Genomic DNA, 68,106 nt, shown 5'->3' with positions numbered 1-68,106 from the left:
GTTATATAGACAAGTTCTATAGATTTTCTATGTAAACTTATGTCTTTATCTGAGAGACAGACATTCATAATGGTCTTTCTTGTATGGATGGTCAGGACAAACTCTTTGAAAAGTTATAGATCTCTTCCAAGAGGCTCTTCAGTGCACCATGTATTCATGTGGATAACAATAAAATGTCATCCCAAAACAAAAATATCTATAGGGACCTCACCATCCACAGAGAACCACCATTTACTTTCTGCACTGGCACAGTGGCAGATATATCAGGGGAAGAGAGATCTTTTTGTTTTATGCCTGTGTTTTATGATGATTGTGATTTCTACTGTTACATCTTATAAGAAATCTTCAATGATTTTGAGGTGGATAGAGAGGCATCTAATTGGAAAAGAGCCTAAAAAAGGATGCAAATACTTTTAATAATCAACAAAGAACATAGTAAGATCTTATATTCTTATTTTTTTTTCAAAGAAATTTTGGAATGGTAAAAATGTTCATTTTTTAATATCACTTATGAAACTGTGTGTTACCCACAAATATGAAAATTGAGGATACTCTTGAATTCCATATAGTAAATTAAATAAAGATTACGTATAAGTAGGAAAGCAGGTGTGTGTATATAACATATATACACATGCATATATGTGTATATATGTATGTGTGTGCACATGTGTATGTATACATACATACACACACACACTTTTAGTTGTTGATGTTCTCTTAGTCAATTTTTAAAAACATGTTTTTGGTATACTCTCCTAATTTGAAACCTTGCACATTGACTCCTGCTTTCCCGTAGCTGCATTTTCTTCAGCATGAATCTCCTCTACATACACTTGGTCCATCCACTCAATCTGCTTTTTCTATCTTTTTATTCACTAATGTCATTTCTAACTCCCCTATGAGAATATCCCAGATTACGTTAGGGTCTAAGTGTGGATCATTAAGGTTCCTTTACTGGTGAAAAGCTTACTATAGTATTCTTTAAAGATCATTTCCATTTTTCTTCAAAGAGTTTCTTCTATTTGTTGTCTTTTCATTTTAGTCTTCAAATGTCTTTTGTATGACTTTACTGAGCTGGATTTCTTGCAAAAGTTTAATTAAACCAGCTTTACTTTCTACTATTTCTCCCTGCTTTAAAATATTGGATTGCTAATAATTGTCCACCATCCTTTGTAAATTTTTTGAAAAAAATTCTAGTCAGGGGCAGCTGGGTGGCACAGTGAATAGAGCACTGGCCCTGGAGTCAGGAGGACCTGGGTTCAAATTTGACCTCGGACACTTAACACTTACTAGCCGTGTGATCTTGGTCAAGTCACTTAACCGCAATTGCAATACCTTCCCCCCTCCAAAAGGCAAAAAAAAAAAAACACCAAAAAAAATTCTAGTCTAAATTGCCTTCGACAAATAAAGAAGTTGCCTTTAACCTCCATCTCTTTCAACTTGGCAAGTAAAATGCTTGCTAAATAAAGCATTTTCTGGACTCCCCTTGTTTTCTTGTTGTAACAATTAATACAGTCAGTCTTCTGTATGAAAGAAATTTTCATTGGTATCAATGCCGTTTTGGATCCCCATTTCCCATTTTCATTGCTGATTATTTGTTTAAATAATCTAGGATTGAGTTGTTTAAATATAATGTCATACTTTTTTCATTATTATTGTCTTTGCTTTTTAATAATTTTGGTCTCTTATTTGGAACTATGTCCAAAGGCCTATAAAAATGTTCCTACTGCTTGACACAGTAATTCCCCTTCTAGGGCTGTATCCCAAAGAGATCATACAAATGGGAAAAGGACTCACATGTACAAAAATATTTATAGCACTCCTTTTGTGGTGGCAAAGAATTGGAAATTGAGGGGATGCCCATCAATTGGGGAATGACTGAACAAGTTGTGGTATATGAATGTAATGGAATACTATTGGACTATAAGAAATTATGAGCAATTGGACTTCAGAAAAACCTGGAAAGACCTGATAGAAAGAACTGATACTGAGTGAAGGGAGAAGAATCAGGAGAACATGGTACACAGAAACAGCCACATTGTGTGATGACTAACTTTGACAGAATTGGCTCTTCTCAGCAATGCAGGGTTCAAAGACAACTCCAAAAGGCTCATGACGGAAAATGCTATCCACATCCAGAGAAAGAATTAGAGTCTGAATGCAGATCAAAGCATACTATTTGCTCTCTCATTTTGTTTTGTTTTGTTTCTTCTTTCTCCTGGTCCATTCCATTGGTTATAATTCTTCTTTACAACATGACTAATATGTTTAATATGATGTAGAGCCTATATCAGATTGCACGCTGTCTTGGGGAAGGGGGAGGGAAGGTAGGGGGAGAAAATTAAAAACTCAAAAGCTCATGGAACTGAATGTTGTAAACTCAAAATAAATAAATTTTTAAAAATAATTTTGATCTTTGCTTAACATGTCTGATTGTACACAAATAATTGATTCAAGATAACTTTACACCACTAATGTATTTTTCTGTCCATTAACATAAAATCTATTTCATTTTTTTTTACAATATTATTTGTTGTTCACCATATATAAAGCCTTACTATGTCTCTTCTTGAAGAAAATGTTTGTGATATAAAGGCATGAGGCTTCTGTGAAATTTATAAGTCTTTGGACTCCTTCAACCCTTTTTTAAAAAAATATGCTTCCTCCCATACATTTCACTATCTTCACCTTTTTTTCCCACTTTTATTGAAGTTATTAAGTATCAGAATACATGATGCTTTACTTTGGAGGGCCTTATCAAGGTCTTTGTAGAATTTCCCTACCTACCTCTTCATCCTCAACAACCAACATTGGTCCCAAAACTACAATTATTGTCATGATCTTTTTTGTCATATCTTTCTGCAAACACTTATCAGTACTGCCATACCAGATGACCAGATATCCCATGAAATAACGTTTCTTGGATGGGGTAGGGGTGGGGGTGCAGTTAGATGGCAAAGTGAATAGAATGCCAAGCCTGAAATTAGAAAGAATCATTTTCCTGGGTTCAAATCTGGCCTCACACACTTACTAGCTGTCACTTAACACTATTTGCCTCAGTTTCCTCATCTGTGAAATGAGCTGGAGAAGAAAGTGGCAAACCATTCCAGTATCTTTGCCAAGAATACCCCAAATGAGGTCACAGAGTCAGATGTGACTGAACAATTACAACGTTGCTACCTTTGGCTATGCTACAAAACCAACTCCTTTCTTTGCCACTTAAAGATGTACTGGGATTTATCTTCCATTTAGCTGCAACTTCCTCTTTTTTCTAGTTTCCTTTATACCAAGAATTTCAAGATTGATATGATTCAGCTCCTCTAACAGTCATTATGCTAGGTGGGGAAGGTGGAGCTGAGATCTGGAGGAAAGACAGGGTTTTATACAAATATTGTGGGAGTCAATAGAGGCAGAGCTGAGTAGCAGTGAATGCCCAGTTGAGGTTACATAATATAAATTTATAGTAATTTAGATCAACTTGGTTTTCTCCATTAATGCTCAGTATTCTCTATTATTATTATTGTTGATAATAATAATTGTGGGTTCCCCAAATCAACCTTTATTGCAACAGAGGTTATGAAATAGTTCTGTGAAGTCTCATTGCTAGGTATGTTGTTACTGTTGCTTCCTTTTTAGTAACAGGAAAATGGTAGTAAACAAGTAAAAAAGACAGCTGGCAGACATGATAGGGAATATGTAGGGTAATCTCATCCCTTGCTGTCTTTTATAACATATATTGTTTTTGGTAACATACTACAGTCCACTTATGCCCATTTCCCCTTTAAGTCATGTGTAATATTGATTCTGAGATTGTGGTGTTCCATGGTTCACAAACACATGGCACCACCCCAAGAATATTGGTATTAGAGAAATCATCTTTTGAATCAGTGAGCACTTGGAGGGCCCTCAGAGTACTATGCAATTCACCAAATGTCATCTGGCCTAAGCACTGCCTGGCATATACATACAGACACACATGTATATATAACCACATATGTATGTATCTATATGTATATATATCTGGTTAAAACACATATACTTTCTTTTCAGTGCGGTATCTTGATATCTACAATCAAAAGACATGGGTTTGAATTCTGGTTTAATTACTTCCTAACTATTTGACTTTGGGAAAAGTCATTTGAAAGTTTTCTTTCTCAACTGCAAAATAAGAGGATTAGCCTAGGTGATCTTTGAAGTTCTTTCCAGTTCTAAATCTGTTCACAGGTGTGAGAGAGATGTCAGGGTCTTGTGAATAGAGAGCTGGTCTTTCCAACCAGGAAATCTTACCCGTGACACATACTGGCTTTGTGACTCTGGGCAAATCACTTAATCTCCCAGTAGTCTAGTCAACTCTCTACTATAGCAAAAGTGCCTACTGGAATTGGTAGAGGGAGTTTCCTCACCAGGGAATTTCCTATAGCAATGAAATCACAGGTTTAGTCTCTATCCCTATCCATGGTTGGCAACAGTGGAACAGAAAAGGAGTGGACAGCTTTCAGAGATTTGGTGAACAGCACCACATTTGCTCCTCTGGGTCAGAACACTTTCAAACATCAGGACTGGTTTGATGAAAACGATGGGGAAATTCAGAAACTACTGAAGGAAAGATGAGAACTCCACAGGGTTTACCAACAAGACAGTTCATCTGGCTCTAAGAAGGCAGTTTTTAATTCCATCAAAAGTAAAGTGCAAGTGAAACTTAGATACAGGATTCTTGGCTCAGTAAGCAGGCAGATGTGATTCAGTTTTATGCTAATAGTAACAATTCAAAGTACTTCTATGATGCCCTTAAGGTTATTTATGAGCCAAAGAACTTTGGTGCATCTCAACTACTAAGTGCTGATGTAGCCACACTAATTGGTGATAAGGACATGATCCTGGAGAGATGGGTTGACCACTTCCATACTGTTCTCAACAGACTGTCATCAATGCTGAAGCCATTGACCATATACCTCAGATTAAAGCCAATACCTCTTTAGCTAAATTTCCAACTGAAAAAGAGATTTTGAATGCCATTAGGCTCCTCTTGTGTGGCAAAGTGCCTGGTGCTTATTCTATTCCAACAGAGATCTACAAGGCAGGGGGTCCACTGCTCATGCAAAAGCTGACTGAAATCTTCTGGGTCATATGGCAAAAGGAGGCTATCCCCCAAGAGATCAAAGATGCCAACATTGTCCATCTCTATAAAAGAAAAGGAAATAGGTTGTCTTGTGACAATTACGGGGAGGGGAGGAGTGTCTCTCTCTTAGTCATAGCTAGCAAGATTCTTGCCAGAGTCTTCCTCCTATAGGCTGATCCTTTGTCTGGGAGATGATCATCTACTCAAGAGTCAGTGTAACTTCAGAAAGGGCTAAGGAACAGTTGATATGGTGTTTGTGGCCTGACAACTCTGAGAGAAATACCAGGAGCAGAACAGGAATCTGTACACAACATTCATGAATCTGACCAAGGCCTTTGATACTGCTGGCCTTGGTCAGCCACAAGGGCTTATGGAAAATCATGTTGAAATTTGGTTGCCTAGAAAAGTTCATTAGTATTGTATACCAGTTTCATGATGGCATACTTGTACAGATTTTGGAAAATTAATGATCCTCTCAGTTTTTTAGTCATCAATGGAATGAAACGGAACTATGTGCTTGCTGCCCTGATTTTTAGTGTAACATTTTCCTTGATGTTGTCAGATGCCTTCAACAAGGGTGAAAAATGGCATCAAGGTCAGCTACTGCCCTGAAGTTATTAAGGTTGAAAAGGCTATAAACCAAGACTAAAGTGGAGGGAGAGCTGATGTGAGACTTTTGGTTTGCAGATAATTATGCACTAAAGGTAGCCTCTGAGGCTGAGATGCAACCCAGTATGGATCATTTCTTTGCCTCTTTTGCTAATTCTGGCCTGACAATTAACACCAAGAAAACCCAGGTTCTCCACTAGCCTGTACCATACCATTCATACATGGAACCATTGGTTACAGCAAATGGAGAAATTTTGAATGCTGTGAATAAGTTCACTTATCTTGGTAGTATACTTATCTTGTATGGACACATAGATGAATAGTCTCTCAGTACTATGCCAAGAAACTGAATCAATGCCATCTGAATTGTCTTGGGAAGATTCTGACAATCACCTGGCAAGATAACATACCAGATACTGAGATCTTTTCTCAAGGTGAATGGTCAAGCACTCAAACTCTGTTGCAGAGTGCAAAAGAGGTATTGACTTCATCCTGAGGTATATGGCTTCAGCATTGATGATAGTCTGTTAAGAACAGTATGGAAGTGGTCAACCCATCTCTCCAGGATCATGTCCTTATTACCAATCAGTGTGGCTACATCAGCACTGAGTAGTTGAGATGCACCAAAGGTCTTTGGCCCAGAAGAAGTGCTATAAGGACACTCCCAAGGTCTCTCTGTAGAACTTTGGTACTAACTATAAAACATGGGAAACATTGATACAGGACCGTATCAATGATGTACCTGTATCAATGACCATGCTGTGCTTTGTGAGCAAAGCAGAGTTGCAGTGCTCAAAAGAAATATGAGATGAGGAAATTGAGAGACATTTTCATTCCAAATGTTTAAAGGCATTATTTGTGGCTGACCTGTGGTAGACCCTGTAGAGGTCCTGCTGGTCTGATCAGCCACAGTGGGACACACTGTACTGTGACCCAGCCTCATAATGTCATTCTGGTCCTCCTATATATAGTAGGATGGACAACAGTCCTGACCCAATAGGCTTACTGTTGTTTGCCAGCCCAAACTCAAATCCTTTCCCCCATAATAGAAGCTGTCACAGCACTTGCCCTCTGCTGACATTGTCTTCAGGAATATATGGAAATATCTGAGACAAGATTACTTGAGAACTTTAGCGGAGATTGGACACAGTTATTTTAAGATGATACATTTGCAGGTTTGATTACTGATACTTTTTAACCTAGTTTTTAAAAAGCTCTAGCAATGAAATTACAAGTCTAACCCCTACCCAGCTCTCAGTCTATGAATAATTTGGGGAGATTCCTTGTCTGAGGAAGTCAAGAACCACTTATTAAGAGCTTACTACGCTCCAAGTACTGTGCCGGAGCACTACGGATACAAAGCCCCCAAACCCTCTGCCCTCCACCACCTCATCATCGAGTAGGGGAGACATCGTAGAAACAACTGTGGGAATGAGACACATGCAGGATAAATCGGAAGAAATCTCAAAGGGAAGACACTAGCATCAGGGGGTACCAAAAAGGGGCAAGGAGGATGAAGGAGAGCTCCCAAGGCTGCGTTTTATCATACCAACCATTCAGTTACTATTTTTAAAAAATACGCATAGGGCGTCTTTATATTCTTTATGGATCGGGGGAGGGCATTCTGTGAGTTCCCGCACAGCGATGCAAGTGGTTTCTAAAGGATTTGGGGGGGATTAGCAGGGTCACAATGTATCTCACACCGGGGCTGAGGAGGAAGCAGCCCCGAGCTGCAGGAAATGGGCCGGACACCCCGGGACTGCAGGCCGGGTACGTGCGAGCTTTCCCCGAGCTTCTCCAAAAGGAGAGGGCAGAGAGATCGGGGGCGGGGGCGGGGCGGAAGGGAGGGGGGAAGAGTAAGGGGTGGGAGGTGAAGGTCACATGGTGCTGATTTCCAGATTTAGAACGTGAGCCTCCTCCAGGTCTGGGCTAATCCATTAGCTTGTCAGGGGTTGCCGGGTTGGGGGAACCCTATCTTTAGGGGGACCATCTAAATCTAGCCAAGCTCCCCGAATCCCCGATAATAGGGATGATTTAAAAGGAATGAGGAGGTCACAGAAGGTCATGCAGATCACGTGAGCTGAGGTTTTAAGGGAGGGAGGCGATGGCGGGGAGGGGCCGGATTAGGTCACTTAAGGTGGCGAGGGTGGGAGCCATGGGGTGATGTGAGCTGGGCGAAGACTGGCGGGTGACGTTTGGATGACGTACATATCTCCTCTTCCCTCCCCCGTCTTGGAACTTCACGTCCGGTGGTGAGCCCCTTCCGCCTGGCTTCCGGTAGAGGCGAAGCATCCTTGAGTCCTGGCAGCCTCACTTCCGTTCAGGTTGCAGCTGCAGCTTCCCGTTTCCGTCTTTCCTGAGGGCGAGGAGAGAACTGTCTCTGTACGCATGTGCGGATTCCTCGCCGGAGGGGGAGGGGCTGGAGTTGTAGGATTGGGAGGAGGAGGAGGGAATTACAACCTGTGGAACGTTGAGGGGTCCCAGTGGCCGGATTCTTCCTATTGGCTACAGGAGGCGGAGGGGGGCGGAGCCGGGGGTATTGGGGACTTGAAGGGGGTCCGAGGGGTGGGTTGGGGAAGAGGGGGGTAGCGGAGGGGCTAGTGTATTATATTGGGAACTTTGGAGGCCTTGAGGTTTGGGCCAATCCGTAAGACCCCCACCAGGTGCGGGGGGGTGGCGTGGGCAAAAACCGGGTCAGCATGCGGGACAGGACCCACGAGCTGAGACAGGTAAGACCGAAGTGGAAGCCAGCACCTGACGCTGGGATGCCGGTGGGAAAAGCAGCGGGCGGCATCCCTAGCGGCGTCCATTCCACGGGGGTTTGACTTTTGGTATGGGGGGAAGCTCCACACTAGGGTGAGGGGGCTGGGCAGGGCTCCCATCAGTGACCCCGGACCTTATAGGGGGATGACAGCTCTGATGATGAGGAGAGAGAACGAGTGGCCCTGGTCGTGCATCCAGGTACCGCCAAGTTGGGGAACCCCGACGAGGAATTCTTCCAGAAGGTAAAGGTGGGGAGGGGGCGTCAGGCGGTGCGATGCCGCGGCCCGGGGTGGAGGGGCTTTGCGGAGGACTCTCAGGGAGGTTGGAGTGCCTGGGTCTGGAGGAGGGAGGGAGGAAGGTACAGGAAGCACGAAGACTGGAACCTAGCGTGGGGGTGCTCCTTGTCCTACTCCCTCTTTCCCAGGTCCGGGGTATCCGACAAACCATGGGGAGACTGGAGAACAAAGTCAAGGAATTGGAGAAGCAGCAGATCACCATCCTCGCCACGCCTCTTCCCGAGGAGAGTGAGTGAGGGCGGAGGGCGCATGCTCACTCCCTGTCCCCCGAGGGATTATGGGCTTTGTAGTACCCCACCTGCACAAGTGGGACGGCTCTCCCAGGTGGACGCAAAGTCCGAGCAGCCTCCTGGACCCGCGGTATTGGAGCTATCTTGAAATCACGCTTTTCTTCGATTCCCACCCTTCCCTCCAATTCAGGCATGAAGCAAGATCTCCAAAACCTCAGGGAAGAGATAAAACAATTGGGGAAGGAGATTCGGACTCAGCTGAAGGGTAAGTGCCGGTTGGCTATTCTGCCAGGGTTCTGGGAAGAAACCTGAGGCCAGAGGCAGGTCCCCTAAGCCCATCGCCCTATCCCTCCTTTGTCCTTTAACAGCCATTGATCCCCAGAAGGAGGAAGCAGATGAAAACTGTAATTCTGTCAACATAAGGATGAGAAAGACCCAGGTGCGTCGGTCCTTTCCGGAACCCTAGCATTAATTTTTGTAATTAATTTTTTTTTCTATTAACAAAAATCTGTTTTTTCTCCCACCTCCTTCCTGTTGGGGGAGGGATGAACAAAGAAAAACAAAATCCTTGTAACACATATGCGTAGTCAAGGCAAACAAACTCTTACAGTAGCCGTGTTTTAAAAAAAGAAAAAAGGCTCATTCTGCACCTTGAGTCCATCATCTCTCAGAAGTTGTGTAAATTGCTTCATCGTGGGTATTTGCATTGATCGGAGTTCAAAGACAAAATTGTCTTTACTTTGTTGTTATTGTGTAAATTGTTCTCTGCAGAATCTTGACATTTCAATTAATGTTTCCTGAAAGTCAAGCTCTGGGGAAGGGGTGCAGTTTGGAGTGGAGGGGAGGAGATTCTTAATGCCTTGTGCTGGGGCTGCTTGCAGTTTTGAATGATGTGTCTAACTGAGAACAACACTGGGCTGTAGATATGCTGAATGTCTGACTGGTTAAATGCTGTAAAGCCTTCTTTGTTGGCTGTGTTATAGATCAGGGTAGGGGAGGACTTCAGTTGGACCATGAAAGAATATGACTTAGACAAGTGAGGGGTGTAGGATAGCAAACTCGTCAAGGGAAAAAAGTTTGTAAATGTGCTGTCAGGAATACCTCTACCTTGTTCAGGGAACAGTTAAGTTAAATACTTTGTCTGAAGTGGAAGGTTAGTTTGGGGAATGAGTAGAAAATAAAGCTGAAAAAAGTAGGTTGGGTACAGATCATGGACGTGGTTTAAGTTCTAGACTGAGGACTTTTTACTTTATCTTGAAAGCAATGAACAGTCATTGTAGGAGGTTCTTGAGCTGTGGAATCAAATTATGATACCTGGACTTTTGGGAAGGATTAATCTGACTGCTTGTGTAAAATGCATTGGTGGGAAAGGGAGGAACTGAAAGCAGAGGTACTCTTTAGAAAGTGGTTGTAATAGTCCAGGTGTGAAGTGAGCTGGCTTATTTGGAGGGCAGTGATGAGAGCAGTCTGACCAGAGCACAAACATCAGTCTTCTGATTCCCTCTAGGCCTTTCTTAACTGACATTCCATTCTCCCCATACTCTTCTACCCACAGCATGGAATCTTATCCCAACAATTTGTTGAGCTCATCAACAAGTGTAATGCCATGCAGTCAGAATATCGGGAAAAGAATGTAGAACGAATCCAGAGGCAGCTAAAGATCAGTGAGCATTGGGGAGTGGGGGTAAGGGGAGATGAAAAGGGTGAAGGGATACTGAGTTGTGGAGGGAGTGGTATTCTTGGAAGAAAAAGGGCAGGGTTGGGGGCAGCTGGGGTTTAGATGGGAATAATACAGCAAGCTGTGGAGGTAAAATGGTCAGTCAGAATGCTGAGCATTTAAGTAAGGACATGATCTCTCCCTCTTCCCCACTTCCCTGCCCAGCTAATGCTGGAATGGTGTCAGAAGAAGAGCTGGAGCAGATGCTGGAAAGTGGACAAAGTGAAGTGTTTGTGTCCAATGTGAGTCTGTCAAATATTCAAACCCTGACCCTTAACCCACATTTCTTCTGGGTAGATTCTGTTGGTATTCTGTTCCCCTGCCAAAGAAAAACTGGTATGAAATAGAGCTTCAGTTCTCTGAGGTTAAGGAGATGGGTTGGCACTTCCTCTCCTGCTTGAGTCTTCCTCCTTCCTGCCTAGCTTTGCCCTCTCCCTTGTCTTAGTCTTTTCATTCACACAATATCATGGGTTAGAGTAGGGGCAGCCAAGGTAGTGTCTGGATGTCCATGTGCTCTATTTACTGGACCTCTAGAGCTCTAAGGATTTCGCCCTTGGGATGGAGCACTTTGGAGGATTTTTAAGCATGCCTCCATTTTTCCCTGACCCAGATCCTGAAGGACACTCAAATGACACGGCAGGCATTGAATGAAATCTCCACCCGACATGGGGAAATCCAACAGCTTGAACGAAGCATCCGGGAACTCCATGAAATCTTTACCTTTCTGGCCACTGAAGTGGAGATGCAGGTGAGAAACTACTAGCTCCCTGTTAGTCCTCAGTAGAGCTAAGATTCCACTTTGCCATGGCCTCACTTCCTCATAGCTTTGCCTTTTTTCAGAGCCCTGCCATCTTTCAAAACTTTTCCCCATCTCCCCATTTTCAGTTGTTATCCTAATCTCACTGCCCACCCACCTAATCCATTAAGCTATACGCTAAGTATGTGCATGGTCCCCTAGGGGATAGAGAGGTGTTCATTTCACTCCCTGGCCCCTTTAGGAACTTACAAATTTTACAAACCTGAAGGTTCAGCTAAGTGGGAGGCACTGAGCTGAGTGCTGTAGATACAAAGAAGAATCTGAGAAATACCCTTCTCTCAAAGAACATACAATCTGCCCATTAGGGCAGAAGGACATGTACACAAATAACTGTGTTAAGATGGAAAGTGGGATATACACAAAGGAAACGTCTGGGCAAAGTGCTCTGAGAAATATAAGCAGGGAGAGGTCACATTTATGGGAGTAGGGGAGTGGTTAGAGAGGTATGACATTAAGGAAGGCTTTTTGGAGGAGGCACCATCAAGTTAGACCTAAAAGGAAGTGAAGGGACTCCAACAATTGGAAGCTGCAGGGAAGGAAGGGAATCTGTTCTTGGAATAGAAGATGGGATGAAAGAAGTTGAGACAGATGAGGACCAGACTGGAATGGGGGTGGGGATATTGATTTGGAATGTAGAATAAGAGAGATAAGTCTGGTGTAGTTGGTTGAATCTAGATGAAGTGCCTTGGATATTAGAGTCAAGACTTATATAATTTAATAGGTAGGCAGTAGATGAGGAACCATTGGTTTTTGTGAGTAGAAAAATAGTGTAAACATAATGGTACATTAGGAAGATTTCAATTTAGAATCTCTAAATCTCAGTAGATTGGAGGCTGAATTAGAGGCAGAAAGAGCCTGTCAGGAGGTGATGACCATAGTTTAAGAGTGAAGAGATGAGGACCATAGGAGTAGAGAAGGAATGGATGGATGGTATCCTTGGAAGTAAAAGGGCAGGGTTGGGAGCAGCCTGGGTTCAAATGGGAACAATACAGCAAGTCTTGGATCTAAAGTGGTCAGTTAGAATGCTGAGCATTTAATAAGGGCATGATCTCTTGATATTTTTGAGTTAAATGGAAAGAACTTGGCAGTTGATTGGATGGGTAGAGCAATAGAGATAACTTCAAGGTTTTGAGCTAGGACAAGTCTAGTGGGGAAAATCTGTTCAGTTTCAGATATATTGAATTTGAGGTCCCCAGAGAGAAAGTGAACAGCTAGTAGAACTGGAATTGTAAGAAGAGATTGGAGGTATATAGTTTGGGGAGTCATTCACATAGAAGAAATGATTGAGATCACCAATCAAGAGAGTATAGAGAAAAGGGAAGACAGCTGAAAATAGAATCTTTATGAAGACATCTCCACTTAGAAGATGGAAGTAAAATAGCTCAGAGAACTAGCAGGACAGTGGAGAGGTAGAACCCTGCCAGTGCAGTGTCCCAGAAGCCCAAAGAGGAGATGGCCAAGTGATAAATGCAGAGAGTATATACACATGATGATATTCAACATTTGAGTGGTCCCTCTAGGAGTAATGAAATTGTAGTGTAATGGAAAGATCCCTTAATTTACCATCATGTGACCTGGTTCATATTCTGATTCTGCAACTACTTGTGACTTATGAGTAACAACTTCTCTAGACCTCAGTTTCCTCTAAAAAGAGACTGTTAGACTCTCTCACATCCATTCCAGCTCTAAATCTGTGACTTCTGACTGGGGGGAGGGCAAATATCAGGGAAGATGTCATGAAGAAGGTGACATGGAGGCTGAATTGAAAAGAATGAGTAGGCTGTAGATTTGGAGATGGCAGTAGGGTATAAGGGGAAAAGAGTTTGAACATGAGAGGAGTTTGTGAGGTCATCCATCAGTCTAGTTGTATACAGTATAGGAGATGAGGCGATTTAGGCCCTGAATGTGGAAGACCTTGAGTGCCATAGTAGGAGACTGGACTTGATCTCAGTCTGATAGGGTCTCTTCTCCTCGACCCTGACTGTCCTCTTCCTGTGCCCTCCCTAGGGGGAGATGATTGACAGGATTGAGAAGAACATTCTCAGTTCAGCAGACTTCGTGGAACGCGGTCAGGAGCATGTCAAATCTGCACTGGAGAGTCAGAAGAAGGCCAGGAAGGTGAGGAAGGCATTCCTACTGACACCACCAAGAATCGCCTCCCATCCTGCTGGCCCCAGGCCGTACTCTAAGCTCCCTCTCCTCTCCTGCAGAAAAAGGTGGGGATCGCTATTTGTGTCCTTATTGCTGTCCTCATCATTGCTTTAATCATTGGTATCAGCCTAGGAACCTAATAGCAACCTTCATCAGCTGAGGTGAGCAGCTTTATATACCTGACAACTGGTGAACTGTCCTTTCCTTTTTTCCCAAAAAGCTCCTGCACTTACCTCCTTTGGAACCCAGGCATCCCATTCCAGAACTTCTACCCCCAAACAGCCCTTTACTCTAAATCCAAGTCAGTCCCTTGCTTAGTAGCTCCTGCTCTCCTTACTCCTCCAATTCCCAGAGACCTGGAATTTCCCTACCCCATCCCCCACTTTATCCCTCTGACCTTCCTCTCCCTCCTTTCCCTTACAGGTGAGGGGGGAGACCTGGCTTTGGGGGCTTCATGGAACCTAGGAAGGAGGTCAACAGCACGGCCTCCTTATACCCCCAAGACCACAGTTAGGAGGCCCAGCTGGCAAAGGAGGCAGTTGTTTTTCCTTGGAGGGGAGAAGTGTAGTGGGAGGAAGATGGGTGGCCCCTGGAGCCCATTTTATCCCTGGTTCTACCCTCCAGAGGTCTCCTGCCCTCTGCACCCTCATTATATTTTCCCGTTCATTCATCTGAGTTTCACTCCCTCATCCCTAGAATCCTATTCCAGCTCTTTCTATCCCCCCACTCCCACCCTTCGGGGTGACTGCTAGGTGGTTAAATGGAAGGCGGGAAAGCCTCAGAGTGAGGGCAGGAGCAGGGCTTGACCCTTGCTGGGCCTCAGCTCCAGCTTAAATGGGTTTCTAGGTCCTGGGATCATCTGGGACAACATTTTGTAAGAAATAAAGTTAAAACAGTATATTATGTCTGTATGTGTTTGATTTTTGTAGTCCCCTGGATTTCTTAGAACCCAAATGACACTTTTCCAGTATGTCAAGGCCCCCTTCTTTTACCTTTTCTTTCACTCACAAGCCAGTGTTCAGACCATACTCCAGGTATTTCCCCCTGATATATACCAGATATACAGGTGTAAATACAGCTAGATATAGATATAACCAGAGGTTAACCTGATTTGGTCATGGTGACCTTCCCTAGGTCCCTTTTGCTTACTAGATGGGTGGAGGTGGGACCTAAGGGGGGGGGGGGGGGAAAAGGAAAATTGAATTTTGGGTCTGGGGCTCTGGGGGGGGGGGTGGGGGCTGGGAAGCATGTGTCTGTAGTCAGGGGTGCTGGGGGGGGGGGGGGGGGCGGGTCATGACGTTTCTGCCCCATGCTCGAGGTAGGGGAAGTTTGAGCTGGTGAGTCACGGTTTTTGGAGGGGCAAAGTTCCTGGGTGGTGGGTGGATTTCGGCCTGGCTACTTGGATCCCGTCTCCTCTCCCCATCTCCAGGCCATTCCTGTCGCTGACCCTGGCCGTTGCTCTGGCCCACCAGCAGTGCCACCCAGCTTCAGCCGCGGAACGCGCTGACCCCTGGCAAACCCCGGAGGTCATCACGCTGACCAGCTCCCTGCCCCAGCCCCTGGACCTGGGGTGGGAGGTGAACCCTAAAAGAGAGAGGACTGGGGGTCGGGTTGGGCCTTGCGGGAGGCAGCCGTCGTGGCCGAGCTACGGTAGCTTAGGGCCTGAGAACTACAAGTGGGGTGAAGGGCAGAAACCGCTGTGGGGTCTGAGCCAGAAAACAACTGGGCTCGCCACTTGGATTCGTTTCCCCTGAGATGGGGTGGGCGTGGCCAAAGCGAGACTGCATGAGGATTGGGCCTGGGGCCCAGAGGTGGGCGGAGCCTCTGGGTTGAGTTCCATTCAGTAAAGGATGGGAAGCTGAGTGAGAAAGACTGGTCTCGGGTGGTGCAGCGACTGAAGTGCCGGACGGTGATTGGCTAGAAGCGAACAGGAGGCGGGATCTTAGATTAAAAGACTCGGGATTAGATGGAAGAAACCCACTGGGGGCGTGGCCAAGCAAAGAGTGGACTTCCAGTCCACCTCTACCTAGTTCTCAGCAGCCTGGGCTCGGAAGGACGTCTCTGACTTTGCGCTGCTTGAGATTGCATGTCCTGTGTACAGGTAGGTGAGGGGCGGGGGGAGGAACATAGCTCGCCCGATAGGGAGCTGGGGGAAGGGGACCGGGTAGCAGGGGACAGGACATTTAGATCTCTCCATAGGGAACTGGGGTTTTGGGGGGATGCTTCAGAAAAAGGGACACTTAGGTTGCCCCTTGGGGAATTGGGTGGAGCTGGAATGTTGTAACATTGGGGTATTTGTGGCGGAGGCTAGGAAGGCTTCGGAACAATATACATTTATTAAATGGCTTTTATGTGCTAGACACAGTGCTGAGCCCCAGAACAGGCTCCCCAGCTAGAAGAGGGAGCCGGAGTCAAACTGGAGCTGTATGTACACAGGGTAGAGGGGATAGGTCTAGGTATTAAGGAAGTTGAGGACAAGATGTGCACAGGGGTCCTGCTGGAGAGCTGAGATGCAGAGGCTAGGGAAGCTGAGCTTTCTGACTTTTCTTCCTAGTCCAGCCTCTACCTCCAACGGAATTTTGTGTCCTCTGATAACTTTAGTCCAGGATTTCTCCTCTCTTCCTGTTACATCAAGGGCACCTACTGGGCTTTGATCCAAACCTTTGTGACCTGCTATGTCACCTGTCTGCAACTGGGTGATGGCCTGTCATTTGTCATTGCACTTAACCTCTGCTTGGCTACAAAGGATAGAGTCATTCCTCACACACTATATATGTACCTTTCTCAGGAGGACCTGGAGGGCTGGTGGATGGTCCATAGTTCTGTAGACTCCCCCCTGCAACTCTCTACCTTCTAGTGGTTTCTGGGGTGCCTACTGTGAGGCATACCTTGAGAACCAGGGGAGGTAAACGGAGGCAGCTGTGGGTATGCACAGACTCCTTTTCTCCTCAGGAGCCTAGGATAGATTTCAAAGTCTTGACAGAAAACCTCTGAACCATGCCAGGCATGGTTTCTCAATTGTGGCCCCATTTTTACTCTGCTGATCCTCAAAGACCCATGGAGGGAAGCCCTGCACCAAGCTGTAGATTGTGTGTCTGAGGAAAGAAGAGTGCTTCTCTGTCTTGGAAACTGCCTAGCCTGGTGGCCTATGGGATCAGAAAGGAGTATGCTTAATGTACCTGTCCTGAGAAAGGATACTGAAACCTGGTGTTGCTTAAAGCACAGGGAGGGAGGGAGAGGAACAGCCCCTTGGAACTTTGAGTTTTGAGAGATCCAGTATCATGATATTGGACCAGAATTCTCCTGTATGACACCATACCTTTGACTTCGGTCACATGAGTCTGGGCCAGGGTGGGAAGACCCAGTTGCATTTGAAGGTATGAAACCAGGACTTCTTCACTGGTGATGATGACCTTCTAGGCAGTTATAGCAATGATTTAGACAAAGAAGGAAGCCACCAGAATCACTGTCCCGTGGCCTAGGCCTGGCAAACATAACTGCTTGCTGACATGTGGGCCACACCTAGCAGATCCATGGTACTTTCCCTACAGAGGTGGGAGAGCGTAGCCTCCTCTCCCCTGCTTGAGACCCTGTGTATCTGTATAGTGTCCCACTCTGTATTCCAAAGGCATTGATATTACTTTTGATTATTGGTTGCTTTGTATTATTTGTGTTTCTTCTCCAGTCTTTTGGTGGAAATCCTTGAGAATAATAATTAAGGAAATAATTTACATAGCACATAAAGTATTTTGCAAACTTTTAAGCACATTATTCCATTTAAGCTTTATAGCAAACCTCTGAGGCAGGTATGAGGTGACCCAATGAATAGAGCAGTGGACTTAAGAGTCAGAAAGACCTCAGTTTGATTCCTCTCTCAGACACTTGTGGCCGTAAGAAGTAATTTAACCTTTCTCAGTCTCACTTCTTCATCTGTAATAGGGATAATAATAACACAGACCTCTCAGGATTGTTTTAAGGATCAAATGAAATAATATCTGTAAAGTTCTTTGCAAACCCTAAAGCACTATATGAATGCTAGTTATTATTGTTATTAATATGATTTTTGTATAATAATTATTTTTGTATAATTGTAAATTTTGTAAAATTTACAAATAATTTTGTAAAAAAATGATTTTTGTATAATAAAATATCCCCATTTTACAGATGAAGAAACTAAGACTCTGAATAGTCAAGTGATTTGCCCATAGTCACAAATTTCAGAGGTGAAATTTGAAACCATTTCTTCCTGACTTGAACAAAACTTCACACACCAGTCTGAAGCTAAACTCATATCTGTGAATAAACACTGTGTTTTCTCAATTTATTTTCATTTGACAAACATTACTTACTGTATGCAGAACTCTAAAAGGTGAGAAAACAAAATACAGACAGGACGTGTCAGTTTCTGCCTTCTCAGCCAGTTTACAGTTTAATAAGGGTTGGATATGACTCATATCTGCAAAACTATAAAGTGCAATGATACTACTACACTGCAGTGGTTGGTGGAGGTGCCTAAAAGATCTGGTGAAAGAACTGCAATCACAACATCCATAATTAATTTTAGACAGGGTATGAGACGACCTCGAAAAAAAGCCAGAATTGATGGTCAGCTGGACTGGAGAGGTGGGAGAAGATCTGGCAGAGAACAGCAAGATGCCATCAGTCAAGACATCCACCGCCGAGCTGTATCCCCGGTCACCACATTCCATGCCTCCTGACACAGTTGGCCTGGGGACGTGTAGTCCATGTGGATCACCACACATAATTTCTCTAAAGATCCATTCTTCCCACTGAGTCTATATGTATTTGTGGAAGAGTGAATTCAAGGTTTGTGTTCTATTATTTACATATAACATTTATATTACATTATGGTATATTATTACTTTGTTTTCATTGCTATTCATGTAAAAGAGGCAGCTCTAGAGACCAGGCTTTTGAGTTGGGAAGCTTACATTCTGCTACTGACACATAGTAGTTCTGTGACCTAAGACAAGTTACTTAACCTCTCTGTGCCCCCATGAAACTCTTAACATCATAAATTTGATAATCTATGTTGATAGAGGGAATTTCTTCACTTGGAGTTCCCTAAAGTAATAAAAGTCATAGTTCTGGTCCATGGTAAGGTTTTTAATACACTATAATAGGTACTAAGAATTAGTAGGCCTGAGGTGGCTTAGTGGACAGAATGCTGGGTCTGGAGTCAGGAAGACCTGAGTTCAGATGTGACCTCAGACACTTGCTAGCTATGTAACTGGGCAAGTCACTTAACCTGTGAGAAGGAAATAGCAAACCACTCCATTTTTTTTTGGAGGGGGGAAGGTAGGGCAATTGGGGTAAAGTGACTTGTCCAAGATCACACGGCTAGTTTTTTGTGTTGTGTCTGAGGCTGGATTTGAACTCAGGTCCTCCTGACTCCAGGGCTGGTGCTCTATTCACTGCAACACCTAGCCACTCCAATTCCATTATTTTTTGTCAAGAGAACCCCATGGACAGTATGGTCCACAGAGTCATTAAAAGTTGGACATGAATGAACAACAATGCTACAACAAGTTGCAAGAATGAAATGCTTTGGGGCAGCTAGGTGGCACAGTGAGTAAAGTGCCAGCCCCGGAGTCAGGAGGACCTGAGTTTGGTTCCGGCCTCAGATACTTAACACACACACACACAAAACTAGCCATGTAACCTTGGGCAAGTTACTTAACCCCAATTGCCCTCCAAAAAGCAAAAAAAAAAATGACTTTGTGAGGTTTAGGGGGTCGTTACAGACTAGATTGAATAAGGAAGGCTTTATGGAGGAGCTGATATTCTGAATTGGGCTTTAAAGGTTGAATAGGTATTATTCAATAGGCAGGGTTGAGGAAGAGCCCTATTGGCTGAGAAAACAACATAAACTAATCTGTGGAGGTGGGAGGGTACAGAATATATTCAGAAGAAGATAACTAGACAATATTGTATCTCTGAAGACAAAGAAGGAGAGAGAATCCTGTAGAAGAGAGAGGTTAATAGTGTCACAAGCTTTAGAAAGATCAAGGGTGAGAAGGACTAAACAGAAAGAAGAAGTCTATTGGATTTGGTGATGAAGTCATTGCTAAACTTTGAGAAAGCAAGCAGTAGGAAACCAGACTTCGGGGAGTTGAGGTGAGTGGGTGCTTGTGAGAAGCCAGACAAGGAGCAATCAGAGGCACTATGCCCCTATTAATGCAGCCCAAGGTGGAATCATTTTTTGTGACTGCCATATCACATGGCTGACTCATCTTGAATTCACCATTCACTAGGGCCAGCATAACTTCCTGCTCTTGTATCCCCACTTAGCATGTCTGGCATTGTTAGTTATGCCATTTAATTCAATTTGACAAGCATTTATTAAGCGCCGGCTGTGGGCAAGGCACTGTGTTAAGATGCTGGGAATACAAAGACAATACAAAGCCCAATCCTTGCCTTGAAGGAGTTTAATTCTACCGGTGGATACAATATTCACACAGATAACTAAGGGCCAGATAAACTGAGGAGAGAGAGCATACTGCAGACTAAGAAAGGTCTTCCTGGGAACTGGTACCTGAGTTGAGGCTTGAAGGAAGGAATGGATTCTAAGAAGTAGGTGTAAGGAAGCAGTGCTTTCTAGGCATGGGGGACAAAGTGCAAAGGAAATGAGTCAGGACTGAGGATGGTGAACTGGGGACGTATGTCTAGGAGGCCGGTTTGGCTGGAATGTAGAGGGAGAATAATGTGAAATAAGTCTCGAGAGGTAAACTGGAGCCAGATTGTGAAAGACTATAAATGCCAAGATGAGTTTGTAATTTATTTTAGAAGCAATAAAGAGCCACCAAAGATTGAATGAGGTAGTGATATGGTCAGACCTGTGCGTTAGGAAGATAATTTTGGCAGCAGTGTGGAGAATAAATCGGAAAGGTAGCTTAGAAGCAGGTAGAACTATTAGGAGACTGAATGCAGTAGCCCCGGGTTACATGTGATGAGGACAGGGAAGGCTAGCCATATGAGCGGAGGTCCTTAATTAGGCTGTAAACTCTTTGAGGCAGGTACCATATCTTATTTTTCTGCCATTCCTAAAGTGCCTTTGCACACAATAAATGATTGGTAGGTCCTCTTAGGGACATACAAGTAGAGAAATAATAACATTTCTATGGCATTTTAGGATTTAGGAAATACTTTTCTTATGACATGAGTAGCACAAGTATTCTTTTCAGCTTCCCCCTACACAGCCACATTATAGATGAAGAAGCTGAGGCCTAGGGAGGTTGCATGACTTGCCCGTAGTTCACACAGCTAGCTAGTGTTAAAGCTGAGATCCCAACACAGTTCTACTCACTATAAGCACTACCTTGCCTCTAAAGAGGAAAGCACCTGCTTTCCGCCCCAAAGTAGGTTAGAGTAAGCTTGAAGATGACAAGAGGACAATTCCAAAGCAATAAATAGATCTATAAGCACAGGAAACTGAGAGGCAGAATGTAGATGAGCACTGGGGGAATTCAGAGTAAGAGCAGCTCAGCATGGGCTAGAATTAGGAGAGGTTTCCTGCAGTCATTGCGCTTTGTGCTGGATCTTGAAGAATGGGCAAGATTTATATAGGCCAAGAGGAGGAGGGAGGGCATTGTAGATAGAAAGAGCATCCTGATCAAAAGTGTGTGTGTGTATGTGTGTATCTGTATGTGTGTGTGGTGTGTGTGTTTGTGTGTCTGTGTATCTGTGTGTGTGTGTGTGTGTGTGTGTGGTGAGCCAGTGAGAAAATTAGCTCAACTGAGGCAGCAGGTTTGCATCATGGAAAAGAGAGATGCATTTTCAGGGTTTGGTGTATCTGGGAGTGGGGAAGGGAGAAAAGCTAGCAGGGAGTGAAGAAGAAAGACAAAAGATGATGACCGAGAGATGTCATGAAGTCAAAGCAAGGGCTAAACTCTACTTCTGTCTTAAATCCAGTAAACAGCTATTAAGTGTTGAGGTTTAAGGGTGCTCAGGACTCCAAAATAGCGACACACCAGGAGGTTCTGCCCCAATGAATTCGACCCAAGCCTTCTTTCAGCCAAAGAAAAGTGAAGTTTATTAAAGATCTGCCATATTGGGTGGACTCTTAAGGAATCTGAGGCCAGATTGAGCCTGTGCCTTTATAATACTAGTATAAGCAAGCTCACTTTCATGGAAACAAGATGGATCTTATATACAGAAAGACTGAGGGAAGAATCCAGGGCTGGTTCAGTAGCCTGGGGTGTCCAGAGGAAGGGGAGGTATCTAGGGAGGGTCTTGAGGGGGTGGTCAATAGCTTGGGGTGACTAGAGGGCAAATCTAGGGAACCTCTTCATGGGAATGACCAGTATCCTGGGGTAACTATAGGTCAAATCTAGGGAGGATCTTGATGGGAATGGGGTGACTAGAGGTCTGATGCCAGGAACTAAGAGAATGGGATTTTGATACAATCAATTTGATACAATCCCTTTGATACAAGGAAGTAACTGAAGGAAATCCAGGAGGTAACAGAAATTTGGGGATAGCAATAATGAAAAGCTTATGGCCTCAAGGGAATGCCAGATCAGGTGGGGAAATCCAAGGACATTTCAAGGTGGGGTTTCCCAGGGCCCTTTAGACAAATGGGACCCAAACTCTTTTGGGTTAAAGAGCAAAGGTCTCAGCTTGGGCCTGTACCCCATCATTAAGCACTTAACATGCACGTTTCTGTATAGGGATAGGGATACAAAAATTAAAAAATTATATAGTCTTTGCCCTCAAGGAGATTAAAGTAGTAGGCAGGGGAGGAGGAATAAGCAGAGATAAGTATGAAGGTAAGGAATATAATATAAGGAAAAAAGATATGCAGTTAAAGTACTATAGAATCATATGAGAACAAGATAACTTTGATCTTAAGCATGGGATGGAATCAGAGAAAGCTTCCTGGTGGAGGTGACATGAGCCAAGACTTAAAAAAAGGCTTTCATCTGGTGGAAGTTGGATGGGGTGTGTTCTAGGTAAGGAGAACAGCCAGGGTGAATGTAGGGAGATTGGAGGGAGAAGAACATATTCTGGGACCAACTGCTTGGGCTGGGAGAGCGACACACCCTTTCAAGCATTCCTATGTAGTTTCAACTGTGAATTCACTGAAGCTATGAGACTTTAAGCATTGTCTTTCTTTTGTTCTGCTCTGATAGAGGGCTGATATCCAAGGGACCAGAAGGGGACTTGTGTATCCTGTAGAACAGAATCTTTCCTCAAAAAAAGCAACCATGAAACTCATTATAGCCCAAGGACATACTTTTCTAAAGCACATTTTAAACTTCCATTCGGGTTCATTGAATACTTACTTTGTGCAAAATCCATTCTTCATAGCAGCCCCAACCCTACCTGTTTAACACATCCTAAGAGAGAGATGTTTTTTTTTCACTTAGGACAAGAACAATTTGGAGGCGTAAGAAATAGTAGCACTAGAAAGGAGAGTGACTCTGCATACAGTCCTGCAGGGAAAATTACTGACATAGTCTTTGTCCCTGCAATATTGAGGGGGAAAGAGGCTAGGTGGCTTTGGGGCACTGGGGCTGACCTAAAACACTGAAGTGTGGCATTGGGAGGATAGAGGCTATTGAGGGGAAGAAGGACCCTGTCCCTGAATAAAGCACCCTCTAAATGTTAGTGCCATTATTAACAGAGGACCAGGGGATGGAGGTGCATGGACGGTGGCTGCCAAGGGAAAGCATGGCTTTCTGGAGAGGAAGCCAGTACTCCTGGAAATGGGCGCCTTGGGGCAAAGCGCCCTTAACCACATAAAAGTTAAAGCTCTGCCTTGTGAACAAGTTCTCAAGCCACATAACAGAGACAGCTAAACCTCAAATCACTTACACATCTTCTTGTGCTTAGGACACAGAAAGCCCCATTATAACACTGGTGTCCAGGCCCAGGATAACCCCATTATAAATCTGATGTAGGGGGACAGGATAGCCCTTTGTTAGGGGCTGAAGATTACCCCCTTAGGGACTTTCTGGATCTTAACAGGCAGAGGGAAGCCAGTCTGTGGTTCTTCGAATGGTTACTCTCTAAGCTCCTTCCAGTGATAATGCCTTATTTCTATCAAATGAAAGGTTGGGATTAGATAAACCCTGAAGTTCCTTTTAGCTCTAAATGCTATATTTTTCTTTCTTTTTGCTGTTGTTTGGAGTTGCTTCTTTCTCAGAGCTAGCTAAATCTGAAAGACACAGCTAGCTGCCCTCCTAACCACAATAAAGGGTCAAGCTAAATTTGCGGCATGAACTTATGTAAGTAATTCCTTCCTTTCTGAACGTGACTTCCCCAGCTAGAAGAACATGAAAGGGCTTCAACAGTTGATATATGTCAGACCCCTTCTAGCTCTGACATTTCTTTTTTTTTTTGCTTTTTTGGAGGACAATTGGGGTTAAGTGACTTGCCCAAGGTCACACAGCTAGTTTTTGTGTTAAGTGTCTGAGGCTGGATTTGATCTCAGGTCCTCCTTACTCCAGGGCCAGTGCACTATTCACTGCACCACCTAGCCGCCTCTAAGCTCTGACATTTTTTGATTCATCACTCTATCCCTCTTCTATACCGTACTTCACTTTCTCCAGCCCTCTCAATAGCATGAGTGACCCCAGCCTTACAGAGAAAGGAAGGGGTGGTTTCTCTGGTAACTGAGCCCTGAGGTTCACACCTGAAGGGCTCCCCCATAGTTCTAACACTAGATGAAATCAAGGAAGGCTCCTTAGAAGGTATGGGCTAAGTGAGGGGAACCCAGAGTAGGCTTTGCCATGGAGGCAAAGGATCACAGAGTTCAAGGTGGAAGCAACCTCCAAGATCCTCTAGTCCAATTCCTTCATTTTTCAGGTGGGGACACAGCCTCAGGGAGGTAAAGGCTGCTCATATGACTAGTAAGTTGTGTCTCTTCTGACTGTAGATCTAGTTTTAACCTTTCCACTTTGGCTTCACGTGTGTTCTCTGCATGTGTCCCTGCTGCTACCCTGGGAAGTTGGTGGAAGTTTTCTGGGTTATGGGAGTTGAAAGACAGATGCCTGGGTCTGGGGAGGGGAGCTAGGGCTGGGAGACAGGATGCCTAAGGGCAGCATGGGGAATAGGTTCTGAGCAACAGGAAATGGAAAGTAGGTGGTAGAGTGGATAGAGCACTGAACCTGGAGGCAGGAAGACCCAAGTTCAGATCCAGCCTCAGACACTTGCTTTGTGACCTTAGCCCTGTTTGTTTCAATTTCCTCAGCTGTCAAATGAGCTGGTGAAGGAAATGGTAAACCACTCCAGTATCTTTGCTAAGGAAAACCCAAATGAGGCCAGAAAGAGTTAGACGTGACTGAAACATGACTGAACAAAAGGATGCTTGGCATGGTTGGGGGGCGAGGGGGTCTGATCTTGGGACAAGATGCCTGGGTCACAAGGGAGAAGCCAGGGCTAGATAGGAGGATGCCTGAGTTCTGATGGGAGACAGGACACTTAGGTCCTGGGAGAAGAATACAAGCTAGATACACTCAACTTGTTTAAGTTTCTTAGACAAGCCAGCAGGAAAGTCGCTGGAGGAATCTGAAGAGTACCACAAAATAGCCTAGGGCAGTAGCATCTGAGGGGGTCAAGATGCAGGGTTTGGGTTGAGAAGCTGGGCTGGGAACACCCAATGTCTGGGTCATACTACATATGAGTTCACTGAGAATATGACAACCTTGCTTCAAAAGAGAAAAGCAAAGACTTGCTAATCTGTTTCCATTGCGCCCCAACCTGGCAATAACCCTACTTGGGACCCAGGTTGCCTCTGTCATAAAACCATTCTGTGTCCTTCCTGTCTCCCTGATTTTTTCCTCTTTCCCTGGAGGTAGCTAGGTAGCATCATAGATAGAGTGGTGGACTTGGAGTCAGGAAGACCTGAGTTCAAATTTGACCTCAGACACTTACTAGTTGTGTGACCTTGAGCAAGTCACTTTAACCTCTGTCTGCCTCAGGTTCTCAAATCTAAAATGAGGATAATACTACCTAACTCTCAGTATTGTGAGGATCTAGTGAGACATTTATGGGCAGCCTACGTGGCAAAGTGGATAGAGTGCTGGACCTGGAGTAAAGAAGATTTATTCAGGGGCAGCTAGGTGGCGCAGTGAATAGAGCAACAGCCCTGGAGTCAGGAGAACTTGAGTTCAAATCCAGCCTCAGACACTTAACACAAAACTAGCCGTGTGACCTTGGGCAAGTCACTTAACCCCAATTGCCCTGCCTTCCCCCCTACAAAAAACAACAACAACAAAAAGAAGATTTATTCATCTTTCTGAGTTCAAATCCAGCTTCAGACACTTACCACCTGTGTGATCCTGGACAAGTCACTTGACCCTGTTTGCCTCAGTTTTCTCATATGTAAAATGAGCTGGAGAAGGAAATGGCAAATCACTTCAGTATCTTTGCAAAAAAAAAAAACAAACAAAACCCCAAACCCAAATGAAGTAACAAAAGAGTCAGATATGACTGAAAACTGACTAGACAACAACAAAATGAGACTTCTGTAAAACACTTAGCCCGATGCCTGGCAGAGAGTAAGTGCTTAATAAGTATTTGTTTCCTCTTTCCCCGGTCCTGTTCCCAATATCTCATCCACTCAAAGATCTTGACTGCTGGGAGCCAAAGGGGCCTGAGCCAGGACTTCAGATAATTGCCTTGATACCAGTGGACCTGAATATCAATGACCTTTTTGAGAAGCGACTTTTCGTCAAGTTAGCTCCTGAGTTCTTTGATATGGGTTACACTTCTAAGGATGTTGTTTGAGTTTTGAGACCCACAGGCTCGGCCCCAAGACTTTAGTTGTTCAAAACCAAAATATCTGAATTCTCAGGTGGTCAGTTCCTATGCAGATGTACTTGATGATGCAGCTTTGGCTTCAGGCCTTGAAGCCGTCTTTCCAGAGCATCCTTTGTAATGTGACTGCATAGGAAAGGAGTTAACTGACTTTTCCTAAGACTTTCTGGAACCTAGAGAACAAAAGGTCTTCCTGCCATGCTACTTCCAGGATATGACAGACTAAGATAATGATAGGAATACTTGAGATCCCTTCCTTTGTCTCATTGCTCTATAAAAACCTTGTCCTAAGGATCAATAAATGAAGTTCATCGTGCTTCCTTGAACTACCCATGTGGCCTGGTCATTTCTTATTCCCATCTCCGGATCATTCTAAGTGCTGGACACTGAGCAGCCCACGGAACTTGACCCCATATCTAACTCAGTTTTCTAGGTGGCATAGAACATGAGAGCTGGAAGAGATAATTTAGTCCAGCCTTTTCATTTTACAGATTAGAAGACTGAGGCTGAGATATGGGGTGTCGCATTGCACTGTTCTGAGTGTCGGGATTAATACACAGGTTCTTTGACTTCACTCCCAAGCCAGTGCCTTCTCCCCTAAATCAGGCTATGACACCTATCTAATTTGTAGGGCTGAGTTTGTTGTGGTTTTTTGTCACAGGACCCCCACTCCCTCCCTATCACAGTTCTGTCTTCTTAGTATTCCTTTCTCTTCTGAAATGGTGGGTGAGGGCATTGACATCAACACAAATGAAGTCTGTGGGTACCTCCCCTTTTAATATGGCTTGTGCTCTCCTGCCCAATCGCACCTGCACTCTCTGAATGAATCCCTTGCAGAGTAGACAGCTTCAGCACCTGGCCTGGCCTCTTGGAAGGCTGGGCCACCCAACTGTCATCCAGGTATATTAGGGGCCTCTGCCAGCTCTGCTAGGAGTGGCAGCTTCTAATGCTCACAGCATTCAGAATGACTGGCGGGCTGGAGTAGAGCTCGGCTCTCAGCCAGAACCAGCTGAAAAGGTGCAGGTGTCCCTGGCTGGCTCCCACTCAGAAGCTGCCAGCTCCCTCGGCAGAGAAGTCTGATGAAGACGAGTAGCAGGTGGAGCGCTGCTACTACAGGTGAGTGCCTCGGAGCTCACGAGAGATCCGCCCTTGAGGCTCCACCTCACCTGCCTCGAGGACCCTCAGATGGGGACCAGATCTGAGGCACTTCTGGCCTCTGGCCCTTTAATGTACTAGATTTTCCTGTGAAGGTTCTGCCCAGTAAAGCTGCAGAGGGTTTGAGGAGGACTGTAGGGAGTCCGGAAACGAAAGAAGGGCTGTTATTTGCTGACTGAGCTGCAAGGAAATGAACCACATGCAGCGGGGCTGACTTAGCCCGTCCTCTCTCTAATACATCCCCTCAGACCAAGTCTCTCCTCTTAGCCAGCACAACCTTGACCCCTCCTATTTTTTCCCCTCCGCCCCACTTCCTCTCGAACCCTCATCCTCAAAGCCACCTTTCCTTGGCCCTCACTGTGACTTGCTTCTCTGTGGCCCGACACCGCCCCCCTCCCCCAATTTGAAACAATCCCCGCTTCCCATCCCCTTGGAGCCTCAGCCTCTCCTCGTCCCCTCCTCCTCAGATCCCACCTCTCCCCAGCCACTTCCCTAGAGACCACTGTCATCCGTCCAGGCTCCTGTGGCTTCAACCAACCCTGCCTCCCCCCCTCCCCCCAACTCCAGCCCCACTTCCTACTAGCTGTCTAGGCCCGGCCCCAAAAGTTCACTCCAGCCTCCCGCCGCGACTTCCTCCGCCTAGTGGCCACCTGCGGAACCCAGGTGCGGCGCTGTGCACGATGGGGGCCGCCCCCGATTTCACTGCCCCGCGCACCCGCCGCTTGACTCTGGACAGTGGCACTGCGGGTTAGGCTGCCTCCTGCTTGGCTGCTGAGACGGTAGCCAGCCTAGGGCCCCGGGGCCGGAGTTTGGTTCCCTTCCAGCGCTGCCAGGACCAGGTTCAACAGCTAGGTTTGCGCGGTGCCTTCCACCAGAGCTAGAGGAGCGCTGCCAATCTCCTTCCATATGCCCGAGGACCTGAACGCACTGACAGCTCCCTGGGCTCTGTGCTGGCATTGGCCGCACTACGTGAGCTGCTGGAGCCTTCGACTGACCTTCAGCGAGTAAGTCCAGGGCCGTGACAGCTGACGCAATTGCCGCGGGTGTAGTGTCCGTGACCCCTGCTCTGTATGCCACGGCTCATGGGTTACGGACCCGGAGCGCAACCTGGTCACACTGGTAATGATAGCGGAGCGAGAGCAAGGTGTGTGTGGAGGACTGGATGAGCTAGACTGACGCTTATGTGTGCATCTTCTGGGCCGGAAGGGATGTCCAGGACCCAGCCACAGTATGGAACACAGACCACTGGCAGCGGCAGGCCACGCTGGATTTTGGACGGGGCTCAATAATTGCTAGGGGCCCTTTGCAGCCGCAGGTGTGGGACGCTGACCATGTTATAACGGTAACCTACTGGGCTCCTTCAAAGTGAAGCCGGTTTCTGGACGATGGACGTAGACCTGCATGCTGAACCATGGGAATTTTACATTCCACTACGTGGCCATGGGCAGACCCCTCTTGCAATGACATCTCTGCTTAGGATATGCACTCCGAGGCCCACTGGAAGGCCAGTACGTTTCGAGTCGCTGCGGCCAGGTGTGGTAAACCACACCTTTCCCAGGACTGTAGACCTGAGGGCTTTGTATCCTCAGGAAGGTTTTCCCTGAGAGTGAACAGTGAAAAGAACGATTGGTTGGTTGGGAGTCAGGAGATTTAGGTTCTGGTGCCTTGGGTAAACCAGCCCATTTTCTCAATGGTAATAGTATGGGGCTTACACTATGGAACTGTTATAAGACTGAAATGAGAGGAATGTGAAATCTCTTTGAAAACTGTAAAGTAACTGTGTGACCCTGGACAAGTCACCTAACCGTGTTTGCCTCAGTTTCCTCATCTGTAAAATGAACTGGAGAAGGAAACAGCAAACCACTCCAGTATCTTTGAAAACAAAAAACCAACAATAAAACCAAACAAACAACCCAAATGGGGTCATGTAGAGTCGGACACAACTGAAACAACTGAACAACAAAAAATATAAAATCAGAAGAAAACCACAAAGTACAATTGTAAAAGCTTGTTATAATAGTCAAAAGAAAGAACTGGTGTTTCCCTGGAGCCATTGTCAGGGTCCCTTGGCTATCATTCATGCATTAAATATTTATAAACATATCAATTATGTACTTGGCCCTGCCTTGAAGGACCTCTCAAACTAGCAAGGAAGATAAGACATGCACATCAATCCTTGTAGTATGTGGTAGAATTTGAAAGTGTACAAAGTACCAAGTGGATTTAGAGGGGGGAGAAAACTTGTGACAAGGGGGAAATTAGGGAAGGCTTTGTAGTAGAGGTAGCTGAGCATTGAAAGAAATTGACAAGTAGGTCATTTGATATGTAGGTTCATTGGAGCTGGAAGGTTGTCAGATCCAACACATTTCTTTTACAGATGGAGAAAATGAGGTAAATTCAAGGAATCAGACCAGTGCAAGCTGAGCCAGGGAAGTAGCAAATTGTGGGCAAATTTGGGATGTTGCCCATTCTGGCATAGAATAAGGGTGTGCAAAGTCTAACAGTGGGTATAAGGTGGCAAAGGTACTTTGGGGACAAATTGTGGACGTTAAATGCCAAGCTACGGTATTTGAGGGGCAGCTAGGTGGCGCCATAGTGCACAGTGTGCTGGAGTTGGAATCAGAACAAGTCTTCCTGAGTTCAAATCCAGCCTCAGGCACTTAATAGTTGTGTGACCCTGGGCAAGCCACTTAACCCTGTTTGCCTCGGTTCCTTATCTATCAAATGAGCTGGAGAAGGAATGGCAAACCACCCCAGTACCTTTGCTAAGAAAACCCTAAAAGGAGTCAGAGTTGGATACAACTGAAACACAACAAAGGCATTTGAAGCTCCTGTCATTTTTCTCTCTCTCTTTTTTAAAGTCTTGGGTCTCCCTTTCTCACCCAGGGTGGAAGCAAGGCAGGCAGGCACTCACAGGCCAACTTCTCACTACCAAGATGTGGAAGCTCTAGTTTCTGATCTGAACCTGTTAACCCCTCCTTAGGGAGCCTGCTGGCGCCCCTCAAGCAGCCTGGTAGTCTTCCACTCCCAGAGCTCACCATATTTGTCAGACTTCCTGTGGATAACGATCAGCTTAGTCTACTCTTCCTCAGAGTTGCCTGGATCAAGTAATCCACCTACAGGAAGGCATCACTATGGTAGGACCCTATAATTTTCCTGGATGTAAGACTTTGGGCAAATTTCTTTTTTCAAGAATTTTATTTTTACTTTTTTGGAGGGGGGAAGGCCGGGCAATTGGGGTTAAGTGACTTGCCCAAGGTCACAGGCTAGTAAGTGTAAAGTGTCTGAGGCTGGATTTGAACTCAGGTCCTCCTGACTCCAGGGCCAGTGCTCTATTCACTGCACCACCTAGCAGCCCCTGCAAATTTCTTAATCTTCTCTTCATTTACAATAGCAAGATCAGACAAGATAATACAAGGTCCCTTCCAGTTCTAAAATTCCATTGTTAGCTTTTTTTTTTTTTTAGGAAATAGGGAGCCACTGATGTTTTTGAGTGTTTGTTCTTGTAGTTCAGTCATTTCAGTCATGTTCAACTTATCATGACCCCATTTGGGAGTTGCTTGGCAAAGACACTGGAATGGTTTGCCATTTCCTTCTCCAGCTCATTTTATAGACAAGGAAATTGAGGCAATCAGAGTTAAGTGACTTGCCCAGGGGTCACACAGCTAGCCAGTGTCTGTGCCTGGATTTGAACTCAGAAAGAGGAGTCTTCCTGACTTCAGGCCTGGCACACTATCCATTGTACCACCTAGTCACTCTTTTGAGCATGAGAGGAATATAATGTGAATTGTGCTGTCAGATTAGTCTAGAAAGTGTATATAGCATTGGGAGTCAAGACTAAGAGTATAAAGGATATTGTAACAACTGGTCCTGAGACTGACAGACTGGCCATAGCAAAGAAATATTGCCAAGGCAAAATTGACAGGACTTAATAGTCAGGTAAGTTACCTGCTGTAGAGAGAAGCATAAAAGGTGACTCTGAGGTCCTAAACCTGGGTAGCAGATGTTGTTTTTAATATAAGTAGGAAAGTCAGGAAGAGGAATTGGTTTAGAGATTAATTAAATTTCGGTTCTGCTGACTTTGAGGTTCTACCAGGACACTGAGGGGGAGGAATCCATAAGAAAGTCTAAGAATGCAGGGCTATATTAGGGGGAATCAATCTCCAAAAAACAGACCATAAAGCAAATTTCAGAGCCAAAGCTTTTAATAAGTGCCACTGTGTTGGGGCTGGCCTCTCAGGCTGTCTGCCCTTCCTACCACTACATCCCTTCCTTCCAGCCTCCCCTTCTTCAGAGAATGAGGCCTCTTCTCAGTCCAAGATAGTGCTAACAGAGTGCTAAGAGGAGAATGAGAAGGCAAAACATTTGCAGGACAGGAAGGAAACCCCAGATTGCAGTGGCTGCTGGGATACTAGGGAAGAAGTGAAGCTGAGAGGGGGCAGCCAGGAGGTGTGGAAAGCAGGCTGCTGGGGGCTTTCACGCTGCGCCTTCCTCTGGCATCCCCAAGAGGGCAACCAGTGGCTCAAGGGGAAGCTGGGAGGTGGAATGAGTGCGCTCATGTTTGCGGAGGTCACTGGCACTAAGGAAGGCCTTGGGGCAGTGGGGACAGGCATGGGGGCGGACAGCACTGTGGGTACGGCTGTGCTTTCGTAACCCTGCGCGGTCCAGGAAGCCCTTCCCACACTGCGGGCAGGGGAATGGACGCAGGGCTGGGTGGGATCGCTCATGACGCCGAAGAGCTACTGCCGTTGGGAAAGATTCCTTGCACTCCCGACACACGTTCTGGGGCATTTCTCCAGTACCCGGGGGCTGCTCCTGGGCAGGAGGGCCGCCCTCACTCTCACCCTCTGTTGCTGGTGCTGGGGCCTCTCCTGCCCCAGCCCCAGACTCCCTGAATTCCACCTGCTCCAGGGTCATGCCCACCACTTGCCACTGGGAGGCTACTACCCTGCCTGACTCTGTGGGGAGCCCTAGAAGCCCCGCCTGCGGCTCCCCAAGTTCCACACCCACTCCGGGAGCCACTGTACCAGGTGGTGCTGGCCCTTCCACAGGAGTCCCTGCAGGCAGCGTGACCCCTACCACCAGCTCCTGGGTGGTGAGGCCACCCACCACCTCCCCTCGGTGGGTCCGCTCGTGCTTCCTCAGGCTAGAGGACACCACAAAGGACTTGCCACAGGCAGCACAGTGGAAGGGCCGTTCACCTGAATGGACCCGACCATGCTTGGTAAGGCTGGCCCGTTCTGCAAAGGCCCGTCCACATTCCTCACAGCGGAAAGGCCGCTGGCCTGAGTGGACTAGGGCATGTCGCTTCAGGTCCCAAGAGGCCACAAAAGTCTTATCGCATTGTGGGCACTTGAATGGTCGGTCACCGGTGTGCACACGCCGGTGCATGGCTAAGTCGGCTGGCTGGCGGAAGTCCTTGTTGCACTTGTCACATCGATAGGGCTTGACTCCCTCGTGGGCCCGCTGGTGGCGGCGAAAGCTAGATGGATCAGAGAACATGCGACCACAGCGTGGGCACAGGAAGGGTTTCTCCCCCGAGTGGGTGCGCTCATGGCTCTGGTAGGAGCTGAGCTGTGTGAAGCCCTTCCCACAGGCAGGGCAGCGGTAGGGCTTCTGGGCAGCATGGATGCGCTGGTGGCAGGTGAGTGAGGAAGAACGGGAAAAGCTCTTGCCACATTCAGAGCAGAGGAATGGGCGTTCTCCTGTGTGAGACCTGAAAAGGGAGAAGGAAATAAATATGCCAGGGTGACACGCATCAGCCTCACTCTTTCCCAACAGCAGTGAGGTTCCTGTCAGAGGTCACAACTCCTCCTTTCAGGCCAGCCCGCCTCATCTTCCCCTCCTCTGCAACCAGAATTCAGAGCTTCTCCCCTCCCTCCCCACCTCGAGCCCCCCCCCCCAGGGCCCAGGGGTTCTGAGCCCCTTGCTTCCAACCCCCAGGGCTCTCCTTGGCACCAGTTAGGAGGGATTCAGTTCTGACTAGAAAGTTTTGGCCCTAATTTCCATAACCCAAACTCTAGAATGGGAATTCTTAACTTTTTTTTTGTCATGGACACTTTTCAATAACATTGTTTTTGTTTTTTTTGCTTTTTGGAGGGCAATTGGGGTTAAGTGACTTGCCCAAAGTCACATGGCTAGTGTGTTCAATAACATTTTTAAATGCATAAAATATATAGGATTAAGTGACCCCACTTAATCCTAAAAAGGGGTTCAGGTTAAGAATCCCTACTCTAGAGCCTTTCACTGAATTATAGCTTCTCAGATGTGGAAAGGCCTTTTGAGGGAATCCAGAGCTGGAATCTCCACTATAGCACCCCTAGACAACGGTTATCAAGCAAGTTTCCCCTTCGTCCATCTGAGGTCAGCCTCCCTCCCTCATTCTGCCTCATTTCTGATTACGCTGAACCAGTTTAAATCTTCTTACCCATCAAAACCCAGAAACATCTGTCCAACACTGGTGCTCCCTCCCCCTCACCTCTCGTGGTTGCGCAGGTCCTTGAGCTCGGCATAGGCTTTGCCACAGCGTGGGCAGCCGTAGGGCCTCAGACCTGCGTGGGTGCGCCGGTGCTTGCGGAAGACAGAGGGGTCTGCGAAGCACTTGCCGCAGTCTGCGCAGGAGTAAGGCCGCTCCCCTGTGTGGCAGCGCTGGTGGATCTTCAGCTTGGACAGGGTGCCATAGGCTTTGGGGCACTGCGGACAGCGGAAGGGCAGCTCACCGGTGTGGGACGCCAGGTGCACCCGCAGGCACACGGGCTGCATGAAGCGCCGGCCGCACTCCGGGCACGGGAAGGGCTTTTCCCCAGTGTGGCTGCGCCCGTGGCTGCGCAGCTCTGGGGCCGTTTTGTATGCCTTGGGGCACAGGGAGCAGGCAAAGGGCCGGGGCTTGGGAGCTGGCTCCCCATCCTCCCCACTGCCTGGGCCCTCAGGGTTCCCTGCCTGAGCTCCCGGATCCCCACACTCAGCAGCATTCTCATCAGGATTGGGGCTCGGACTGGGGGCGTGGGTGGCAGCATGCCGGGCAGCCCGAGGGGCATTGGGGAAAGTCTTGGAGCAGGAGAGGCACTTGAATCGTCTTCCGGCTCGGGTGTAGCCCGGGTGGGGGGGCGGGGCTTCCCCCGGCTCCACTTCCATGGGGGCTTAGGGAGAGCCTCTCCTGGAATGGAGAGAATGCACAGATTAGAGGCACCTTTCCAAGGGGAGTTCCTCCCCTTTGGGAAAACCATTCCAGAAGCGATTCTGCCCCCAGGTAACGCCACAGTTCCTGGTATTTATTTGAGCTTGGGTTTCACAACCCAGTCACTGGAGGGGATAACACAGTTGTGATAATCAAGCACTTTCCAATTAATCAGTATTTATTAAGCAACTACACAGCTGGGGCGCTGCCCCCAAGGAATTTACAGTCTAATAAGGGGATGACACATAGGTAAAAAAAAATTATACCACACTAAACAATACTTAATGACACATTTCAACTGTGCATCAGAAAGGAGAAAAATTGGGTGCTGATTGAGGTCTTGAATCAGGAGCGTCTCTACAGAAGAAAGAATAAGTTGTGATTCTGGTCCTGTAGGAAACAGTACTGGAAAAGTGGCACCATATTGTGCAGGGCCTTGAATGTCAGGCAGGGGAGTTCTGCCCCCCCCCCAAGAGTCTTCATTAGCAGGCATTAATTCAATTATCAATAATTACTTCCTTTATGAATCCAGGGCTAAGTCTCCAAGATGCCACTTAAGCCTACCTGCTCCCCTGGGAAGTCACTGGGTTCCCTCAGAGACCGGGTGGAGTTTTGTTTAATGAGGCAATTAGTCTTTGGGAATATTTTACCCCATTCCACCCAAAGGAGGGAAAGCTAACCCAAGGTAGCAGCTTCCAGTAAGGACCAGGTAGGAAGTTCAATGAGGGTAACTGGAATGCCCCGTTCCAAATTCTACCCCTCCTTTTAAGGCTCAATTCAAATCCATGCAGTCTGCTGATTATTTCATTATGCATATAGTAGGATCATATGATCTGGAACGGGAAGGGCTTTTGGAGATCATTTAGTCACTCCTCCTCCCCCAAATTCAACAAAGAAGGAAACATACACTTAGATACCGGATATAACTGGGCCAAGGCCACTTCAGCAGCAACAAATAGAATCAGGGCTGAAACTCAGGTCTTCGGCACTCTTAACACTACACACCATACACTCTTTTCATTTGTAGAGTGTTAGGGCAGGAGACCTAAGAGATCATTTTGGGCAAAATTTGGTGAGCAAGTCGTAACAGTCATCCCCTAGGAAACAATTGAATTCTAAACATAAGTGAAATGGATATGATAGGAAATGACAGAGAAGTTACAGGGTTTTTTTTTTTAAGTCTAAGAAAGTGAGGCTGGGTATTATTATCAAAGAAATCAAAGAGAAATATTAACAGCTTAGCTGAAGAAAAGCAGGCTCCTTAATCCCAGAGCATCCGGGCTAGTTTCAGACGTTTCTCCTTGGAACGTTTTAGTCCTCCTGTTTCTCACCACTAACTCGGTGTGACCTGGGCAAAGGGACTTTGGTTCTCAGTTTCCCCAGCTATTAAATCAAGGGGTTCCACTAGAGGACCTCTAAGTTCCCTTCCCTCTCTACCACCTTTGGACTCTGTGATCTTACCAAGGAAGGAGGAGCCTTCTGGGCAGAGGAGTGACCAAGTCTAGGCAGAAATGCAGGGGCACTAGTCTGGTGGAAAGCAAAGGCAGGGGGATCAGGTAAAAGGATGTTGCAGTAATCTAGGTGTGAGGTGATGAGACACTGGTTAAGTAATGGTAATGAATAGAAGGAAAAATCACTTTGAAGAAAGAATGAATAGAGTTAGTGACAGACTGGATATAGGGATTAGGAAGGGAAATGAGTAAGAGCCAACTCCCATGCTTCCTGATTATCTACAAGAATGGAAGGGGGAACAGAGCCCAGACAGAAATGGGAGAAATCAGGAACCGGGAGGCAGAAGAATAATTACATTTTAGGCATGCAGAATTTCAGGAACATTCAGTCACTCATTAAAATACCCCTTGTGCCCAGAGCACAATGCTGGATAAGACAAGGTCCCTTCTCATGGAGTTTGCAGTCTAGAAGAGGGTGGAGGCACACACAGGGACAACTAATTCTAAATCACTATATTACCTGGTTATTGCATTAAAAAGCTATCAAGAACCTTTTAAGAACTGAGGGGGCAAAATCATTGCTAGCTTGGGGGCAGTGGTGGTGAGAATCAGGGAAGTATTCACAGCTTTTGGACTGTTTTAAGGGATGGGTAGGAATTCAAGTGGTGAAAAGAGAGAGGGAAGATATTCTAGGCTTAAGGAAACCTGAAAAAAATCTGGAGGTGGAAGATCACAGGGTTTGTTTGGGAATAACAGTCTGCTACAAGAACATGAACATATAATTATGATAACTGACATTCATAGAATGCTTTAAGACTTACAAAGCTTTTTACTTATATTATCTCATCCAAGAGGAAGTTGGAAATGCAAGACTGGACCTGGGGAGAGACTTCGGGCTAGAGACATATATTTGGGTGGGAGTCATCTACATAGAAATAACCAGTGAAGCCTTATGACTCTATAGTCATCTGCATAGAAATGACCAGTGAAGGGATGAGATCACCAAGGATGAAGAGTGTCAAGAAAAGAGCAGAGTTCAAGACTGAGCCGTGACAAAGATACATACTGAAGATCCATAAGGAGGCTGATGGGTCAACAAAGTAGAGTAGTTAAAAAGGATTATACAGTGTCAAGGAAGCTGAGGGGTTTCCTAAAGGAAGGACTAGTCAAAAGTGTCCAATACTGCAGGAATATTGAGGAGATTAAAGTCTAAGAAAAGGACAATGGACTTGGTAGGTAAAAGTCATGGGCCGGGTGGCTACGTGGCTCAGTAAACAGAACACTGGCCCTGGAGTCTGGAGGACCTGAGTTCAAATTCGGCCTCAGACACTTAACACAAAAACTAGCCATGTGACCTTGGGCAAGTCACTTAACCCCAGTTGCCCTCCCCCCAAAAAAGCAAAAAAAAAAAAAGTCATGGGCAGAGATCTTGTAAGGCAAAGGTGACAGAGGGCAGACTTCATGGGATGATGGGCACCAAGTACATCTAACTCTTGATTCTACTTTAAACTATTTCATATAACCAGAGACCTTGATTGGAAGGGACCTTCAAAGTCATCTAATCTCACCCATAACTGATTAAAAATTCCTATCTACAACATCCCCCACTTGAAAATTTCTAAACATGGGTAACTCCCTACATACCTTAGGATAGCTCTAATGGTTAGGAAGTTGTTCTGTATGTTGAATTAAAATCTTCTGCAATGTAACTCTTTACCTAGTTGATCTATCTGAGGCAAAGCAAGAAAAACACTTGAAAATAATTTCTACGCCCTCTTTAGTTTCTTCAGCTGAGCCTTATGACAGGGTTTCCAGTCCTCTCTCACTGTTCTATCTGCCCCATGTCAGACATGCTTATTATGGATGGATTTTTATGATACTTCCTAAAATGTGGTTCCCAGAACTGAATACCATACTACAGATGCGGTCTAAGCATTGTTCAGAAGACTCGTCACCTCTCTCTTTATGGACACTATGAAGCTTATGACTGAACTTTTTTTTTGTTGTTACCATGTCACAGCAATAACTCTGAGGGAACTCTGCAGGTGACTAAAGCAGCCAGGTTCTTTTCCCATGAGCTGTTGTCTAGCTGTCTCTCCCAACATAGTTTAAAAAACAAAAGCCCTTTTTGTTGTCATTAACACTTATTGTGCTGGGTCCCTATCCTTCCCATAAAAATCTACCACCCTTTTCATTCATTCTCATTTCTCTACCTTTGCTTCCCTCTTTTGTCCTCTTTAAAGTCTGAGCTAGTCACTGAGGGTCCTGTGTTGTTCCCAAGCTCCTCCCACCTACCCCACGAAGGCACGTTGGTCATTGCTTTATGGCTGGCAATACTCACCAAATTATCATTTGTTTCTTCTTTCATTTATCCTCAACCAAATTCTGCCATGCTCTCCCATTTCTGGTTTTGTCTATTTCCACACAATACATATCTTCTTGATATATGACATTATTCCACTGTCCCTTTTGTCTTATCTGTTTTTATGGTATTTTATGGAAGTTATAACCCCAACAAATCCACTGATACCCACTGAGGCCAAATTTACCTGCTCTCAGAGCTTACTGTTATCCATTCTGTACGCCTTGTGTATATATATCTGAGGCCTTAAGTACTTTACTGTCCAGCTCATGTCCACTGCTAATTGTGGTACTTGCCCCAGTGGCTGTATGTGAGGGGTCTTCTCTGTCCTAAACTTCCAATGGAAAGACTTCCTAATAAGATTTTGTGGGGACTAAAGTTGTCCAACCCACAATAAAAGAGACTAAGGTAGAGCTCTGAGTCAATGGCACTTTATTAAAAGGTCCCCTCTAATGAAGGAAGATCCCCAGATCTTCCTCAGGATCTGAGATGCCCCTTCTTCCAGGGCTTTATGTTCATTAAGGTTTTATATTAGATTTAAAGGGGCTGTACAAAGTACGGGGTCCCACTGGTTGACAGACCTTGTTTTAAGAGCCAAAAATGATCCATCAGCTAGAAATGGCATGTCAGGGGCAGGGGTGGGGGGCTCTGGTTGGGTGAAGCATGGGGCATCTCCACTAAGTTCTAAAATGGTCATCTGCTCATGTTGGAAGAGAAGGTCCATGTACAAAAAAATAAGTTTGGGGGACTTCCCATGTAACTGACTCATCTCTGCTATGCTGGGCTTGGTCACCATGACAAGGAAAAACAAGGGTGGAGGGCCTCTAGTTTCCCATAATTAAACAAGTGAATTTATAATCTGCAGCTCACAGCTCTGGGGCCTAACATACATCACTACTCCTATAGAATGGCATCAAATTGATTAATACTGATTGGAATAGAGTAGGGGTCCAAATGAATATTTCTCACAATCTGGAAAACTCTAGGCAAATATTTTTACTGGTAGTTATATGTGTCCTTATATGTGATCCTTATATATGTCTTCCATTCCTAACCAAGAAGAGACCATTCTTCTATCTTGAGCCCTGAACTAGAAAACCAAAGCCTTTTTTCAAACACTGCCTTATCTAGATGTTTACTTCTCTTAACCACCTTCCCCCCGACCTGAAGTATCTTTTAATCCAAAAGATCTTTGGACTGATGTAGAGGATATCACTAGTCCTAGCCATGCTTCCAAGGCTCCTTCTGATGTATTATTTTGTTCTCACATGGAAAACCAGAAGTGGAAAGTGGTGATAAAGTTTGATCAGTGTCCAGAGGTTCCCAGCTGTGTTCCTGACAGAATTCTCTATTGTTACAACAACTAAGTGCTTTGTGACTTCTGTAGTGCCACACACACACACACATTTTGTTGTTCAGTCATGTCTGACTCTTCGTAACCCAATTTGTGGTTTTCTTGACAAAGATACAGGAATTGTTGGCCATTTCCTTCTCCAGTTCAGTTGACAGATGAGGAAACTGAGGCAAACAGGGCACAGTCACTTGCCCAGGGACACACAGCTAGTAAAGAGTCTGAGGTTACATTTGAACTCAGATCTTCCTGACTCTAGGCTGGGAACTTTATCCACTGCACCACCTAGCTGCTATATATACATATAGAGACACACACACAATTTGATTCTTGTACACCCCTGTGAAGCAGGCAGAGAAGGAATTAACTCTTTTTCCAAATGAAGAAACAGGTTCAGAGGGTTTAGGTCATTTGCCCAATATAACACAGCTAAGAAGGGACAAGTTGGGAGCCAACTGGAAAGTGAGTCCTCTCTCCATTATACTACAGTTGTCTCTCACATTTGTGCCAGATTGACAATTGGGTGTGTGGTTGTGTGTGTATGTGTGAGTGTGTATGTGTTTGTTCCAGCCAGACACACAGGCTCACTGAATGACTGAGTGGTAATATGATATGAGTCAGGAGATCTGAATTCCAGTTGTAATTCTGCTGCTTATTTGCAGTGTACCATTTGGACGATTTACCTCCCCTCTGAGCCTCAATTTCCTTTCCTATAAAAGGAACAGATTAGATTAGATGAACTCTCCCAGCTCTAACAATCTATGATTTCTCTTTCTACACCACAAATTAGGCCAAATCTATTGAAGCTGGTGACTGGAGACCATCATCAACCTAGCCCCTGCCCCCTTTGCTTCCTCCAGGCAGAGCTGGGGTAAGGGGAAGAGGGGGGGGAACAAGAGATAGGGCAGTACTTGTCTATGGATATGGAGGTAGCCACCTTCTGCCTAGGAGCAGAACAGAAGAGGGAGGGGAACCAAGGTCTCTCTAAAAGATCCCTGGAAAGTCAGGTAGGAAATAGAGAGGTATTAGAAAGGTAGGGTCTGAGCTGAGAGTGGCTGAATTTAGCAGGAGCAGTAAAAGTCTTCTCAGAGATAAACACAAGAATATTCTGTGAAATAACACCTAAAACTCCTTAAAACCCCATGTTTAGCATATTCATGTTATGCCCCTGATCTAAGCTTCCCATGGCTCCCTATTGCTTGCTTACAAGGATTCAGAATCTTCTGTAATCAGCCTTCTTTCTCAGGGCTTACTCATCAAAGTCCACTCTCCTCAGAACAAGTATCAGGCATACCTGCCTCTGGGTTTTCCTTTGGAAAATACCCCATTCTACTTTTTCCTCCTCTTCATTCAATTCAATCAAAAAGTATTCATTCACTGAGTGCTCAGTGCAGTGTGCCAGGCACAGTGCTAGGAGCTAGATTTCAAGGCAAACTCTGACCTTCCTTGAAGACCAAATCAAAAACCCACCTCTCTCTGAAATTCTTTAGGGCCGCTAGGTGGTTCAGTGAATAGAGTGCCAGCCCTGGAGTCAGGAGAACCTGAGCTCAAATGTGACCTCAGACACAACTCCAATTGCCCTGTCTTCCCCCCTGCAAAAAAAAATTCTTTAAATGCCACTGTCCAAGCCAATCTCCACCTCCGCTAATCTCTATTACCATTTACACAAATTTTCACCCACTGATTCTAGCTCTGCTCTCTGGAACTATGTTGAAAAGTTTGTCCTCGTCCACATGATGGTTGTCTTTTTCAGGACAATATACTCGACATTCCTGTAGGTGGTCCTCATATTTATGTCCTTCCATACACTCAGGTCAGCACTGGGCACATAGTAGCGGCTTCCTCCCTACAGGTTTACTATTTGAATGAATCACTGGCCACAGGAAAGAGTAGAAGTGAATGGAAAAGGGGCAATTTGGCTGCTTCATATTCTTCACCCCATCTCCTCCCCCTTCTTCCTGGAGCTCTGGCACCCATCTCTTCAGGGGCAGGCCAGGCAGTTGAGCCCTACATAGGATCAAAGGATAAACAAATGAGATTGGCAGCTGCTGCTAACAAACCCGGTTTATTTCATTATCAGCTTAGCTGGGATGAGAAGAAGAGGATTGAGGGATAGGAAGGCAAGGGGATGGGATTATGGTAGATCCCATTTAGAGCTTTTGGGTAGCTGGTTTTGCAGCTGAGAGAGGAAAAGGACTGGAAAAACTTAATCACCACAGCTGGGAAGGGTCCCCTGAATCCTCTTTTCCAAACACCATGAGTGGGGTTTGTTCAGCCAGGTGGTTTATAAAGGCTCCAACACCCATAAGACCATTTTCAACTATAAGAGAATCCAAGGCTTTTGGGTCATGCTGAACCTCAAGTCCATCCTTGTCCATTCCTTCCAAATTCATATTCCTAAATACCAGTTTCACGTCACTCCCTTGCTCAAAAGCCTTCAATTGTTCCCCACTGTTTAGAAGGTAAAGTTTAAGTAACTTCAATTACTTTCATCCTCAGCACCTATTCCCCAGTTTGGTCTAAATTAAATTTTCCACATTTAACTCCAAGTAATCCCTTAGTACTTTCTAGTTCCAAACCCTTCCCTTCTTCAGAACAGGGATGGAAGGCATATGTTCACCCTGCCTCACGCCCCTAGGCTTTAAGTCTTTAGGGTAACACATGTACAAAGACTCCATCGATTTCCTAGTATTAATAACATGCACCTTTATAAAGAGTCCCTCATTTCAAGGCTCTGCCACCCTTCCCCCATTTGTTATACCCTAGGGAGATGCCTATATTGCCTATCCCATTCCCTACTCTGATCCCCCTAGGATTATTCAGATAGGTTTATAAGTTGTCCAAATCCCACACCCCCTTCGAATAAATCCTACCTTCTCCATAAATTCTCCCGTTACAACACTTACCAATGTGTACCAATCATTAACACAAAAGTCACTAGACTTTGAGTCAGTTAACCTGGGTCCAAATCTTGGCTCAGCCATTTACAGGTCATGTGATGGGCAAATGCCTTGACCTCTCTGGGACTCAATTTCCTTATCTATAAAGATGAGAATAACATTTCTACTACCTTTACAGAACTACTGTAAAGGAAAAGCTTTATGACGCATTACAATGCTTTAAGGAGCTGCATTGTTATCACTACTTTAAGGTTTATGTTTCTAGCTTTCCTCACCAGACCAAGACCACCGAAGGCCAGGACTCTTTTTCTTTCCTCTTGTATGTCCCAAGAATAGTGCCTTGCCCAAACAGGTTCTCAGTGATTTCTTGATTTATATATATTTATCATAGTAAAGCAAAACTTTCTCTTTCTCTGGGCTTTAGTTAAATCATCTGTAAAATAAAAGGTTTGGGCTAAATTAGCTCTTCCCTTCCAGGATTAAAATCCTATGATTCACTCATGGACAATTTTGGCAGTGCTGGAGTAAGTGAATGGCTTAGACTAAGGCACATATGTTAAAGAGAAGAAAAATTAAACAGGATGCAAGGTGAGAGTGGGGGCCCTGAGTGTTGGGGGAGAAGTGATGAAGAATGAGCCCTTTGGAGTACTGAGCTGGGTTTGGGTTTTTTTTTTTTTGTATCTTGACTGCCTACCTTTGTACATTATGTTAACTGAAGAAATATATAATTTAGGTCTACAAGGCACTTCAAAGATGTAGTCCAGGGGTGGGGAACCTGTGGTCTTGAGGCCACAGCGGCCTTCATCCTTAAGTTGGACCTTTCTGATTGAATCCAAATTTTACCCTTTAAAGGATGTGTTCTGTAAAAGCTGGATTCAGTCAAAAGGCTGAACTTAAGGATCTAGAAAGCCACATGTGGCCTCAAGGCCACAGGCTGCCCACCCTGCTTTAGCCTAACCTTTTTACCTTACAGATGAGGAAACTGAGGCCGAGATAGGTTCAGTGACTTCACCAACTTCACACCTTTAGTCAAGGACAGGGATGATTTGTTTTCTATGATATCTTACAGTTTCCTCTGTGACTAGGCAAAAAGAGAATTCGGTAAAGATAAGGATGGGAAAGAAGGCCGCTGGAAAGGATGACCATGGTCTTGGGGCTATTTCGGGGGGAAGGAGGGCAGCAAGCTCCAGACGCCTGTTTGCCTGCCTTGCTGCCCACCCCGGCCCCTGTATCCAGGACTTGGCAGAAGAGATGCCAGTTCTGCTACTCTCTGCCTGGCTCACCCGGCTCGTTCCTTTTTATCTCATCATCACTGGTCACGGATTTAAAGCCCAAAGGGCCCTCCGAGAGCTTCAGGCTCAACAGGAAATCGAGACTTGTCTGGCGCCTCGGAACTGAACCATCACCAAGGTTCCGAGTGGCCTTGAAGCCAATGACTCTGCAGGAACCCCCAGGCAGGGGCTTTAGATGAACAGAAACGAATTTTCCCATCAAGAATCATCTGCGAATAATTCTCTTTGAGCAGTTTCGGGCAGAGCAGCGGCCAGAAATTCCAAAGTTCTCCCCGGGGTCCGGCGCGGAGCTTTCGGGGCGCAGGGGGCGTCCCCAAAACCCAGAACGAGTCCTGCCCCTGCCCAGCTGACCCGGCCACACCTTCCCACCCGAGCTGGGAAAGGTCCAAGGAGAAGCTCCCCCCACCCCCCTGCAAGGTTGGGCTCTAGGACCCAGGGAAGGCATAAGTAACATCGCTCTGAGCCCCAAACCCGACCCCGACTGGCGGGGACAGGTCTCGGTGGAGACCTAGGCGTCCGGCTCTAGGACCAAGGGAGCGCATCCCGGGGCGGTGGCCGCGGAAATGGGCGGGGCCGGGCGGGGCGGCGGGAGGCGGGGCCGGGGCCAGCAGCGAGGGCAGTTTAAAAAGGAAGCGCCCAGCAGCAGCTGCGGCCTCGGGAAAGGGTGGGGGAGGGGGGACGGTTCCTCTCCTGGCCAGCTAACGGCCCCCCCCCCCCGGGGCCTCCGCGGAGGGGGCTGAGGAGTAAGAGATTATCCACGGTTTGGGTTTTAATGTTTAAAGCTGAGAGGGACATAAAGAAATCGAGTTCACTCCCTTCATTGTACAATCCCAGGGTTGGAATTCGAATCCAGAGCTTACGACCGACACTACACCTCACGAAGTCGTGGCTCCGTCACGGACCGCGCCGCGTGACCTTGTCTGAGTCCCTTCTCTCGGCCAGGGCCTCAATTTCCTCATCTGTATAAATGGGGCGGTGGAGGAGGGTGGGTTAATGGTGCCTCAGTTCCTTCATCTGCAAAAATGGACGGACCGCCCCTAAAGGTCCCTTCCAGCTCTACGCGCCCGCGACCTCCCATTCCCCGCCCGGCGCTAACGCGGGCCGATGCTGCGATCGGGAACGAGGGGTCTGTGGGAGCAGAAGAGGGAGAAACTGGGGTCCGCGAGAGGAGGCGCAGGGAGCGGCACGGAGGTCACCCCGGCAGCGCTGCGGGAGGCCGCGAGGCTAAGGGACAAAGACGGGCAAGATGGCGGTCTTTAGGACCGGGGGGAGGGGCGGCCGCGGAGAAGGCAAAGCCTTCCCCAGCCTCGCCCGAGGGAGATTTAGGAGAGGCGGGCGCCGGAGAGCTCCAGTGTGCTGGGGGCCGAGTCACGGAAGAACGCGGGAGGGAAGGGAGGGAGCGGCCAGGGGACGCTGGCGGATGCAATTCCTGGGACAAAAGAGAGGCCTATAAAATGGCGGTCACTAGGACCGGGGACAGATAAAACGTCCGGCCCCTGCTCCCCAACACGCCGAGTCCAGGAGCGAAGGGGAGAGCAGCGTGCAGTGAGCCTTGCCCCCGGGTCTGGCACAGGGCTGGGAAGCCCAAGGAGCCGCCGGGTCGTGCCGTGCCGCACAAAGGCCTGCAAAATGGCGGTCTCTAGGACCATGCTGGGCCGGGGCTCAGCGGCGGGAGCAATGGTAATCCCGGGACACTGCCTAGACGAGGAATAGGGGTGTGTGAATGAATGAAAAGGGGGAGGCGGGGTGTCAAGGGCTTGACCAGCCTCGGGGCCCAGGGCCAAGGGAGCGTCCCGTCAACAAAATGTCAGACCTCAATGGACCGTGAAAAAGCATCTGGTCTATACAAACACACATACCCCCTCCCATTTTACGGATGGGAAAACTGAGTCCATCTATGGCGTCCCGAACCAACGGGACTTCCACGACCCAAGTTGCACGGTGCGTGTTCCAGGGTCGCACTCACGGCTCTTACCTGGGGGAGCCTGACGTGCTCTCGGCTGCAGTAGCTCCAGAGGACAGAGCCGGGCTCCCGCTAGAAATAGGGCTGCCGCTAGGACCCAGCGGGGGAGGTGGGAGGAGAGCAAGGCACCGGAAGTGGGGGTATTCTCCCGCTATGAGGGAGGGGGAAGGGTTTAGGCGGAGCCCCACAGAGAGCAAGAGGGTGGAAAACGTATTTGACTCAGAGAAGGCGGGGACTGACGGAAATGAAATCAGAGAAGGTTCGGAAGCAGTATCGGGGCGTTAGAAAAGATGTTCGTTTGTGGGTAAAACCCTCGGAAGTGAAGTCGAGGACAGAGCGAATCTCCTCAGCTGTCATTGGGTGGGGAAAGATTTAGGAGAAGCACCCTCAAGGACTTGAAGGAAGCCGCACTTCCGGTGACTATTTCTGTCATCTAACACTTAGAAGCTAACGTCACCGGAAGAGGAAAATAACTAACCGAGGCGGGGGGCCTATAAGAAGTATCACCAGCTTTCAGTCGAGAGAGCCATTTGTGTAAAACCCACCTGACCTGTAGCGTGTAACAGGGGCGATCATTTGCCGTTCCTAGAGAAATGTATGGCGGGAACTAGTTTAGCTGTACCCTACCGGATGTGCAGTTTAACAGTCATTGGACAAACGGAAATGTGCCTAGCGATGTGGGCGGGGCTCGTATTGTGCCTTGGATACCGTTCCCTGACATCAGAAACGGAGAGGTCTCATTGGGCGGGCTGAAAAGAAGGGAAAGTGCTACCGGGGCGGGTTTGGCGGAGGTTAGTTGGGAAGGCTTTGCGGGGAGAACACTTCCTGTTTCCTAGTAACAATAGGAAGTGTCCGCGGAGCCGGGGGAGACCTCGGGCTCGTGCCAGCTGAGCTCCCTTTCCTTTCCCCCTCCTTCCCCTTCCCTTTTCCCTCCCCACTTTCCCTTCCTCTCCTTCCTTGGCTTCCTGGCCCGAGCGCGCTTGCGCGTGGGCGAGAGTCCCTTTCCCCCCCCCCCCCCTGGGGGGGGGAACTTGAGTGGGCATCGGGCGACTGACTACTCTTCTCCTCCCCCTCCCCCATCCCCTCCCTACATCGAAGAGCTCTTTGGCGGTTGGGGGGGGGAATTCTGGGGGAGGAGGAGAAGTAGTGGGCTTCATTGTGCGCACGCGCGAACGGCCCACCAGCCTTCGTGAGACTTGGACCCCCCAGCCCTCCCCCAGTCCCGTTCGACCGTTGCCCTGTACGAACGAACGCAACCTGGTTGTCGTCTTCCACATCCCGGGAATTCCCTCCCCACCCCCACCCCCAATTTAACTCTCAGTCCCTAGGGAAACGAAGGACTTTGGGCCCCTCCCAATCTACTGGCGAGCTGGAGGCAGGGATCTCAGAAAGGGACCAGCGTCCTCTCCCCGCCCCCAGGGAGGCGAGGTGAGGGAGGGGAGGGGACTGAGGGCCTGAAGGGGGGGTGGGGGGGCACCGAAGGGGTTGGGGCTAGTGGGAGGCCGGAAGAGGTCAGTATTGGCTTCGTGGGGGAGAGTGGGGGGGAGGGGGTGGTCTGCAGGCCCCATAGAGAAAGTGGAACATTCTTGTGTCCATTTCAAGTTGTCTCCTCTGAATGCCGAGATTGACCTGAGAGAAGAGCAGGCCTGTGGAGTCTGCTTGGGGCAGCCAGAAGCAGAGGCAGGGCTGAAGTCAGAGGTGTGTGTACGTGTGTGTTTGTGCGTGTTGTTGTGAAGTACATGGTGACCACCAAGACTTGGAGTGTGGGAGAGAAAGCGATCTAGAGGAATGAAGAAAGAGGAGGACAGTAATAGGATGACTGAGGAAGAGGGGAATAGATGCAGGGAGATAAGAAAGCTGGAAGAGGTGATACAAGAACAGGGGGGAAGTTGGGAACCACCTGGTTCTAGTGAAAGGAAGATTCCACTAGGAATCAGGAGGTTCAGGACTCTCTAAGTTTGCCACTTACTCAACTGTATGTACTTAGCCAAGTCTTCATCTGTAATATAGGAGGAAGTGATAAAATCTGTTCTCCCTACTTTACAGAGTTATTGTGAGGATAATATGAAAAGGGATATGTGAACTCAAAAGCTTTTTTTTTTTTATAACTGAGTTGTTTATTAGATGGGAAACTAGGTAGGAGTACATGATTAGCAAAGGATCAAGAGTAAAAGAAGGAAGGGGAAATATTGGGGGTGGGGTGGGCAAAATAGGCTAGAGTAGTAAAATGGTTAAGAAGAAAGTAGAGAATATAGGGAACTTAAAGAGGCTAGTCTTTACCTGAACAGTGAGTCCTGATTTTTTTGCCTAACAGATCCTCAACTGGAGAATAGTGATAGACAGAGGCTCAGACTTGGATCCTCAGCAGCCCACACAAGGTATTATTAGTGTGACTATATCTCAAATAATGATTTTAGCTTGGGTGGCAAAAAGTGAACTTTATTCTTAACCAGAGGCTTTAGAGAGAGAAAAACTGAAAGAAATAAAAACCATTGTGTCAGGAGAAAGATGGTTTCTTATTTTAGATATATAAGGGGGTGATGGGGAACACCAAGGACAATTAGATTCGGTCTGGGAGGGTATTAAAGGAAAAAGGAAAGGGTTCTTTGAGTTGTGATACCAGCTGCAGTTAAGGAGTCTCAGTGTTGAACTTTGAGGGTCAGAACAGATAAAAGATAACAGAAAAATTTCTGCCTTTGATTCAGGGAAACATTTGATTTTAATGCAGTATCTCAGTTCTCACTTGTCCCATCTCTGTTTTCCTCTGGGGAAAATTGAGATGGTAGGGTTCTATTTGATTAGATGAAATTAGGACTTTAATGCAGGACCTGAAGTAAGTTTCTCATATACTTCCTAATGAACAAGCTAACTTAGGCAGTGAGTTACATTCTCAATTCTTTTCTTAATACTTCCTTTTTTCATGTTCTAGTCCTTTTTGCTGCTTCTCCAGAGTAAGAAGATGCTCTTATCATCTGACTGTGTTTCCTGAGCACTCTGCAGTTTGCCTTGCCACCTCATGGAGGATACCCCTGCCTTGATCAGCTGCCCTGATTGTCAGCGTCATTTCCCCAGCCTCCCAGAACTGGCACGTCACCGTGAGCTGCTACATCATTCACCTCCAAGCAGGAATGGTGACGAGGCTGATGGGATCCCTCGGCCATACCGATGTGTACAGTGTGGGCGGGGTTACCGTCATGCAGGTAGTCTGGTCAATCATCGACGGACCCATGAGATTGGCCGTTTTCCTTGTACCACATGTAACAAGGACTTCTCCAATCCTATGGCCCTCAAGAGTCACCTGAGGACTCATGCCCCTGAGGGCCGCAGGAGGCACAGGCCCCCCCGTCACAAAGAGGCCACATCATATAGCCAGGGTCAGATGACTGCCACTGACATTTGGGGGGGTATGCCTGGTCCTGGAGAAAACTGGAACAACCAGGCAGGCCATGGACAAAGTATACATGTATGGGAGGCTGGGCCTGATCCTAGAGAGGCCTCTGGTACCTGGGAAAAGCCACCCGAACACAAGGATGATTGGGAGAACAGGACAGATTCTAAGGAGAGTACAGAGGGATGGGGAAATACATCAGGTTCCACAGAGGGCCATGCTCTTCCTGCCCCAGCCAATAGCCTTCTTAGCAATTTAGAGCAGTACTTAGCTGAATCCATGGTGGATTTTACAGGGAATGAGAGACCACCTCAGTCCCCCCCTGCTGAAGATGAACGTCGATATAAGTGTGGACAATGTGGTAAAGCCTATAAACATGCTGGAAGCCTAACCAACCATCGTCAGAGCCATGCCCTAGGTGTTTACCCCTGTGCCATATGCTTCAAGGAGTTTTCTAACCTTATGGCCCTAAAGAATCATTCTAGGTTACATGCTCAGTATAGGCCTTACCGGTGTCCTCGATGCCCCCGGGCTTTCCGGCTACCTAGTGAGTTGTTGGGACACCAACAAGCCCATGAGGGAGAAGGGAAGGAACTACTGTGGGAAGAAAAAGGAGAGCCATCTGCCAATGGCCATAGAGAAAGTGGTCATGATAAAGATCAGCTTCATGGTACCAAGGACCTTAATGCTTCTGGGGAGTTCAACACTTCTAGAGAGCTTGATGCTGGGGAGCTTAATGAGAGTGGAGTAGAAGAATATAGGCCTTTCCGATGTGCTGATTGTGGTCGTACTTACCGACATGCTGGGAGCCTTATCAATCACCGGAAGAGTCATGAGACTGGTGTCTATCCCTGCCCAGTGTGTCCAAAGCAGCTGTTCAATGCTGCAGCCCTCAAAAATCATTTGCGGGCTCACCTTAAAACTCGTCGTAGTGGGGGGGAGGAGGAGCATCATCAACCGCCCCCTCCCACACCACTACCTACCCTGATGGCACCACCACCACAAGAGGCTGACCCAGAGGAAGAAGAGAATCCTGCTACTCCAACTACTACCACAGACCATCGCCCCTATAAATGCAATGAGTGTGGGCGGGCTTACCGTCACCGGGGAAGCTTGGTAAACCACCGACACAGCCATCAGACTGGTGAATATCAGTGTTCCCTGTGCCCCCGCCAGTATCCAAACCTCATGGCCCTCCGCAATCATGTGAGGGTACATTTTAAGGCAGCACGTCACAGTGGGAGTCAAGGGAGAGAGGAACCACAGAGTCAGGAGGGAGAGGGTATCACATCAGGCCTAGAAAGAGAGGGTTCTATCCCTAATCAAGAGGATTGCCCTGAAGAGAAGGAACAACAAGCAGCCCAAGGGAAAGAAGATCCTAGTGAAGAAGACACGATGGATAGCCATCCAGAAGTAGACGTAGCAGTGGCACAAATATGTGGTCTTTGTGGGATGCTTTTTGATGATGTACAAAGCTTAAAACAACATGGCCAAAGCCATCAAGAAGGGGAAGGTAATAGAGCTGAGTCATTAGAGTCGCCTCCAAGGGCCTATTCCTGTAGAGACTGTGGGAAGACTTATCGACATTCAGGGAGTCTCATCAACCATAGACAGACCCACCAGACAGGTGACTTTGGCTGTGGGACATGTGCTAAGCACTTCCATACTGTGGCAGCCATGAAGAGCCACTTACGACGTCATAGTCGGAGACGGAGCAGGAGGCACCAGCGGCAGGGTGCTGGGATCATGGATGAGAGCAGCAGTGGAGTAGTGGTAACAGATAGAAATGACTCTTCACCAGAAGACTACCAGGACAAGGATTTGGTTGTGAAAGAGGAAGAAAAAGAGAAAATTGACTTTCATAAAGATGTGAAAGTGAATGGAGTTAATATGGCCAATGGCAAGTTGGAAAGCATTGAGAACTTTTTTCAGGGTGATATTGAGAGAGACAAATGTAGGCTAGAAAGAAATGAGGCCTGCTTCCAGAGTAATGAAGAGGGCAAAAGCAACGAAGAAGGACTGGAAGGGAAGGAGTCCTGTTTCCTTGGGGACCTAGTAACAACAGGCAATAAGGAAGGGAGTGGGGACACTCCAGCTTTGGTAGAAGGGGAACTTAAACAGGAGAGTATGTGTGATGCCATTTCCCATGGCCCTGAGGCTCTCAATGGCTGGCGGACCTCTGGCCACCACACATGTCATGACTGTGGGCGATCTTTCCACCATACAGCTGGCTTACTGAACCATCGACCTTGCCACCCACCGGGCATCTATCAGTGTTCACTCTGTCCTAAAGAATTTGACTCACTCCCTGCCCTACGCCGCCATTTTCAGAACCATGGACCAGGAGAAGCCACATCAGGGCAACCTTTTCTTTGTTGCCTCTGTGGCATGATCTTCCCTGGGCGAGCAGATTATAGGCAGCATAGAAGTCAGGCCCATGATTCCCCTGGTGAGAGCCAGGGTTCTTCTGAGGATGAAGAGGAAGAGGCATTGGGCTCTAACTCCACTCCCTTGCAACTCTCAGAAGCAGAGCTACTAAACCAACTACAGCGAGAGGTAGAGGGGCTGGATGGGGCTGGCTATGGGCACATCTGTGCCTGCTGTGGCCAGACATATGATGACCTAGGAAGTCTGGAGCGCCACCATCAGAGTCTAGGGAATATTTCTATAGATGAAATGGATGCGACTCCCACAGACATGGTAGAGGAGAATGGAATCTCAGAGACAACTATGGGTGATATATCTGAAAGCACTGTGGACTCTATCTCTCAAGATGACACAGGCCCTATTCCTGGGGAGTGTTTGGACCCTGTGTCCAGAGACAGTATGGAAGCTGTAGAGACTGTGGACACAATTTCTGTATTAGAGATAGACGGTACCAGTGTAGAAGCTGTTCCTGAGGCCCTCTCTCCTGCCCAGCCTCGTCCCTTTCAATGTAGTCAGTGTGGTAAGACCTATCGCCATGGTGGGAGCCTGGTAAACCACCGTAAGACTCATCAGACAGGAGACTTTGCCTGTCCCATCTGTGCCCGAAGATATCCTAATTTGGCTGCCTACCGAAATCACTTGCGTAATCATCCCCGTTGCAAAGGGGCAGAACCCCAGTTAGGGGTCATCCCTATAGTAGAAAGCAAGGAAACACAGAAGGCAGCAGAAGAAGGGCCATCTCATATGCCATCAGAAGAGCTGCAGAAAGAACTCAAAGAGAAAGCAGTGGAAGACATACCCATTAAGAAAGAGCCAGAGGAGACCACTGTGAAGGAGGAGGAAGTGCCACTAAAAGACAGTAGCAAAGAAGAGGGGAATTCAGAGAAGGAGGCCAGTATGGATCGTCCCTTTGGCTGTGAATTGTGTGGTCGGACATATAAACATGCTGGTAGCCTCATCAACCATCGACAGAGTCATCAAACAGGACACTTTGGCTGCCAGGCCTGCTCCAAAGGTTTCTCTAATCTCATGGCTCTCAAGAACCATCGGCGTATCCATGCTGAACCCCGTCGGTTTCATTGTGGAGAATGTGGCAAAGCCTTTCGGTTGCGAAAACAGCTGGCTAACCATCAGCGGGTCCATGGGGAGCCTCGAAATGGCAATTCTGGAGGAGCTCGAAAACTGCTGCCAAAAGCAACCTCACTACCACGAGATGAACGACCTTTCCGTTGTGGGCAGTGTGGGAGGACTTATCGGCATGCTGGAAGCCTCCTGAACCATCGGCGAAGTCATGAGATAGGGCAGTACAGCTGTCTAACCTGCCCTAAAACCTATTCAAACCGTATGGCACTAAAGAACCACCAGCGTCTACATTCAGAGAGCCGGAGGCGACGGACAGGAAGGGCAAGGCATGGGGGTGGACCTCGGGTAGCTGTGCGCTGTGCCCTTTGTAGTCGAAGTTTCCCTAGACGGGCATCTCTGGAGAGGCATCTAAGGGAACATGAGGAGACAAGTAAGAGGGAACTAGATGTAATTAAAGTACTCAGCCAAACAACTGTTAGAGATGAGAGTCAAGCAGATATCAGTGAACTAGAAGGAAGATCGTGTGAGTATGAACTTGTAGCTCAGGTTGATAACCAAGCTAAGGGCACAGAAGAATTAGGTCAGGGCCCCAGTGGATTATCAGGAGGTCAGGAAGGCAGTGGAGAGCCATTGTCCTGGATCACTGGAAAAACAGATGGGTGGCTTATTAATGAGATACCAGTGACCAAACCAGGTAGCCAAAAACACACTAGCTCTAGTGACTGTGGGTTTGGGAGTCCATGCCGGCAGGAAGATAGTCAACCCAGCGAACCAGATCCAAATAGCTTAGAAGGCTGGGATAGTGGGCAGACCCAGGACCAAGATAGCAGCTCTCAGTCCCAGCTAGAACCCCGCCCTTTCTGCTGTGGACAGTGTGGCAAGACCTACCGGCATGCAGGCAGTCTTCTAAACCACCGCAATACCCACAAAACGGGCCGTTACCACTGTCAGCTCTGCTCTAAGGAGTTTTCAAATCCCATGGCTGCCAAAAACCATGGTCGCATTCACACAGCAGCGCGCCGCTTCAAGTGCCCTCACTGTGGAAAAGCTTTCCGTGCCTCCCGTGAGCTAACCAGCCATCAGCGAGCCCATGCTTTGGGTCAAGGCCAGTCTGAGGCTCCACCTCAGACAGAGGAGACTGATGGGCAAGAGGTTGAGACTAAAAGAGATCTGGAAGATACGTATATGTCAGGGCAAGGGGAGACCCATAGAGCCACCAAAGAAATATCAGGGTCCGAGATAGCTGTGAAGGAGGCAAAAGAAGTGGGGCTAAAAGAAGCTGCAGAAGAAGAGCGTCCCTTCTGTTGTACCCAATGTGGGCGCTCTTATCGCCATGCTGGCAGCCTGCTGAACCACCAAAAAGCCCATGCCACAGGTCTTTATCCTTGCTCCCTCTGCCCCAAGCTACTGCCTAACCTGTTGGCCCTCAAGAATCATGGGAGGACACACACAGACCCTAAGCGCCATCGCTGTGGAGTCTGCGGCAAAGCCTTTCGGACAGCAGCCCGACTGGAAGGCCATAGGAGGGTCCATGCCCCTCGAGAGGGACCCTTCTCTTGCTCACGTTGCCCTCGCCGCTTCCGTCGCCAAATCAGCTTCTTGCAGCACCAGCAACAACACAACGAGGAGTGGACGATGACTGGCACTGGTAGGAGAACATGAGTTGGGGTAGAAGGGAGGTGGTCTTATGAGGACAAGTGAAAAGTCTTGGGAGGCATGGTGGGATGGAACTTTGAAAGTCAGAGTCCTTCCCCAAAACCAAGTCGTGAAGGGGGGAGCAGCACACTTAGATCATGAGTGGTGTTTATAGGTTTCAGATGCTTGGGCATAGGTAAGAAAGAGCACTTATGAAATCCTTGCTTTCTGGAGGTGCAGAAGAATTGAGTGGGGGGGGAGAGTCAAGGTCTGGGGGCCCAGTTATCCAGCTTCTAGTAGGGTAATGGGCATATAGCTCAGTTCTGGGAAGCAATGGTGTGATGCAGTGTGGTGGAAGGCCTGGGGGAGGATGGAGAGAGGAGCTATGACGGGGTTGAAGAGCAGGTTTAGAGAACCCCTTGAGCTCAAAAAAGAGGCTGGTCAGGATGGCTATAAGTAAGGACACAGCTGGAATTGATCTCTGTTCCTTTGCTGTTGGAAGTTTCTTCTTTTGGAAGTAAGCTCTGTACCTTAGCCAAATCTGGAATCGCTTCCTACGTGACAAGGAAGTAGACTAAAGCAATGCAAGTAACTTTTTACTTTGGAAAATCCCCAAATTGTTTCCCATTCAAGAGCAGGCAGCAAGAGAAGGAAGCAGTGAAGGGATGTCCATTCCCCATTGTTTAGACAGCATGGCTTCACTGCTGATTGAGCTGGGTCACTCATATTGCACTTACATTTCTCCCAACACCTCTCTCTACCTCACTTCCCTCCTGGAGCCTTGGAGAACCTGGCCTCCCACCTTTCCACACCATTTTAAGCCCCCTACTTCACAGTCCTTGGCTTTTTTGCCCTGATTTCCCATGTCACCCCAGCAGTTTGTTTCTTATTCTTTTCCCTTAGGACCTGCCCTTCTCCTAAAATATAGGCATCCTTTTTCCTTGAAGCAGATCTCTGTCAGGTGGTTTGGTTTGGTTTTTCTCCAAGGCTCTCAATTCTTTCCAAGTCCCCGTCATCCTTCCCCCTCCCTCTGAATCCCAAGCTTGCCTCTTGCTCCAGGGCTGAGTCACAGTTAATTACTTCTTTGAAGCTGGCCCTGACTGAAGCAATAACAATAATTAGCCCCCATTTTGCATCTTCTATCAAAGGGGATCAAAGTATAAAGTACCTCCACCCACCATAGGCTTATAGGCTTATATGAGTTTCTTCCGTTTGCCACAGAGAAAACTGAAGCAGGAATGGAGTCTACACATTGTGGATCTAGAACGAACCTTTTCTTCTTACACCAGAGGGGAAACTGAGGCAGAATAGTTAGGCAGTTCTTCTAGCCTGCTTTTTTTTATTCTCAAAAGATCTGGTTCTCTCCTCACCTTGTAAAATGTTGCTTTCTCTTGCTTTGATGAAACCCATTCTGTGTCACATCTGAGTATCCTCCCTACATCTCAGCTGAGCCACCTCAGGCTCTATCTCCTTTTTACACGCCAAGGCATCCCTGCACACCGACCTCTCAAACCAGAGTGGTTCTTAGGAAGGTGGGGAGTTTTTGTTGTTTTGTTGCTTTTTGGAAGGAAGGAAGGGCAATTGGGGTTAAGTGACTTGCCCAAGGTCACACCGCTGGTTTTTTTGTGTTAAGTGTCTGAAGTCGGATTTGAACTCTGGTCGTTCTGACTCCAGGGCTCGTACTCTATTCACTGTGCCACCTAGCTGCCCTCGGGAGATTCTTAAAAGGAAAACTGACAGAAAACAAAGATGATCCTTTCAGGTGCAAAAGCTTTTGTGACCTTAAGAAAATTGGAAGGACATTGTATCTGGATTCACAAAACAACAGAAAATCCAGCATTTCCCTGAGGTTTAGATACTTGAGGATTTAAAGTTCTATTTAGCTGTGTAAATATTACATTCAGCCAGTGACCTGATGTCTTTCTCTCTTTCTCCCCTCAGGAGACACACAGTCATCTACAGCAGGAGGTGGGGATCTCTCATCTCCCCTCCATCCACCCCCATGACTTTGGTCCTAGACCCTTCACTCCAGTGGCCTCCAGACCTTGGCTTCTCCCTCTGAACTGTTTCTCCCAAAGACTGGGACATTGGGCTTCTTATTTCTGCTTTTAACTCAGGAGAGTTTGGATATCCTGATCTCCCCTGTCATCCTCTTGGGAACAACTCAGGAGACTTGGCAGGATAGAACACGGTTAGAGATGCTTTCTTCCCCTTCCTTCCAATGAAAGATCCAGGATAGGGGGAAATCCCAGCCCTGGAGAAGATGTTTCTGCCCTTTTGCCATTTCTCTTTGGCTCCCATTTTCAGCTGTATGGGGATGATTTTCCAGGATGCTGGTTGTCCAGTTTTTAGGAAAGGATTAGGACTGTACCGAGTTCTTTTTTTCCCCTCTCTTCCTTAGCGTCCAGGACCCTAGGTCTACTGTGTGGTCATAGAAAGAGAGATATAGGACAGAGGAACCTTGGAGTCTTAAGAATGAAGGGGAGGCAAAGCATAGGTTCAAGGGAGATATCTAGACTCCCAGAGAGGGAGAAGGGAACGAGATTTCTCCCTTGGGGGAAAAGCCTTTTGCTACAATTTGTAACTTATTTTCTAAAGTCTATTTTGTAAGGTTTTATTTAAGTTTTAAAAAAGGGAAAATTTGCTCCAAAAAAAAAGGAAATTTTAAGAAAAAAGTTGACTGCTATAGTATGTATTGTGTATTTGGCATGTGGAGAAGGGAGAAAATCTGTTCATGGGGTTTTCCTGTGTGGTGGAACATGTGAGGGTTGGGTTTGGGGGATGGACCAACAAGAAATTCTGGGAAGATTCTGCTGAAATCTCCCTATCCTGCAAGGGATCACTGGGGGTTTGGGCTGGTTCTGTCTTCTGCTTCTTCCTGGCTCCTGCGGTGCTCACATTTCTTCCCAGGTCCAGCTGGGCTCCTGCATTCCTACAGAGCCAAGCATACAAGATACTGGTCTTTCCTTGTGAAGAGGGAGTGAATGGCCTGATCTCCCTCCAAGGCCATCGCATCTTGAGTCTCTTGGCACCTGTAATCAGAAAAGGCTTGTGGTGTGGGGAGAGAGAACAGGGGTCGTGGTGAGAGGTGGATTGGGGATTACCTGTGGCTTGTTCCCACACGGTGTAGGCTTCTTACAGAAACTCAGTCACCAGCTAGAAGGACCTCCTCCTTCTTAGACCCTGCGGACAAGGGCATGAAAGGAAGCGGTGCTGGAGGCTGGGAAGATCCCCGAGTCTTTGGTGGAGAACAAAGCTGGGGCTTGGACGGGGGGAGGGGCTGGGCTCATACTTAGGTCAGCAGGGCAGCTCTCTCGCTCAGGTTCAGGTTTTTCAGCAAAATAGACCTGCCATCTCAGGCTGCCAATCCAGTTTTCATAGGCAGGAAGTGCAGTAAAGACCCCAGGGCAGACTGGGCCCCTGCAGGCATCGCTGAAGCTGTGCAGCCCTGCCAGGAACCATGTGCCCATCACATTGTGCACCAGTGGTGATCCTGACAAACTCTGGCAAGGGGAGAAGAGACCCATCACCCTTTGGCACTAAGCTTTCTAAAGACTCAGGGCGTGTGGCATCACAACTCTGGGCTCCCTGCCCCCCAACATTTGCTAGTGAAAATCTATTTAAGTAACTGGGGAACAGTGTCAAAAAAGAGTTTGGATGGAAAGGGTAAACATTTTAAAAATGTCTTTGCTTTTGATGGAGGTTGAGTTGTAATGATCCTTAATTTTTTTTTTGTAGTGCAAACCCTTTTCTGAGCCAAGATCCATCAGAAAGCTTGAGGTCTCCTTGAATGGCATACTCTAGGTGTGGCCCCCAGCACTAGAACTTCGGCCATTTCTCTGGAGACCCTCGCTAACAGCTCCCCAACCTTACCCTTAACAGTATCCATAATAAGACATTGGGTAGTCCAGGCTAGAAGATGTTGCTTTGAGGTTGGGGAGAGATGTTAACAGGTGTTGACTTGTTGGGTTAGGAGCTATCTGGTATGTAGTTGTTAGTGGGAGGCAGCATTAGGCATAAGAACTAAGGGTTAAAAGCTGACTTTGAACCCTCCTTAGCCTCCCCAAGGAAATAGAGCCTGAAACATAAAGATGGGAGAAGCATTTAAATTTGGGAAGAAGACAGCAGTTGGGAGGCCTAGTTCCTAATGTGCTTTTGGGGTTACTTGAGCACCCTCACCTCACACTGGAGAGGTTCCCCCACAGCACTGCCACAGAACATCCCTGGGAGGATAGGGACACCCTCACCCCCAGGAGCAGCATGGAGTCTGCTGCAGGCTCTGGGGCCAAGGAGAGTCACCGGAACTGCCAGGGAGGAGCCAAGATCTGTGAAGAGAAGACACTCCCAGGTCCTAGTTGGGTTTTTTGGTCTTTTGTTTTTCTGTTTTGTTATTTTATTTATACCCCCAGATTGCCCGAAGTACTTTTGTTGTATTGGATTCCCCAGGTCCAGCTTGGGTACAAGGATCTCTCCATCATACCCATCTCTTCTCTAAATAGGACCCACGTCCCATTTCCACTTACCTGCTCCCTTCTGGGCTCTTCCCTGTGCCCAACCCCGTGCCCCTTCAGGCAGATGGTGGGAGGCATAGGGCAGGCAGAGGGGCCGAAGACTGGGACCCAAGATGACGGGCTGGGATAAGAGCAGCAATGCGATATCGTGACCACCCTCTGGGTGTGTGTAAGCACCGTGAAGGGTGAGTTGGCGAAGCCCTCTCTCCTCCTTACCCCTCCCCAGCCCTATGCTCCACTCCTCCAAGGTCTGGCGCCTGTGGAAAGAGATAAGGGTAAACAATTTGGAAAGTAGCAACTTGGGTGTGAAGGAGCTTGGATCTGAGGGGCAGGCTTACCCAATGAAGCAGTGGGCAGCTGTCAGCACCACTTCCTCAGACACCAGGGCCCCTCCACATACAAACTGCCCAAGGTGCCTCAGTTGTGCATCCCAGGGCCATGGGGAAAGAGCACCAGGATGGGGACCCTTCCCCTTCAGCGAGCCACAGGCTACAAGAAAAAGACACGGCCTTGAATGCCTGGACCAAATCCTTCCCATTGGCAGCCCCACTGAGCTCCCTTTGAGCTTTGAGTCCTCCCCAGCCTGGGTTGCCCTCATTTCTGACCAAAGACTAGCTTCTGCCTCGGACATTATTGTGGTTGACATTTAATGCAGAAATGTAAGATGGTTCTGTCCTTTCTCCCTGTGGCCTTTAATCCTTGCTGCTCTGACCCTGAATGGCAGGAATTGCCATTTGTATCAGGTTGGTTTTCCAATGTGGAGAAGATCCTAGCTGTCTTTTTCCCCAGAATTCAGACCCAAGCATCCCTGGCCCGTACAGATGCAGCTGTCCTCATCACTGCTCTCCAAGACCTCAGAGTTCTGGTGGAGAAAAGTAGCACCGGAGGCCTGAGCCTGTAACCAGGGGGCGTAAGTGGCAAGGTCAGTCAGCAGTACTGGGGTGTCCTCTTGGGCACAGTTTGAGGAGAAGCTGATGATTCCAACCTGAACCCAGTGCCCGTCTGGCTCCTCACATAGCACTGGGCCCCCAGAATCTCCCTAGAATGAACAGAAGAGGCATTGGTATGGAAACTCCCAAAAGCCCCTTGAATGCCTCTGAATAAACCTGGTGAAAACACAATTTGAGAAATCTTTAACATCATCTGTGGATTTGTTACACCCATTCACCTCTCTTGTTTTTTCAGTCCATTCTTGTATCTTATGTGTTCATCCCATTCCCCAAAGTATTACTTGGCAGTCAGCAGTTCTCCCTGCCCATCTAGTTTAGCCTACAAGCCCTGTGCTTCCTAAATCCCAGTATCTAGTCTGAGGATCTCAATCCCTCTGCTCTCTCTAATAGTACCTGGCAGGGACCTTGAGCTCCAGGCTGGGCCCCTGCACACAGCATCCCGTGCCGAGCTGGACTGGAGAGCTGCCGCAAATGCAGGCGATTATAAAGGCAGTTACAAGTGGGGCGGCTTATGAGACGCAGGCGCAGGTTCCTGAGGATCCCAGGAGCTGGGGGACATGAGAGACTGGAAAGGCTAGGTGCCTAGGTTTGGGGGAAGGGATTGGGGACCAGCACTAGAGGGACAGACAAGCCAAACAAGTGCCCAGAAATGACACTTACCCCTCTCCGTGCCTTGGCCCCATCCAGTGGCCCAACAGAAAGTTCCAAAAGGGAAGTGGTGGCCAGGTTGGGGCAGGCAGATGGGAGACTGGCGCAAGCTTCGGGTCAGCTGGAGGAGGGCCATGTCAGAACCCTTGGTATAGTGGCTATAAGTCTGAGGGATGTGAACAGAGGCCACACCTACCTCCTCTGCCCCTAAGCCAATCCCTTCCTGCTGCAGAGAGCCCAGTACCACTGACCAGGATCTCAGGTCTGGCCCAGAGTTCCTAGAAGGGTAAGACGAAGTAGTTAGAAGTTCCTGGCCTAAGAGGATTTCTAAGCCTAAGAAAGGCATCGTTTGTTTGTTTTTTAATTGTCCTGTGTAGATGGTGCCCTCATGAAAGCTTAGTCAGGATGGTCACTAGGTCAAGAAAAGGAGTCCCAACCCCATGGTGGATGGGTGAGCCTGTTCAGACTTACCTGTCAAAACAGTGGGCAGCTGTGAGGACCCAAGTATCTGACACCAGGGAGCCGCTGCAGATGTGGACTCCCCGCCGTCTCACACTTGCCTGCCACGGCCATTCTCCTGGCATGGCATTAGCCTCCTGAGGCTTGGGAGGACCAGGACCACGCTGCCCACAGGCTAGAGATAAGAGAAATTTGGACAAAGGTGTCCCTCTCCCCCTGCAGGTCACTCAGACACCATCACCCCCAAGGTAAGACAGCTATATTCAAGATTAAACCACAGTGTCTCACTCCCACCCTCATACCTAGATCCAAGGATCTCTGGCCCGTGATCACCCCATCTCCTAGATCTTACCTTGTTGAACTGCATGAAGTCCTGAAAAGAGACAGAGATACTGGTGAGACTGTTCTGCTGGTGTCAGGGAAAATGGACTGAGTTTGGGTCCCCAGAAAGGGGTATAGGCCCCTTAACTCCTCCCCCTCAGACTCCATGACTCCATCTCCACCACCTCCCAGAAAAAAAATATTTATGAGGTCAAGAAGCAGCTTTTACTGGAACAGATTCAGAGCGTCAGGCCACACAGAGGTAATTACTTCTCCTCCCTTAGCTCTGTGCTTAGCAATCCAAGGGGCAAAGAGAGGGCCTTAGGCTCAACCCAGGGGCTTAGGTAGCCCTCTGAACCTGTGGCCAGTTTCCCACCTCTCATTTCCCTTCTAGACCTCAGGCATCCAGTCCCCTAGTCTGTCTCCTGATAGGTGAGTCAAAGTTGATTTTTGAAAGGGATGGGGTCATTAGCCTAATTGCTCCACAGGTCTGAAGGATGGAAAAAGAAAAGCAATCCTGGTCATGTTTACATGGAGGAAGAAGGAACTGAGATCCCCAAGTCTCTAGTTCATCTGTCTGCTACAAGAGGCTAGCAGGAGCTAAAACCCTTCTGTCCCCCTTTTTACAGGAAGAGGTCCCCAGATAAGCATTCCAAAAACATAATGCCCACACTGTGATACACATACAAAGAAAATAGATTATCAGTTACAGAGAAAGAGCAGAGACCTAACACATCAGTGAAGTCACAGAGGGTCTCACAAGGAGTCAGTCACAGACACATACATAGTTACACAGTTGTGGAGTGGCAGGTCTAATTGTGTAGAGTCACTCACACAAGTGAACTTTCAGAAGCAGCCCAAGTTCATGTCATGGCCCCCCAGAAAGCCCAACACCATACCCCTTAGGGGTCCCACACCTGCAGGAGGTGCTTGGCTAGAGAGCTCTACAGTGAACAAGCTGTTCACACAGTCAACCTTGGAGATGTTTCTCCCAGGCCCCCAAAGCCCACCCTCCTGCCCCTGAACAGTTGATGTCCTTTCCTTCCCTCCTTCCCTCCAGGTCTCACCCCTTGAAAGAAACAATGCTTCCAGTACAAGCAGTCCTGGTCCCCAGCTCCACTTCATGCTACTCTCAGCTTTGCTCTGGTGAAGCCCTCAGGGAGGCCACCAAGTCTCCTTTTCCTGGGGGAGCCCCACCTCCAGTCAAGTCCCACCCCTATCCTGCTTCACTCACCAAATGAATTCCTCCACCCTGACATAATCCCAGGTTAGAGCAAGCTGACCTGACCCTGGGGGTTGTTCACCATGAAGGGAACATTGCTTCCTCAGAGAATCCTTCAGCCCCACCACATGGCTTAAGTCTCATTATCTTAACCTGATATCCTAACACCAGGGTGCTCTCCTCAGGAAAATCTCCATCCCCTTTTGGTGTTTCTGAAAAAAGAAAGGACAATTCAGGCTTTTAACCACTTGCTGATCAAGTGGCCATATTCTCCACTGCCTCCATCTCAGCATCCTTCAAAATTTTAATTCAACATAACAGGCATTATTCCCTCCTCACCACACTGGCTTCAATACTCCTTCTAGGGGGTGGCTAGGTGGCACAGTGAATAGAGCACTGGCCCTGCAGTCAGGAGGACCTGAGTTCAAATCCAGCCTCAGACACTTAATGCTTACTAGCCATGTGACCTTAGTTCACTTAGCCCCACTAAATGACCAAGTCACTTAGCCCCAGTTGCCCTCCCCTCCAAAAAGCAAAAAAAAAAAAAATACTCCCTCTACCTCCTTCTGGTCTTTGAATTAGCTCTTGCTTACAAGGGATAAGGCCCAGACCCTTCTTTAAGGAAGCTGGGTGAAGCATTGGAGAGAATGCTAGGCCTGAAATCAGAAGACCTAAATTCAAATCCAGCCTTAGACTGTCACTCTGGTGGTCTGGTTAAGTCACTTAACCACCTGCCTCAGTTTCTCCAATGGTTGAGTCAAACGAGATAATAAAGTACCTGGCACATAGTAAATGTTTAATAAATGCTTATTTCCTTCCCCTCCCATTCTGGAGAAAATTACCCAATACCTTGATTCAGCAACTTATTTGCATGTCCTCTGGCTTTTTTCTCTTTTCTCAATCCTAATTCTCTTTTGGTGTCCTCCTTTCCTCTTCTTTACAGTCCAGTTAACCAACGCCCTAGCAGTTTCTATCACATTTCCCAATCTAGCCTGGCACAATCTGTTGGCCTGAGTGGCCCAAAATGTTAAAAAGATGCCTGATCCTAGAGCAACCACTGGAAGTATCCAAAATGTAAGCATTTTCGACAATCTCAAATCCTGTCATTACCACCCCTAATCTCAGTTCAAATGCTTTAATTTCACTATCAGTCTATGCCTCTCTTCCCATCCCTAAGAGACCAGATTAAGTGATGAAACAGAATTAACTTGAGGTCTAAAGGGTGCAATTGAAGTCCTTAAAGAGAGATGATATTCCCCACTGGAGAGCTCTGTAAAATGTAGTGGGAACTTCCCAACTAGGGAGCAATGGATGGAATATATTCCCAATGACCTTTCTTGTCTGGAAAAGGGGATCACTTCCTCACCAAGGCAGAGTGAGAAATTCTCCTACCCCATGAGGGTGGGGTAAGGACCTGGGGGGTTACTCCCCATGCTTGAGGCCGATACTGCCCGGAGCCTCGATGACTCTGCAAACAGGGGAACAGGACTAAACAAAGTTCCAGTGCTGACTCACATCCTCACCAGCCCCCAGGCTTCCAAAGGTGAGGGCTATATGGCACTGAAGGCCTTAGCTACCAAGGGAAGGAAGCAGGGCTAGTGTTGGCCCAAGGCAGAAAGAGTCCACATACCGTAAAATGTCTTTCTCATTTTCTTTATTGAACAGCATTGATTAGGTTGCCCCCACCCGTAAGAGAGAAAACAGTTTTTATGCCAGCTTCTCCTAGAGGTGGTACTCTAGGGGGCAAAGGTGAAATCAGCGGGTGACTCCACTCCAGGGACAGCTAATACTGAGGAGCGGGGGCCTGCCTCGGCATCCTGGAAGCAGCTCTTCCATCTGAGGGGGAAAGGGAGAACAGAAAAGGTCTCTGTATGTGGAAGGCAAGACGAGAGGCGGTAGAAACTCAAGGGAAAGAGATCAGGACAGAAAGTTAATGTGACACAGTCACAATTGTGGGCATGAGTCCTGCCAGCATCCTTCAGTCTTCACCCAGATATCCAGCAGCTGATGGTGTGGGCTCCTGAGTGAGTTCAGAGTTCAGTTAGGGCTATGAGGATCACTGAAGTCAGTGTCTCTTTTTATTTCGGTCCTGTAGTCCCAAGGGCCCCACTGCCTTCCGATAGTTGAGAATAGCCAGGCCCAAATTGATGGCGTAGGTGGTGACACAAACAAGGCAGAAGTCATGGAGCACAAAGAATAAGATCCAGGCTAGGTAAGCTGAGCCCACCAGAGAAAGCACGGAGCTGAACATCAGGACGGACCATGCCCATGGAGCACTGTAGCAGCCTAGAGGAGGAAGACATTGGCAGGGCAATGAGCACTTTCCTCCAGGAAGGCTTGCTGGATTGCAGCAGTCCCACTCTGACTACCCCCTTTAATCATCTTCCCGAAAAGCAGGATACTGATCTATACTGATTACCCTATAACATATGTATCAACAGTTTCCCTCTCTTTCCTGCTTCCATTCTTCATGAGCTCATTCACAGTCCTCAAGGACTGGGGGAGGATCTTTATCCTCCCTTACCAGTTCTTGGGAAGAAGGTAGGGAAGGGCATACCTAACTCTGAAGCTGAGCCCATAGGGGTCACTCAGTTGACTTGGTCACTTTTGCTTAACTGGGAGACTGGGAAAGTAAAGATTCTAGGAAAACATGGGTGGAGCCTAAGGGGGAAGAGGCAGGGAATGTGGGGAAGGGGTGGGCACTGTGAGGAAGTGGGCTGAGTCTGTGGGGCAAAGGGCCTTCCCACTCACCCAGAAGGAGCTGCTGGCTATAAAAGATAAGACCGAAGATGCTGTTGGACTGGTTCAGGATGCTGTCAGGACCCAGGAGGGGTTCCACCAGCCCAAAGCCCTTACCCCATCTGAAGGACAGAGGAAGCGGGGCTCAGGCTGAGAAAGGTGGCCATCTGGTCCCAGTCTCATCCCAGTTACCATTTCTGTGTAAGGGGTTAGCTCAGGTAGTTTAGGAATACACAAAGAACCCTCCCCAAAGGCTAGATTTCTGACAAAGCAACAATGGATAGAATGCTAGGCCCGGAGGAAGGAAGACCCAAGTTCAAATCCCACCTCAGAGACTTCCTGAGACCGTGTGACCCTGGACAAGTCACTTTTGTTTCCTCACCGATCTCCCAAGGATGTGGTGAGGATTTGCAATGCAATTAGCACAGCACCGACCACAAGAGTGCCTAATAAGTACCAGTCTCCTTCCTTCGTTCGTCCACAGCCCAGCGGTATAAGCCCACAGACAGAGGATACATTCCCCACCCAAAATGCCACATGGAGAATCCCACTTCCCAGGGTCCAGCTAAGACGTGGAACTTCGCTCACTTCCATCCACGGCTCCCTCTGCCCCGCCCCCTTCCCCACCCCTTAACCCCCAGCTTAGGACGAGGTGAAGAGGTCGAGCTCTAGAGCTTTTCCCCTCCCACAGGGGTCCAGTCGTCAGGCCAATGACCTCCGAGGGAGGCTGAGCCACGTCACCCTTTGGAGATCAGCCGCAGCCTCGGTCCTGGGAATGCAAGCTCCCCAGGTCCCCTTCAGGTGCAGCAATCACCCATTATTCCCGCCATCAGGCACAGTCCCGGGGGACCCCGAGCCCCGAAGCGCCCCCTGCCTCGCCGACCCCACCCCGGACAGCCAAGGTAGCGCGGCCTGTGCTCTGCATGGCCCCGGCTCCTCCCCTTCACCCCAAACCGTGCACCATGCACCATGCACCATGCACCCCGCTCCCCGATGCAGCCCCACACGCTCACGGGGAGGAAAACACTCGCGAGCAGCTGATGGACTCGCCCACGTCGCAGTAGGCGCGGTAGTCCCGGTTCCGGGCGCGCTCCGCCTTCACGTGCAGTGCGTAAGCGGAGACCGCGAGCCCCGCCAGGCACAGCGCGAGCCGCGCCCTCCCCGGGCACCCCCAGCCGGCCGGAGACACCATGGCAGCTTCCCGAGGCAGCCAAAGCCCAAAAGCCAGAACTCAAGACCAACAGCCACGGGGCAGAGACTGGGAGGAAGGGGAGCGGCGGGGCCACGCCCACTCCGCCCCGCCTGGCGACTGGCCCGTCCGTCCAAATCTGATCGTCCAATCCGGGAAGAGGCGTGGCAAGAAAAAAGAAAACACGCTCCCTGCGCAGAGGCCGCTGGGAGTTGTAGGAAAAAAAAGTTGAAGCGTGTCCGGACTTTCCGGCTAAAAAGGAAAACAAAGGAACAGGCGTGAAGGATGTTGGGAATTATTGTAGACAAGGCGTGTTTAGGGATCTCTGGGAAATGTAGTCTCGAGCGCATGCCCTGTTTTCTCTTTGGCTCTGGGGCTGGAATCCACTTAGAGCCCGTCAGGGTTTACGGGACTTCTGGCTCAATAAATAGGTGGAGCTCCGCAGGGCTGTGTTGCCGGCCGCGGCCACAAGAGGGCAGCATTGACCCGAGTGTCTGGCAGCCTTGTTCGAGTCTCACCCCGGCCAGTTGGCATCTCCTTATCAGTAGCATCCCGGGTTCCCGGTCCCTCCACCTTCTGCACCTCCTGTGTTTTAGGTCACCTGCTGGGCTAGACTCTCCATGAGGAAGGACACCGGTAGCAGGACGGGACTGTTAAAACACCACCTCTTTCACCCTCCACCCCAAAGGAAGCGCTGATGTTCTAAGTACAAGATTCGGAGAGCAAGTGGAAGTAATGGGAGGGAAGGTAATCACTCATCATCCGTATATAACCTCGTTCCCTTAAAAAGAGGTCTGTTCACTGAATTCAACTGCAAGTCATATCATCATCTCCCTGATGCCATGGTCATCTTCAAAAACAAAGGACAAACACAATAACCTTGTTCCCTTACTGGGAACAGCAGTCCCTATCATACTGGGTTAAGAGACCATTTCATACTCCTTGAATACAGGGTCAGCATTTTAAAATATATCTCGTTTAATAAGTGTAACCAGGACCTCAAATCATTTGCATAAGATTCCCCATTGGTAGAGAGTGATTATTGAATGCTCTGAGCCTACACCAGGGGATAGAGCTGGCCAGAGCTTGGGAGAGGAGAGATGCTGTTTCGTCTGGCTTCCAGTTTGAGAGAGGAAAGCTCTGGGTTTCAGATTCGTTTCAAGGAAAGGTTCCTGAAAGGAGAAAAAGACTCTGGGAACAAGCCTAATGTAGAGAAGTATGTCATTTATGGTTGCATAAATATTTGAATGTTCAGCCAAGCATTTATTGTCAACCAATAAACATTTCTTAAGTGCCTACTATGGTCCACGTACTGTGCTAAGAGCTGGGGATGCAAAAAGAGGATTCTTTCCTAGCCAGCAGTTCTACCCAGAACTGAAAAGGATTGAACCAAGCCGA

The 68,106-nt window shown here is 47.6% G+C and overlaps 5 protein-coding genes across 15 annotated transcripts; 2 read left to right on the top strand and 3 right to left on the bottom strand.

Moving 5' to 3' along the window:
- The first annotated feature begins 7,647 nt into the window (after positions 1–7,647).
- Positions 7,648–14,600, top strand: STX4 (syntaxin 4). 2 transcript variants are annotated; one of them, XM_069084636.1, is made up of 11 exons: positions 7,648–8,110; positions 8,632–8,733; positions 8,916–9,015; positions 9,208–9,282; positions 9,386–9,456; positions 10,573–10,681; positions 10,900–10,976; positions 11,345–11,482; positions 13,559–13,669; positions 13,762–13,863; positions 14,126–14,600. In XM_069084636.1, the coding sequence occupies exons 3-10, from the start codon at positions 8,937–8,939 to the stop codon at positions 13,840–13,842; spliced, it is 741 nt and encodes a 246-aa protein (XP_068940737.1). In that variant the 5' UTR covers positions 7,648–8,110; positions 8,632–8,733; positions 8,916–8,936; the 3' UTR covers positions 13,843–13,863; positions 14,126–14,600. The 2 variants fall into 2 exon arrangements, with proteins under 2 accessions (XP_068940737.1, XP_068940736.1); XM_069084635.1 differs by lacking the exon at positions 7,648–8,110 and adding an exon at positions 8,274–8,457.
- A 17,229-nt stretch (positions 14,601–31,829) lies between these two features.
- Positions 31,830–46,801, bottom strand: ZNF668 (zinc finger protein 668). 5 transcript variants are annotated; one of them, XM_069084628.1, is made up of 4 exons: positions 46,149–46,255; positions 35,725–35,862; positions 34,119–34,796; positions 31,830–33,356 (listed from the first exon to the last, which is right to left on the bottom strand). In XM_069084628.1, exons 3-4 carry the CDS (start codon positions 34,772–34,774, stop codon positions 32,117–32,119), a joined length of 1,896 nt encoding a protein of 631 aa, XP_068940729.1. In that variant the 5' UTR covers positions 34,775–34,796; positions 35,725–35,862; positions 46,149–46,255; the 3' UTR covers positions 31,830–32,116. The 5 variants fall into 5 exon arrangements, 4 of the variants coding, with proteins under 4 accessions (XP_068940729.1, XP_068940730.1, XP_068940727.1 ...); XM_069084629.1 differs by lacking the exons at positions 35,725–35,862; positions 46,149–46,255 and adding an exon at positions 46,682–46,801; XM_069084626.1 differs by lacking the exon at positions 35,725–35,862 and having other exon boundaries at positions 46,149–46,263.
- Positions 46,309–57,309, top strand: ZNF646 (zinc finger protein 646). 4 transcript variants are annotated; one of them, XM_069084622.1, is made up of 6 exons: positions 46,821–46,927; positions 47,458–47,564; positions 47,739–47,834; positions 48,451–48,514; positions 49,066–54,682; positions 56,611–57,309. In XM_069084622.1, the coding sequence occupies exons 5-6, from the start codon at positions 49,153–49,155 to the stop codon at positions 56,673–56,675; spliced, it is 5,595 nt and encodes a 1,864-aa protein (XP_068940723.1). In that variant the 5' UTR covers positions 46,821–46,927; positions 47,458–47,564; positions 47,739–47,834; positions 48,451–48,514; positions 49,066–49,152; the 3' UTR covers positions 56,676–57,309. The 4 variants fall into 4 exon arrangements, with proteins under 4 accessions (XP_068940725.1, XP_068940723.1, XP_068940726.1 ...); XM_069084624.1 differs by lacking the exons at positions 46,821–46,927; positions 47,458–47,564; positions 47,739–47,834 and adding an exon at positions 46,309–46,395; XM_069084623.1 differs by lacking the exons at positions 46,821–46,927; positions 47,739–47,834 and having other exon boundaries at positions 46,932–47,564.
- Positions 57,310–57,437: 128 nt separating this feature from the next.
- Positions 57,438–63,316, bottom strand: PRSS53 (serine protease 53). 3 transcript variants are annotated; one of them, XM_069084632.1, is made up of 12 exons: positions 62,626–63,315; positions 61,590–61,610; positions 61,250–61,412; positions 60,791–61,056; positions 60,524–60,678; positions 60,000–60,219; positions 59,519–59,669; positions 59,193–59,437; positions 58,849–58,994; positions 57,962–58,172; positions 57,774–57,852; positions 57,438–57,701 (listed from the first exon to the last, which is right to left on the bottom strand). In XM_069084632.1, the coding sequence occupies exons 1-11, from the start codon at positions 62,681–62,683 to the stop codon at positions 57,815–57,817; spliced, it is 1,674 nt and encodes a 557-aa protein (XP_068940733.1). In that variant the 5' UTR covers positions 62,684–63,315; the 3' UTR covers positions 57,438–57,701; positions 57,774–57,814. The 3 variants fall into 3 exon arrangements, with proteins under 3 accessions (XP_068940733.1, XP_068940732.1, XP_068940734.1); XM_069084631.1 differs by having other exon boundaries at positions 57,438–57,601; XM_069084633.1 differs by lacking the exon at positions 57,438–57,701 and having other exon boundaries at positions 57,761–57,852; positions 62,626–63,316.
- A 1,101-nt stretch (positions 63,317–64,417) lies between these two features.
- Positions 64,418–66,834, bottom strand: VKORC1 (vitamin K epoxide reductase complex subunit 1). Its single transcript, XM_069084634.1, has 3 exons — positions 66,533–66,834; positions 65,532–65,641; positions 64,418–65,066 (listed from the first exon to the last, which is right to left on the bottom strand). Exons 1-3 carry the CDS (start codon positions 66,709–66,711, stop codon positions 64,846–64,848), a joined length of 510 nt encoding a protein of 169 aa, XP_068940735.1. The 5' UTR covers positions 66,712–66,834; the 3' UTR covers positions 64,418–64,845.
- Positions 66,835–68,106: the final 1,272 nt, after the last annotated feature.

Source organism: Petaurus breviceps, unplaced genomic scaffold (genome assembly GCF_028583685.1).
Source record: "Petaurus breviceps papuanus isolate PSGF00001 unplaced genomic scaffold, PetGlider_PUasm1.0 175, whole genome shotgun sequence".
Classification (NCBI taxonomy): Eukaryota; Metazoa; Chordata; class Mammalia; order Diprotodontia; family Petauridae; genus Petaurus; species Petaurus breviceps.
The sequence above is the reverse complement of the archived record's forward strand: the minus strand, read 5'-3'. Positions and strand labels throughout refer to the sequence as shown.

Bases quoted from the DNA above. Each gene is read 5' to 3' on its own strand.
- STX4 (XM_069084635.1), top strand. From the start codon at position 8,428: ATGCGGGACAGGACCCACGAGCTGAGACAG. The intron at 8,458-8,631 runs GTAAGACCGAAG...CGGACCTTATAG, and splicing joins GGACCCACGAGCTGAGACAG to GGGGATGACAGCTCTGATGA. The intron at 10,682-10,899 runs GTGAGCATTGGG...TTCCCTGCCCAG, and splicing joins CCAGAGGCAGCTAAAGATCA to CTAATGCTGGAATGGTGTCA.
- ZNF668 (XM_069084629.1), bottom strand. From the start codon at position 34,774: ATGGAAGTGGAGCCGGGGGAAGCCCCGCCCCCCCACCCGGGCTACACC. The intron at 33,357-34,118 runs GTGAGGGGGAGG...CTCCCTTTTCAG, and splicing joins GACCTGCGCAACCACGAGAG to GTCTCACACAGGAGAACGCC.
- ZNF646 (XM_069084624.1), top strand. From the start codon at position 49,153: ATGGAGGATACCCCTGCCTTGATCAGCTGCCCTGATTGTCAGCGTCAT. The intron at 54,683-56,610 runs GTAGGAGAACAT...TTCTCCCCTCAG, and splicing joins GTGGACGATGACTGGCACTG to GAGACACACAGTCATCTACA.
- PRSS53 (XM_069084633.1), bottom strand. From the start codon at position 62,683: ATGAAGTGGAGCTGGGGACCAGGACTGCTTGTACTGGAAGCATTGTTT. The intron at 60,679-60,790 runs GTAAGTGTCATT...CATGTCCCCCAG, and splicing joins GGGCCAAGGCACGGAGAGGG to CTCCTGGGATCCTCAGGAAC. The intron at 59,670-59,999 runs GTACGGGCCAGG...TTTTTCTTGTAG, and splicing joins TGATGAGGACAGCTGCATCT to CCTGTGGCTCGCTGAAGGGG.
- VKORC1 (XM_069084634.1), bottom strand. From the start codon at position 66,711: ATGGTGTCTCCGGCCGGCTGGGGGTGCCCGGGGAGGGCGCGGCTCGCG. The intron at 65,642-66,532 runs GTGAGCGTGTGG...TCTGTCCTTCAG, and splicing joins TCGCGAGTGTTTTCCTCCCC to ATGGGGTAAGGGCTTTGGGC. The intron at 65,067-65,531 runs GTGAGTGGGAAG...TTCCTCCTCTAG, and splicing joins TAGCCAGCAGCTCCTTCTGG to GCTGCTACAGTGCTCCATGG.